Below are 60,948 nucleotides of genomic sequence, written 5' to 3' on the forward strand. Positions count from 1 at the left end.
GAACAGGGCCCTGGGGACTGGGCCTTGGGTCCTGCCGTGTGCTGAGAGCCAAGGGTAGAATCACGAGGTGCCGGGGAGTAAGATGCTGCAGGCTGCCCCACTGGCTTTTATTTTTAAAACTCCTTATCATTTCTCTGGAGATTTTTTTTTTAACTGCCTGGGGCTGAGTGCTGAAGGAGGCCCAGGCCGTGGGTCACTATCGTCTTTCTGTGTCCCCTGGGCCCTCACCCGCACGTCATTGCTCTGTGAGGACAGCGACCATATACCCTGTGCTAGTTTTCAGGAGGTTTTTAGGCCTGGAAAGATGCAGGTGTGACTCCTTGAAGCAAACCTTTTGTTTTACAAGTTAGATAGACTCAAACAGTACATTCAAGGTAATTATTCCATTTTCTTTCCTTTTTAAAAATATTTTTTTACTGATTTCAGAGAGGAAGGGAGAGGAAGAGAGAGACAGAAACATCAATGATGAGAGAGAATTATTGATAGGCTGCCTCCTGCACACCCCCTACTGGGGATTGAGCCTGCAACCCTGACATATGGCCCAACCAAGAATTGAACCAGGACCTCATGGTTCATAGGTGGACGCTCAACCACTGAGCCACACCGGCTGGACTAATTATTCCATTTTCTGAAGGACTTGTTGTTTGACAAAGGGGCCAGATATTCATCCTCTTTCATGATCATATTTGACATTAGAGACTTTACTAAACTAATCTACTTTTGGAGCCTGCCTTGGAGTCTAAAGCAAGGACCTCAGTTGGCAGCAACATGGAGGGACAACACCTGCAAGGAACTTGGAGTCCACATGTGGCCCATCCCCAGGGACAAATTCAGTGAACTCTGGCAATCTGCTCTCTAAACTACCCTCTCAAGGCTTATAGCCTTTCCTTGGACTCACCATCCTATTGACAGGGAAGAATCTATATTATTTGGATTTCCCCAAAGCAAACCCTAAGATAAAATTTCTAGAGCAAGCAGTTTATTAAAATAAAGTGATTCTGGTGAATACAATAGGCAGGTGTGGAAGTGAAATGAAGAAGGGAAGAGAAAGCAGGAAATGTTACTTATTTATATTAAAGTATAAATATTACAGAGGTAATATATAAATATTTAAAACAATGGTCCAGTCCCACCTGTTGAAGGGAGAGATACATTCTAGAGAATGAGGCAGGGAAGGGCGAGTCCAGTGAAGGCAGAATGCACTTTGGTGCAAGAGAAAGAGCACTAGATTAACAAGTGAGAGGCCTGGGTTCCAGTTCCGGCTCTACCAGGGAAATGTGATTCTCTTTCTGGGCTTCACTACCCTCGTGGTGAAATGAACCCATCAGGTGAAAACCAGTTGGTTTTTTAGTATTCAGCAAACATACCTATCAGCTAGAGATCAGTCACAGAGAATGGAAACTACTTGAACTGTATTAAACGAGCAACTAGGTACTGAGAAAATTTGGGGGAAAGTTGAAAGGGTCATGATACCCAAATCAGCGCAGAAAGAGCACAGCAGGGGAGGTGAGTCCTTTGCCACATGCAGAGGGACACGTCACCTCACTGGTGCCAGGGATCACAGGTCTCCTGTGCAACTGCTTGTTCTAGAGTAAGGCCACACTCTTCGGACCTCCACCAACAAAACATGGAGCTCGGAGCTCCGCCTCTCAACACCCATGACATCAGTGAGCAGCCACTGGAATGCACTGCTGGGAAAACCCATCATCTCAGTGGCCAACAGAACCAGTGGAAGGAGCAGAACATTGGCCTCTGTCTCAATCCCATTCAGATCCCAAGTTTTAGGGGTCCGGGAAATGTGGATTTTGCTTTTCCAGACCCTCCTAAAAGGGCACGAGAAGAAAGTTGGCATGGATGATGAATCCAGTACAGTGTCCATCCCAGGCATTTTGTGCCAGGCACTGTGCACTGTGCAGGGCCCAGAGATTCAAAAAGGTCCTGGACACACCCCTGTCCCCAGGGAGCTTACAGTCTATCTGTAGAGCCTAAAAGTGCAATACACTGGTGCTCCTACCAGCTAAGAGTCAATAATGAATGACGGAGGGGAAGATGGACAAGAAAGAGCCCAAAGCAGGGGTATGGCAGTTGTCCTGAGGATGACAAGAAGTTCAGAGAGAAAAAGTAGTTTGGGTCACTCTTGAAAGGTTAATTAGGGAGAGAGGTAATGTTAGGGGAAGGAGCAGCAGGAACAGATGGATGAGGCGTAATTTGAGAAACAACTGTGTGCTATGCAGGGCCAAGGCAGGAGGTGATGGGGTTGGGGAGATCTGCTGCAAAGATGGGGAGTGGTAGGTCAAGCAGGGTCTTTTAAGCCATGCAGAAGATCTAAGAAGGTCTGTGAACACCAGTGAAAGATTTTAAGCAGGAAAAAAACTATAGACACGGTCAGACTGTTGTCAGAAGCCCTGTAAAGGGAATCCAGAAATCCAAAAGACAAGACTAGGACATTCCGGGGAGAGAGAAAGAGAAGAGAAATGGGGAGTGTGCAGAACTGTGAGGGACTGAGGCCATGCAGGATACTTCCGGTGAAAGGGTGGAATTTCTCCAAGCACAGCTGCTCTTAGTGGCTCATGTAGCTGGATTGGGGTGAGAGGCCACAGGTCAAAAGTCAATGCCCAACAGCATCCAGTGCAGGGAAAATGTTCATTTTGTCAAGCTCACTGCATCAGATCCATTTCTCTTCACCATGCCTCTGTCTTCCAGGAGACTCCCTATCAAAGCCAACAGAACCCTGACCTTACCGTGAACAAGTGAAGAGCAGAAGTGGTCCCACAGGCCTCTTTCACATAGCCATGGGTATGCCATGAATCCTAGCAAGTCTTCTGGGACACAGCTTCTCCCAGCGTCCCCCTCTGTCTCAGTCCAGACCCCAGGAACCTGTACTTCTCACCCCCATGGCAGCTTCTCTACAGCCAAGTTCAGCAAACTTGTCTGTGGTCACACTGGCACTCAGCTAGGCTGCCCCAAGGACTGGGAGATCTTCTGGCTAAGCTGCACAGTAACCACCTGAGCTGCTTTCTCCAATTCAAGATATGCTATAGGGTTCCTCCTTTCACATTGCCTTAGTCACTCATTCAAGTCCTATTAGAAGTCCAACATCTCTCTCTCCCCAAACAGGCTCCTCTTTGCAAATATTTTAAGAACCTTGGAGTGTGACTCGGTTTGAAGAGGGCTCACTCTCGTTTCCAAATGCCAGCCAGAGAGAATTAAAGTCCCACGAACTTCTGGGGCTATAATTTCTTGATTTTTGTGAGTGTACAAGGCTGGGCCTGTGCATCCTTGTCCACAGCTGACTTCCCCGGCCCAGATGCAGTGATGGCCCCATTTGGGATCTGAGTCTGCAGCTCTCTTGGTTTACAGCCCAGGCTCAGTCATCATACCACAGAGCTGACCACTGTGATAGGGGACTCCTAGCCTCACATACTTTGGGCCACAAGAAGTTCTCCCTCAAATACCCTGTGGTCTTCATGCTGAGCACCATCCTCGGCCTAGTTAACTCTACTTCGGGAACTTCTTTGCTCTTCCCAGCCTCTGGGTTTGGTCCACACCAACAGATTTCCCTAACTGAATCTCCAGGAATAGAAGTTGAAATCTTCGTCCTTTTTGCTCACAAAAGCTCCTGGGACCCTGGTGCGAATCAGTTGTTTTATCACGCAGAGCTCTGCACGTCAAGAGGAAGATTGCCCTTAGCCTCGCAAAGCAAAACTAGTGTCAGACACTCTGTGGTCATCTTCTACGCTGTTCACAATAAATGCTCTGGTTCTCTCTTTCTGGAACAGAATAGAATTGCACTTCTCTGCCCCCTTGTGGTAGGGGTGGGCCATGTGATCAGCTCTGGCCAATGAGATATAGCGTGGGCTGCCTACATAATTTACAGGGCCCAGTGCAAAATGACAATGTGGGAGCTCCTTGTTTAAAAATTAGTTATTTCAAAATGGCAACGGCAGAGCATTAAACCAAGCACAGAGCCCTTCCGAGCTTAGGGCTTTATACAACTGCACAGGCTGCATGCCCATGAAGCTGGCTTTCCATGTCACTTCCGGGTGGGAGTGTTTAATTACCTATGTGACACACTCCGGAGATCTGTCTTTCCTTCCAACAAAAAGACCAGCAACATTTCATATTGTGACTGCTCCATCACCCTCGATCCCTAAGAGCCACAATGAGCAGAGCCCCTCCCCACCCCACCTGTGTTAGACATGTAGGACAGCAACAAATGAGCCTTTGTTGTTGGGTTTGTTATTGCAACACAAAGTACTTCATTCTGATCGAAGCACACCCTAACCCAAGACAGCAGGTTCCTACTTGCCACATATTGAACAAAAAGATAACTGTCTGTCCCATCCTGTCAATCTAATGAAAGTTAGCTTCTTCTCCAGATTAAAATCTGTGCTTGGTATTGAACCACTTGCATAACTTCAGTGCTCAGCACAGTGTCTGGCCCAGGGTAAGCTCCCAGTAATTAATTCTAGACATTCTAAATATTTTGAAGTTTTCCATTAAAAATTATTAGACTCTGTTGCAGTCTACATTAGAACCCTAACACCGTGAGTCCTAAACAAAAAGGAAATGTATTCGCTCACATAACTGGAAGTACAGAGGTAAGGCAAGCTCTGGCTCCATCTCTTGGAGAGTCCCTCAGTTCTGTTCTCCTCTATGAGGACTTTGTTCTCAGGCCGGCTTCTCAAGATGGCAAAATGGCCGCCAGCAGCAAAGGGGGAAGTGGGCTTCTTTGGTCAAAGCCTGGAGAATCAACCTCTTCAGATTTCCTACTTCCTTCAAGGTTTGGCCATGACACCAGCCTCAAGGTCCAGGCCCCTTGCCCTCCATTTCCAAAAGGGCCACTTGCTGATCTTAATAATGGTTTTGAATGCAAAACTAATACCCACTCATTATAGAAAATTTAAAAAGACACAATAGTTGAATAAAAGTAATCACCCACAATCAAGAAATATTTTTGTCTATATCCTTCTAGTCTTATCTCTATGAATTTTTACATAGTTGAGGTCATGAGGTATATATAATTTTATGTGTTAGCTTTTACTCTTAATGTAATATTTATACAATTTAGCATTTCCCATCTTTTTACAAAATATTTATAACACTTTATAGCTTAATAATAATCTATCCTCCGTCTATAGTTCATTCAATCTTTCCCCTTCCATTGAACATGTGATTTGTTTCCAGTTTGTTGATGAACTGATGCTGATAAACATTTCATGCAAGAGCCTTTTACACTGCCAAACTGTCTCTTTGAAATAGGTTTCCAGATATAGAATCACTAAATCACTAGATATAAAATTTTATAGCTTTTCCTACATATTGTGAAAATTTTGCAAAATAGGTTGCACGTTGAAACTCCTGTTTGCAATCTATGAGAAAGGCTGTCTAACTGCATGCATTCGTTTCCTGTTGCTGCTGTGACAAATTACCATACATCTGGGGGCACAGATTTATTCTCTTATGGTTCTGGAGGCCAGGAGATCAAAATCAGTTTTAATGGGATAAAGTCCGTAGTTCCTTCTGGAAGCTCTAGGGGAAAATTCATCTATTGCCTCTGCTAGCTTTTGAGGGCCACTTATATTCTTTGACTTGTGACCCCTTCCTCGAATCACTCCAGTCTCTTCACATCTCCTACTGCTCTTCTGCAGGCAAATCTCTCTGCCTTCTTCTGATAAGGACACGTGATTACATTTAAGGCTCACCTAGACAATCCAGAATAATCTTAAAATTCTTAATTTAATCACATCTGAAACATCTCTTTTGCCCTATAAGGTAATATTTGAAGGTTCCAGGGATTGGGGCATGGATATTTTTTTTAAAAAAATCTTGATTGTTGAGGGTATTACAGATGTCCCCCATTTGTTTCCCCTTGCCCCTACTCCAGGTTGCACCCCGCCCCAGGCCTTCACCACCCTATTGTCTATGTCCATGGGCAATGCATATATGCATATAAATTCTTTGGTTAATCTCTTCCAGCCCAGGACATGGATATCTTGAGAGGATATTATTCAGACTAGACTACACTACTGGTATACTCTTTCCAACATCAGGTATTCCCGTTTTTCCTTTATTTTGATAGATTGGAACATTAAAATATCAATGACAAGTTAATTTTCATTTTATTTTATCTTGCCACTTAAATGTTCTATTTTATGACTTGTCTGCTCACCCACATGTCTACTGACATATCAATATTATGCTTACAAATTTAAAATGTTTTTTATATAGTGAGAACATCAACCTTTAATTTGTGGTGTGTATTGTAAGATTTTTCTCCCAGTTGATTAGTTGGTATTTTAATGTTTGTGTGTGCTCAGCAGCTATTTTTGTTCTTTCATATCTCTTTTGCAATTTATTTTTTAATGTACATAGAGTAAGATTTGCTCTGTTGCTGGTACAGGTCTATGAGTTTCCACAAATGTAGAGTTAATAAAGTTGGCCTGTCTCTTGATTTTGGTGATGTTTACACTTTTCTGCAATGATTTTGATGTTTGTTTAATTATGATGAGATGGGAACAGGATGGACTACAGACAGAAACTTTAAATGTTATACAATAAAATTCGTAACTTTTATGATTTCTTCCAACTCTTTTAACCTTATTAAGTATTCCCAATCTGGAGATTATTCCATGCTTTTATAGTATTTTTACTATTATATTTGATTCTTTAATCCATTAAAATTTATTTTGGTGTACAGTAAGATGAGACTCTAAATTGATTTTTTTGTTCAAGTTGCTAAACTATTATTCCAGAATCATTTAATGAATAATCCATTTCTTCCCTACTGTTCTGAGTCCACCCAAGGGAGACATTTAAAGGTAGAATTTCAGGAGGCTAAATAAACTCTTACAGTTTGTTTTGTTTTGTTTTTTTAAAAAACCTGTATTTTCTTGCCCTAAAGTAAAAAAGAAATCTTTGCTGAGTTAAAGCATTTTTACTATTAATTTTTAACACATCTTGGATTTTCATGCCAAGAATAAATTAGAAGTCATTTTTTTCCCAGCTCTAGAGTAAAGCTAAGTAAAAAGCGACAAGCTTAGCCAACCAACTGTTGGTTATTCATGGAATCTCAACTTCTGTGCAAAATTTTTAAATTGGTGATGGATGGTGTGTGTGTATATGCATGTGTGTGTGTGCATGTGTGTGTTTTGCTTAAGCCCTTGTTCCTCAAAATGTGATCCTCTAGTTACCAGCATCAGCCTCAAGTGGGAGCTTTTAGAAAGTTGGATCTAGGCCCCACCCAAATTCACTGAATGGGGATGTGCATGCTAACAAGATGCACATTAAAGCCTGAGAAGCACTGGCTTCAGCCTGGCCTTACCGCTGGACTTGGCTAGAGCGCCCATTTTGATAAACTCTGTCTGCACAGCAGTCCTTTAATCACAACAAAGGAACGAACAGAGACCCATCCAAGGAACTCCATCCAAGGGGACTGGGAGGCATTGAGGCAACTCCAGGGATGAGTTGTTTGGTGCTCTGGTCCCTGCCATCAACTTTTGTTCTCCACCATTAATGCGACTATCTGCCCCCCCCCCCCCCCCCAGTTTGGTCTCTACTTTTTGTCTTCTTATTTCCCTTTATATATATTGGCTGGTTCTTTCCATAACTTTCTGATAACATTCCATAAAGAGATTGTCTGATTGCCCTAATTACTTACCTCACTCTATTAAGAAGAACTTCATGCACAGGCTTCCTCATGGTCAGCCCGGGCACTGTCTACTGCTCGGCCTATTGTGGGCCACCACCAGTGGTCACCTCCCATATCAGCAAGGGTGATACAGTCCACCTAGAAGGGCCCATGGGTGTGAAAGGGCTAAGTATTATCACACATGCTCTTCTAATACTTAAAAAGACAGCACTGTGGCCCACCATAGCGTGAGATCTGAGTTCTTTCCCCAGGGATGGAACTGAATTTGTTGAAAATTCTCCTAAAAGCACTTTTGTGTGTGATTGGTAGAGACTTGATTGATGTATGAGTAAGTGGTCATTGAGTACTCAGGAAACAGAGAATGTACTATCCCACCCATAAATCAGAATCACAGTCTTATCCACAACTGTCAATCATTTGCACATTATTCCAACCAGATATAAACTTTTCACCTACTTTCTTTCCCTGAGTATTTTTCTCTTGGCCTTATGTGTTTGATTCTGAGAGACAGTCCCTGGGTTGTCCTGTCTTTTTTTCTTTTTAAGATTTTTATTGATTTCAAAGAGGAAGAGAGAGGGAGAAAGAGATAGAAACATCAATGATGAGAGAGAATCATTGATCAGCTGCCTCCTGCATGCCCCTACTGGGTATCAAGCCTGCAACCTGGGCATGTGCCCTGAACAGGAATCGAACTATGACCTCCTGGTTCATAGGTCAATGCTCAACTACTGAGCCACACCAGCTGGGCTGAGCTGTCCTGTCTTTACCCCAAATGTAGATTAATGTCTCAGACACAACAAGCTAGTTCCAAATCAAGGACACAAGAGTGAGCTTTCCAGATGGCTGGGGAGGGCAGAAGCTGCCCCCACAATCCAACTTCCAAGGGCTCATCTCAAGCCTGACCTCTGTTCTTTCCAAGCCAGCATTCAGGAATCATTTTGACCAAATAGGACACAATGATTAGTGACCATTTACTGAGCATCTGCCAAGCTGAGGAAGGGAGGAAGGAGAACCAGTCCATATCCTTGGAAAAATAATCATCTTCTAAGAAGATAAAACCAACCCACAGTAAAGAGAAACGCAATTATAGGCAATCATGGGCTTTTACTTGAGGGTAGTAGAGAGGATAAACCACACAGTCTAGTCAGTGTTTATCTTAACATTACAATGCTCACAAATAAAGTTCCAAGATCCAGTCCACCAGCTAGTGCATTTGTTTTGCACATTCATCCACTCATTCACTCAGCAAACATAGGTTGAACACTCAGTGTCATTTAATCCTCATGATAATGAGAGTCTGATACTATTATTCCATCTTACAGATGAGGAAACTGAAACCTGAAGAGGCAAAATGACTTGCCCAAGGCCACATGGCTGGCAAGTGATAGGGCTGGGATTCAGACTCAGGGTTGCTGGCTGATTCTCAAACCCGCACCCTCAGCCATTAGGCCATTGACTCCTTACCCAGGGCTGGGACTCAAACTAGCAAGAAAGGAGGGCACTCCTGGAAGAGAGTGGGGTAAGAAAGCTTGCTGTTGGAAAAAGAGAAGATATTTTCTCCAGACAGGAGTAAGAGCTAAATGAGAGACTGTATTGCCTCCTGTATAAGAACCTAGGAGGTGAAGTACGTTGGGACACTTGTGGAGATCTTGAAGGCTAAGCAAAATTGGGGAAGGGGCACATAAGCTCCTTCAGGCCTCCCTGGGGGAGGGGGAGGGGCAGAGGGGGAAAGGAGATCAGCCTGCACAGGTGAGCATTGGCAAGGGTGAGGGAGGGGGGCTTCCCCATATTTATGCGGAGTCCAGCCACTGGGCTTCCCTATAGCATACCTCAGACCAAGTATAAGTAGGGTAAGTGACAATGAGAACAAGACAGAAACAGAAGAGCCAGAGCGCAATGGACAGACGCAGAATACTCATCTTCCCCAACAATACAAAGGCACATCAGCCCCTTGTCCGTACACAGAAGAAGAGGCGGGAGAGCTGAAAGGAGAAGCAATTTTATCCAGAGGATCCCAGGCATTAGTTAAAGGGGACTGGTTAAAATATTGCATTATGATATGGGGCGGGGGATCGGGTCTCTTCCACCGTTACTGAGTGAAGGGAGTTTATATAAGAAAACAGCAAAGTGGTTACAAACAAACCACGTTTTCTCTGATAAGCAAGTATTTTGTAAATCTGCCACACACGCACAGGTGCACACACATCATGGAGTCACGTTTAATTCATAGGTTGGGCTCTAAAGTAAGGTGAAATCACGTTCTGTTTTTGTTTGGTTTTTTAAGGTTCTTAAAAACCCCTTCAGAAGTCACCACACTGGAGACCAGCGTAGTCGAACTCTGGAATAGAAAGCTAATTCTAAAATTGAGCACCAGAATGAAAAACGCACGTCTTTAAACCCTGCACTCACCCTCGAGCCGCTGGACCCCAGAGGCACATGAGGTTCTGAAAGCAGAGCAACTGCTTCATTCTGACAGTGACTGCTGCTGTGGAAGAAGAGGGAACTGATATCTCGGTCCTGGGCTTGATGTCCTCCTACAAGAGCCCAGCGCTCCTGGAACTGACACAGCCGCCCACAGGCTGAGAAGAAAGCACCCATTTAAGGAAACTTCTAAAGTTTCTGCTCAACGTGTCAGAAGAGTAACTTTGGATTAATACTTCAGAGGGCCACATCCCATGGATGCCCTCACACCTGGCAGTCATTAGTTAAGAGCAGTCCCAGGCTACAATTTCCAAGTTACTCCCTGTACATAGAGTGGGTTTGTGCACAAAGGAGTCTGGGAAATGTAGCTCTCTACAACCCAGAGCAGATCAGGGAGAAGGGCATGAAATGGGTCTGTGGGCAAACCAATGAGAGGCATGCCTGGTGACTTAGGACACTCAGTTTTAGAGTCATAAGGCTTAATAAGTTCTGGTTCCCAAATGTCTATGTCATGTTTTAAAAAGATAACTCAGAGTTACCCAACGAGTTCTCAGAACTTTCTAAAATTAGAACCTGATTGCATATGAGTACGAGGTTCCAAGGTGGATGCCACCCTCTGCAACAGGACAGCTGGCTCAGCCAGGTGGTGTGCTCCCGGGAACTTCCAGCCCTGGATTTTCAGGTCTCTGAAGTCCCCAAGGCCTGGCTTCTTGCCACTGAAAAGGAGATAAGGACAAGTTGTTTCATACAAAGATACAGTTAGGGAACATGGCTGATTATGAAGAAAAACCAACACTGCCTCTATGTTGGCAGAAAAGTGGGTCTTGGAAAAGCTTTTCTAAAACTTGTTAAAACCAAAGCAATGTCTGAGTTCCCTCTAAGTTTTTTTGAAACATTAATTCCAAAGCATCCTGATATCTCCTCACAGACAGCATCCTGGAGGAAGAAGAGCCAGGGTGGGAGGTGGGGAACCAGAGGAGCCTGGGCAAACCCAGGACTGGTTGGAGTCCCTACAGCGACCGGGGATGAGAGGCCTTGCTCACCTGCCATGCTGCTGCTCCTGGGAGGCCATGTCTGCCAGGAATCACATCATGGGATTAGGTCCCACCTTTCAAAGGTTAGCTGTAGAGAGTGGCAGCAGGGCACAGGTGAGAGGCAGGGACTCCAGTATGTCCACAGGATCTCTGATCGTTCCTTCTGCAGGGTCCCCCAACTGATGCCTTCAAGCAAACTGGGACCCCTTTTGTCCACTTCTAACCCTTGCTCAACCCAAGGTTTTGGCCCACCGGTGGGGGTTTTTCCCACTTCTCATCACCTTCAGACCACAGCCTCAGTCCTCAGAGGTCCCAAAGCTGCCGATGCTTTTGCTACACATCCTCACCCAAACCTGCTCACTGAGAGCTGGCCCAGACTCTGAGCAGGTCTTCCCTCCTCCCCACCATTAAAACACAGAGGCCCAGGGCATCATGAGCTGTAAACTGTTACACTGAAATGCTTGGGAGTCACAATGTCTTTCTATCTTCCTCTCTCCATCCTTGCCTGGAAATGCAAGACCAAAGCCAAGGAAATGATGTGTTAATTGCGAGAGTTCGAGCATGTGACAGACCAATAGGAGAGATAGTTTGGGGTGAGGAAGCCCCTCTGGAGTTATCAGTCACCAGAGCTGGTGGTTCTAGAACTGGAAGAGTGTAGGAAGTACAGCTCCCTTTTTAATCTTCCACAAGCTCTCCGGACACAGAGCAGATGCTCCCCTGGGACCCAGGCCCATCAAGCTGTGGATATTGAATCAGTGGACTTTGCAGTAGGGGAGGCAGAATGGGGACCAGATGTCGGACATCTGTGCCAACTGATTAACTAGTAATTAGTGTGAAAATTCCCTTTCCTCCATTCTTTGAGACTTTTTATTCAGATTAAAGTCAAGTCAAGACCAATTGCAAGAATATTTCTTTATGATCCCAGAGCAGGCTAGTCCTTCTAAGTGAATAGCCAAAAAAACAAACAAAACAAAACAAAAAACCTCATTACATCCATGTTCTGTTTGCAAGCCAAAGGAATGTCTGGGTTCTGAATGCTTCGTCATTCAAGAAGAAAAAAGGCACAGATAAGCTATACCTGAATCATAAGCTATGAATGTGAGAGGACACCTGAGGTCAGGACGTGAGGCTGCCTCCCTGGACGAATTTGAAATGGCTGATATTACTATCCAATCTATTACCACCAGAAGTACCAAGCTGGAGCACCTTCCTCAGCCCAACCACCTCCAGCCGGATGGACTCTCCCTGTGTATCATTATCACCTTGGTGAGTTTCATCATCTGCTTCCCCTTCCTAATGAGTAACATCATTACCAATGACATCAGTCATCTCCCCCATTCGAACCAACATGGAAGTTCAGTTCAGTATCCCCTCCCCTCCTGTGGGCAACTTCTCTGGCCTATCTTGTTATTTTAATCATATATATATATATATATATATATATATATATATATATATATATATATATATATATATAATTGACTTCAGAGAGGAAGGGAGAAGAAGAGAGAGATAGAAACATGAATGATGAGAGAAAATCATTGATCAGCTGCCTCCTGCATGCCCCACACTGGGGATCAAGTTCGCAACCAGGGCATATGCCCTGACCAGGAATCGAACCATGACCTGGTTCATAGGTCGATGCTCAACCACTGAGCCTTGCCAGCTGGGCCCTGCCTATCTTTTCAGGCACAACTGGTTGCTCCCTCCTCAGTGCCCCAGAATGACATGCCCCTGTGGATTTATCTGTGGCTCTGTCTTCCCAATAGACTGTGAGCTTCTCAAGCACTGAACTGATTTTCAATCTTTGCCTCCCTAGCACCCAGCAAGTGCATAGAAGATAGCAGGTATTTCAACAACATGGACCTTATTTCTGCCTTCAACGTCCACTTGCCCTGCCTACACAGCTCTAAGTGAACACACTCCTTTCTCCCAACACCTCCACCTACCCCACTGCCTCTGCGTTCCTCAGACAAATGACAATGCTTATGTCATCTCCTCTGTACCTTCCCACCCCCAGCAAGTGGTCAATTCAACGTATGGTCTGTCTGGTTATTAGAAAAGAAAGGGTGGCTATAGGAGGTATTCGAGAATAAACACCATCCAGGCTTGATGGCAGACTGGATATAGATAATGGAGATGAGGGGAAAGCTAGGTGACCACAAGGCGGCTGCTGACACTGACAGGACAGTCAAAGGAGACCTGAGGACAAGATGGGGGAGGAGGAGTTCAATTGAGGACGAGTTGACCTTAGGAGGTCAGCGGTGTTCAGGGGCAGATTTCCAACACGTCAGTGGAAATATAAGACATGAACCCAAGGGAAGTCGTTTTCCCAGGGCTGGGCATGTAGAATTTGGAGTCACCCACACTGAGATGAAAATTGAGAGTAATATTATCCATTTGAGTTTCAAAGACAAGGGAGTGGGCCAAGGAGAGCAACAGGTCCAAAACTGGACTTTAGAAGCACCATCGTATATTGGGACAGGGCAGAGGCTGAGAACCCCAGGGATAAACCCGCATAACTGTACCATATGAGAGCCTGAAGCAAAAGGAAAAATCGGTAATACTGATCCTGCCTTTATTTTTAAATTTTATATTTTATTCATCATTTTTTAAATATTTCATTCGAATGTTACTTATCTTGAGAGGCAGGATAGCATATAACAGTCCAGAAACGTCCTTCAAAGGAGACCTGAGGCAGCTGAGCCCTGTGGACAGAGCCCAAGCGCCGTGTCCCACTAGCCTGGATTCTTATCCTGTCTCCGGCGCCTCTTAGGCGCATGATCTCAGGCTAAACTTGGTGTTATCATCTGAAAAATAACTCCTTCCTGGCACAGTCATCCCAGTGCCTGCCCTACACAGGTGATTCCTAAAGATTTATCCCCACCTCAGAGCACTTCCGGTGGTGGGTGGTGAGGAGGCAACCTAAGAGGCTGGGCAAAGAGGGGATGACGGTGGGAGTGAGGAGTCCCAGGAGGGGAGAGAGGAGGTGCGGCCAGGAAACCAGCCTCCATCTTCTCCACATATGACAGACGGACAGAGCCAGACAGAATTGGGACATTCCATCCACTGTCCATATTTTACATATTGCATTACACTCTATTTTTTAATATCTGTGACTTCCTTCCGTTGTGGGGCGGAGGGAGTAGGTGGAGAATCAACACTCCCCCTCCCACAAGGCCAGGTGCTCAGAAGGGCTGGAGCCTGGCCGCTATCTGACCCAGTCCACTCTCCCACCCCTGTCCTCAGGAAGCAGCAGAAGCTGGATCATGGTCCCTTTGATCAGCGACCTTGTGGTGACAACCCACAGCCGGTCTAGCGTGGCTCCCAGAGGACTGCGGTGAGGCCCGTTGGGGGAGGGGAGCTCTGCCATCATTTCCTTCCCAACTGGCTCTTTTCAGAAGCCTGGAGCTCCCCAGCAGTTTTTCCCTGGTGGAAAATGTCCATGTTTGGTGTCTGCCCAAAGGAGAATCTCTATGGAAAGTTTGAGAAAGATTCCCTCTGGCTGGGGATATGAAAAAAGCCTGTGCCTTTCCCATTTGGAAAAAAAGGAAAGAACATACTTGAGACAGGGTTATTTTTGTCTCAAGATTCAGAAGGCACTGACTTGAACAGTGCTCACTCGGCCTGCATTCCCATCGCTGGTGAAACCGGCCACACAGAGATGAGGCCGACCCCAAAATGCTCATGTCTCTTCTCAAGAATTTGTCTTTTTTTCTTTTAGTAGATATAGCCTATATATAATAAAGTGGACAAATCGTAATAATCTTTTGTATGCAGCTTGATGGATTTTTACGAAGGTATATAACCATATAACTACCACCCAGATCAAGATATAAAGCATGTCCAGTACACCAGAAGGCTCCCTCATGCCCTTCCCAGTCAATACTCAGCCCCAGAAGCTAACCAATTCGTTTTGCCTGTTCTTAAATTCCATATAAATGGAATTATACAGTGTGTATGCTTGACATCTTGTTTCATTCGCTCAACATAATATCTGTGAGATTCATTCAGGTAGTCACATGTTGTATTAGTTTGCCAGGGCTGCCATAGCAAAATTCCGCAGGCTGGGTAGCTTAAATGACAGAAAATTGTTTTCTCACAGTTCCAGAGGCTGGAAGTCTAGCGAGATCAAGGGAGCAGCAGGGTTGGTTTCTTCTGAGGCCTCTCTCCTTAGATTGTTGATGGCTATCTTCTCCCTGTATCTTCACATGGTCTTCTCTCTGTGTGTGTCTGTCCCCTAATCTTCTCTTCTTCTAAGAACACCAGTCATATTGGATTAGGGCCACCCACATGACCACATTTTAACTTAATTGCCTCTTTAAAGATCCTATCTCCAAGTACAGTCACATTAAGTACTTGGGGTTAGGACTTCAACAACATATGAATTGGGGAGGGGGAGACGATTCAGCCCATAACACATATAATACGGATTTGTTCTTTGTTTTGTTTTGTTTGGCTTTTTATTATTTGGGGTAACATTAGTTAATAAAATTACATAGGTTTTAAGTGCACAGCTCTATAATACATCATCTGCATATTGTATTGTGTGTTCACCACCCAAAGTCAGATCTCTTTTTGTTAACCCCCTTTACCCTTTACTGCCCCCCTAACCACCTCTTTGTCTCTGGTAATTGCCATACTGTTGTGTCTATGTTTGCTTTTTGTTTGTTTCTTTGTCTTGTTTGTTCATTTGCTGCTTTCAGTTTTATATCCCACATATGAGTGAAATCATATGGTTCTTGACTTTTTCCATCTGAGCTATTTTCACTTAGCATGATATTCTCAAGATCTATCCGCCTGTTGTCGCAATTGGCAGTATTTCCTCTTTTCTTATGGCTGAGTAGTATTGCATTGTATATATGTGCCACATCTTCTTTATTCAATAATCTATCAAAGGACACTTTGGGCCCTAGCCAGTTTGACTCAATGGATAGAGCACTGGCTTGCAGACTGAAGGATCCTGGGTTCGATTCTGGCCAAGGGCACATGCCCAGTTTGCGGGCTCAATCCCCAGTAGGGAGCATGCAGGAGGCAGCCGATCAATGATTCTCTCTCATCACTGATGTTTTTATCTCTCTCTCCCTCTCTCTTCCTCTCTGAAATAATAAATTAAAGAATAAAGACGGCTGTTTAAAAAAAATAAAAGGACACTTTGGTTGTTTCCATTTCTTGGCTACCATGAATAATGCCACAATGAGGTTTGTTCTTTTTTTTTAATTGCTGAATTATATTCCACTGTATTACTCTACCACAATTTATTTATCCATTCTCTTATCAATCAACACTTTAATTATTTCCAGTTTGGTACTAGTATAAACATTACTGCTATCAACATGTCTTTCAGTGAATATATGTGCTCATTTCCAGTGTGTATATACCCAGGAGTGAAGTTGTTTTGTCATAAGATGTAAGTATGTATGGCTTTAGTAGATGCTGCCAAACAGATTCTCCACTCCTCAGTTTCCTTCCCCACCCCACCTACCCTCAGACCTGGACATTCTCACAGAGCATCATTCCCCTGGGTTACAACATTGTCTATCCTGGTGCCTTCAAACCTCCCAAGACTGCCTAGATCTGAAGGGAACAGGAAGATAACCATGACTTACCCAGAACCTCAAATGCAAGTCTGGCTCCTCAGAACCAGCAGCACAAGGGCCTGTTTGGAAAAACATAAAGCAAGTCCTTATCTTAATCCTTAGACTAAAATAAAATCCAGTTGAAGCAAATTTCTAAGTGTAAAAAGAAACCAAAGTATTAGAAGGAAAAACTTGATAAATGTATTTATAATCCTGGAGTGCAAAGTCCTTTCTAAACAAGATAAAAACCCAGAAGCCATAAAAGAAATGATTGATACATACAACAATCTGAAAATTAAAATGGTTTGAGGGATGAAAAATACCTGCACAGCAAAAGAAACCATCAACAAAATGAAAAGGGAACCCACTGTTTGGGAGAACATATTTGGCAATGATACATTTGATAGGGGATTAATTTCCAAAATATATAAAGAAATTATACAACTCAACACCACGAAGACAAACGATCCAATTTAAAAATAGGCAAAGGGCCTGAATATACACTTCTCCAAAGAGGACATACAGATGGCCAATGGACATATGAAAAATTGCTCAAGGTCACTAATTACCAGAGAGATGCAAATTAAAACCACAATGTGATATCACTTCACACCTGCCAGATGGCTACCATAAATAAATCAACAAATAACAAGTACTGGTGAGAATGTGTAGAAAAGGGAATCCCAGTACACTGCTGGTGGGAATGCATTGCTGGTGGTGCAGTCTCTGGGGAAAACAATATGGAGTTTCCTCAAAAAATTAAAAATGGAACTGCCTGTGACCCAGTGATCCCACTTTTAGGAATATATCCTAAGAATCCTGAAACACCCATCAGGAAGAATATATGCACTCCTGTGTTCATAGCAGCGCTATTTATAATCGCCAAGATATGGAAACAGCTACCAGTTGCCCATCCGTAGATGGGTGAATAAAAAAAGCTGTGGTATGTTTACACCATGAAATACTAGGCAGCTGTAAAAAAAAAAAAAGAAGTATCTTTACCCTTTGAGACAGCATGGAGGGACCTGGAGATTATTATGCTAAGCGAAATAAACCAGAAAAAGATAAATACCATATGATGTCACTTATGTGTGGAATCTAGTAAACAAAATGAACTGATAAACAAAATAGAACCAGAGACATGGATACATGGAACAGACTGACAGCTGTCAGAGGGGAGGGTGATTGGGGTGACTGGATGAAAGAAGGTGAAGAGATTAGCCAAAGAACACATATGCATAATGTATAGACACAGATAACAGTGATGGCCAAAGAGAAGGTAGGTGAGGCGGGGACTGGGTGAAGGTGGGCAAAGGAAGGGTAAATGGGGCATCTGTAATAGTGTCAACAATAAAAAATAAAAATGTAAAAAAAGATAAACAGCAAACAGGGGTAAAATTTGAAACACATTTGTCAGAGGGCTGACTTTCCAAATTCATGGAAAGAAAGTTGTACAAATCAGATAGGGCCTAAGTACCCCATAGGAAAAAGGAGGGAAGTATAAAAACAGGAGGTTACAAAAGAAGAAATGCAGATGTCCAATATACATAAGAAAAAATACTTGACGTTAATCATAAGTAAGTAAATGCAAATTAAAATAAAATCTTTTTAAAAATGATTGTACGTCAAGAATGCAAGCATTTCTCAGGAGCCATTTGATGAGAGTTTGGGGGGAAAGGCATGCATGGGCACTGGTAGTGGCTGTGCGTATTGGTGGAGCCCTTCTGGAGGACAACTTGGCAGCACCACCAAATTTTACAACTCATGTAGCACCTGATCCAGCAGTTCCACTGTTAGCAAATTAACCTTCAGATCAGATAAACTGACAAAGTGGCCAATACATATGTTTAAGATATTGGTTACAGCACTGCTTTGTAGAAGCAAAAAACTGGAAGCAAGATAAATTTCAACCAATAAGGAAATGAGCAATAAATCATAGTGTGTCTGTTGTAATGGAATACTCCATGCCTCTAACAAGAAAAGAATTAGGCAGGCCTGTATGTGATGATAAAAATAAGCCTCCAAGACATATTAAGAAGAATGTAACTCCCTGAATAATACGTGAGCCTTTGTATAAATTAAAAACTTGAGAGTATAACAGGAATGTTGTAAGCTACAAATACTCGGAAAACTGTAGCAGTGGCTTAAACAATAAAGATCTTTAATTATCTAATATCTCAGAAACCTGAAAATTGGGAGTCCAGGATTAGTAATAAAGTCACCAAGAACCCGTCTTTCTGCTCCTCCATCCCCAAGCTGTTTGATCTCTTATTATCACTTTCTGCTACCAGGAGGCTACCTCTGCTTCAGGCACCATATCCACATTAAAGGCAAGAAGAAGGTAGAAGATTTAATGCCAAAGTATGCTCTTCTCACATCTATCTCTTATAATCATTGGCCAGAACTATATCACGTGACCCCCTCCACCATCCAGTTGCAAGGGTTTCTGGGAAAGTGAGTATCTAGGGGGCGAAATGGAACATATTACCATGACTGGCTTAGCCAAGCATGATTTGTCTTCAGAGGCTGGGCACATTGCCACTCTAAACAAGCTCCTCAACAGGGATTATCTGGGTGATAATCCATATTTTATTAGAATAACAACCAGTTATTTTAAGCCTAATTATAACTATTTTAAATGAATAGGTGAATAAACCATCAAACAACTGGACGTATGGCCACCTGATTGGTTTTATTGAGAGCCAAGGATAGATGATAATCCATGGATGTTAGTGACTCCAGGTGGGGCAATTTAGAGGCTCTCCCATGAGAGAAGATCAAGCAGCAATTCTCAAAAGAGCACAGGGTCTTCTTTAAGCTCTCAAACCACTTCCACAGGGCTACTGATGGAACCCAAACTTAAGAATAGCCTGATCTTTTCTGAGGACATAAGTTGGACTCGTGTCTCCTCCAGGAGGCTGGGGACTTCTCCCAGGGCCCAGGTAAGTTGCTTGCTTTATTTAAGGTGTTGATTCATTTGAGTTCCACTTAGTCCAAGCTACTAACTAGCACCCCTGCTGGAGAAAGGAGTGATCTCACAAAAGGCCTGAATCAGAGCAGATTGTTCTTGCAAAACTCACACTTTCTAGCAAGTCTCTTACCCCTCAGTGGCACTCAGTTTCCACATTTGTTAAACAGAGCAAGTAGATCCATAATGTCAAAGGCCCCTCCCATGGCGAAGGCAGCAGTTCTAAACACATTTTCTCCCCCTACCAGGGCCTCTGTGAAATTCACTCTCAGAGATTCCACAGGCCTAATACACCAAGATTCAAACCCCAGCTTTCCCCTTACAAGCTCGACGACCTTGAGCAAATTATTTAACCCCGCTGAATTCATTTACTCATCTAATTAGCAGAAAATGTCATACTTCTCGGGTCAGGAGGCTCACCTGGTTTCCAATCCAGCTCACCCTATACTTCTGGAGTCCCAAGTGGCCTCCATGTTACCAAGCCCAGCGGGCATTCCTTTGTCCTTATCTTACCTCTTTGTAGCATCTGACACTGTCCCTTACATCTCCTCCTCCTCCTCCTCCTCCTCCTCCTCCTCCTCCTCCTCTTTCTCCTCCTCCTTCTCCTTCCCTTCTTTGACCCCAACTTCCCTGGTTTTCTCCTCCATCCCAAATCGCTGTTTCTCATTCTTCCTTGTGGCCTTTTCTTTTTCTATCACCCTTTATATGCTAGTGTTTTTAAGCACATAAAAAGATGTTCAACTCCACTCACAATAAAAGGAATGCAAATTAAAACACTGAGATCATTTTTCACCCATCAGATTAACAAAACCTGAAGAGTTTGGCAATAGTCTATGGGCAATGGGGTAGGGAAGTAGGCACTCTTGTGCACTGTAAAAGTGTAACTGGTAAAACCCCTTTGGTGGGCAGTTTGCACAATCAAAATGTTAAATGTATAAGAGGATTTAATTTAGAAATTCCATTTATAAGAATTTGTACTAGAGATAAAACGACTAGACATATATCCAATGCTCATTCCCTCCTTCTTTACAATAGAACCTGAGCAATGAGCCAAACTAAAAGACATTTCTCAGCCTCCCTTGAGATAGGGATGGCTGTTTGACACAGGTTTGGCTAATAGGATGTAAGGGGGAAAAACTGGAAGACTTACAGAAAATCCCCTTAAAAAAATAACAGACTCAGCCTGGCCGCAGTGGCTCAGTGGTTAAGCATCGATCAATGAACCAGGAGATCAAGGTTGGATACCTGGTCAGGGCACATACCCAGGTTAGGCTTGATCCCCTGTAGGGGGAGTGCAGGAGGCAGCCAATCAATGATTCTCATCATTCATGTTTCTATCTCTCTCTCCCTCTCTCTTCCTCTCTGAAATCAATAAAAATATTTTTTTTAAAAGAATAACAGACTCAGCTGATGATACACCCTTCTCCCCAATGTTGTCTTGCCTCCTGCCTCCTGCCTCCAGCCTGGAATGTAGATGTGGTGGCTGGATATAGAGCAGCCTTCTTGTAACCATAAGAAAAAGGAGACTTTGCCATGATATCATTGAGCCACTAAATTAATGCCAGCATTTGCTTACCCCAGATTTCTCAGGACATGAGAAGAAATAAATCTCTATATTGTTTGCATCTCTATTGTTTGAGCTTTCTCTTACATATAGCCAAAATTAATCCCTAAATGGTGTTTCTAGATACAAAGATATTTTTGTAGTATTGTTTATATTGCAAAATCCTGGAAACTTACTGAGTACCCACTTGTAAGGAACCAGTTAATTAAATTATGGGAAATGCATATGATGGAATTCTATGAAACTGTATAAAAGAATGAGAGAGATTTTTTTTCAGTACTAAAAGGAATGGTCACCAAAATATTTAGTTACATTTTAAAAGAAAGATGTAAAAAGATAAATGTGTTAACATTTATATAAAATTACTTCCTTTATAGGCTTAGGCATTTCCAGAATACATAAGAAACTGGTATGCCTCTGAGGATAGGGCCTCAGTAGCTAGGGATGAGGAGTGAGGAGGACTCACCATTCACCATACATCCTCTTGTACTGTTTGAAAGTCCACCGTGTGCATATTTTATCTTCTCAAAAAGTCAATTAGTTTTGTACTGCTTTATCAGAAAGAGAGAGAGAGAGAGAGGGAGAGGGGAAGAGAAGTGGAAAGCCAATGATTTCTATACATTCTTTGCCTTTTGTCCTTTTCAATGAATGACCCAACCCCATGGCCTCAACATATATATGATATATGTTAATGGGCCCAAACGTGAATATCCAGTCATGAGCCCTGAACTAATGAATGCCACACTAATCTATCTGACCATCCTCTGGACATCACCACATCAGGGGTCCCACAGGCACCCAGATTCAGTGTATCCAGACCTACAATCCTGCTCCTCCCCCTGAGGCCTCAGCAATGTGCCCCAGCCTTCAGCCAGAGATGCCCACTCAGTGGCCCTGTCATCTGGAAGGAGGAATTGCTCTGAGTCGTGTTTTCTACTCCCTGTCTCAAACCTCCCCCTCTCCCATCTGGTTTCCTTTATCTCCCTAGAGGTCCTGCACTAGTCAGAACCATCCAAGAGCATAGCCAGATGCTGAAGTCCCTATTAGTGGGGACCTTCCTTGCCCCTCTGTAGCGTGCACCACTCTCATCACTTTTTGTTCACTGTCTTTCCTCCTAGACTAGAATTCCTATGGGAGAGGGACCAGTTCTATGTCTTTCCCTGCTAAATTCCTTGTATTAATAGCAGGGTCTGAAAGCAGCGGTCACACACCAATTGCACAAGCTAGAAGATGTGGCCATCATCTCACCCTCCACATCCAATCATGCCCCATCCATTCAACTCCCCCACTAGTCCAAAAACTATTCACCTCTCTCCACCTCTGAAGCCACTGTCCTAACCCAGGCCTTGTCACCTCTCCCCCAAATCATAGCCACAGTCCTCAACAGGACTTCCTAAGTCCAACTTGGACCCCTGACACTGATGTCAGAATGGAATATGTAAAACGGTAATCTTGTCATGCCATCCACCAAATAAATAAGGAAGTACTATAAAGTCTCGTTGTTATGTTCAAACCTATTACAGCCTTTGGGCCTCCAAAAGGCCCTCCCCCCTCGGAGCCTGTCTCAAAGCCTTGGCCTCAGCCACATGGAACCATTGATATTTCCTCGAAAATGTCAATGCTTCAGATCTCTGTGTCTGCACTCACATTCCTTCTGTGTATGGAACACTGCCACCATTTCCCAGGACCACCTTTAATGTCCCTTTTAGTTACATCATGAAAACTTAACTCAAGGTTACCTCCTCCAGAAAGCCATCCATGACATCCAGCCTGACAGAGGGTCAGTGTTTCTGCCTTGGGCCTGGGAGCTCCTATGGAGAGGGGTCATGTATCATTTGACTTATATCCCTGGTGTCTAGAAAAGTGCTAATACACCGAAGGCTCTCAGTAAGTAAGTGTTTGTTGAATGGTCAAATGAATGAATGAGTTCTTGCTGGGATCAAATGAGGTTCATGTGAATTACCTGATACTATGCCAGGTATATGGTATCTACCCAACAAATTACCCAACAAGTTAACTTTCATTCCTTCCTTCCACTCTCCTGTGACTCAATTTCCCCCAGTCTTCCCAGCCCTTGGGTACAAGTGGGTCTCCTTGACAGGAAAGATGCATTTGCTGCTGGTGCTTGGCCCGCCTGCTTCTGAAGGACACCCCCACCCACCTTGTTTACTCAGTGATCCTGCAAGTCCCCAGAGGGTCTTACCCCTCAGCTACCTTCACCACATCACATCTCCCCTGTGTTTCCTCTTTTGCGCCAGCCCCACCTCCAGGGCCCATGGAGTCAGTGTCACAGGACAGCATAGGTGACCCTGCCTAGAGTGCTGTTTCAATGCTCCTTGGCTTATGCTCACAGTCCCTCGCTCCACCAGGCTCAGCCAGGGAAGGGTGCCCTAGACCACACTGCCCTCTCCATCCTTTCTTCTGTGCTCCCCTGAGCATGCCCCTTCCTCTCACACCCAACGTGGGCTCCCTTACAGCCCCTGCCCCTCCCCAGCAGGTGCAGCCCATGGGCTCCAGGCACCCCCTTTAGCCTCTTCCTCTTCCAAGCTCTGGGGCTCACCCAGACCTCTCTGTGTCCATTTCTGCCCCTCAAACCTGGCCTCAGCTTCTGGGGCCCTGCCTGCACAGCTGGGAACTGAGGCCAGAATGCACAGAGTTGATTTTCATCGCTGCTTCCCTCCAAATCTGAACTTGTGACCAAGGGGGAAAAAAAATAAAAAGAAAAACAGGAGAAAGAGAGAGAGAGAGAAGGAGAGAGACGAAAACCATAGGAACAGGACGTCCTTTTCTGTTGCCTCTCCAATTCTGTCCAAAAGAGGCTTTAATTGGTCAAACTATGTGTTTTTCACTAAAAGAAAATGCCATAAGTGAAATATGATTCACAGTTGGCACAGCAGGCAGGGAAGAGGGACCTTGCCTTTGTAAGGTTCTTCAAAAGAAAATTGGGGTGGTGTGGGGAGAGCCCACAACCCCCATGATCCACAGGGGGACAATGACACATCTCTCGGGATTCCCTAGAGTCTGTGCCCTGCGTCAGGCCACAGTGGCCAGTACCATCTGCCCTCACTTCCTGGCTGGGCACCCCGTGCTGACCTCACACCGGCTGCCTGTACCCGGGGGATCTTGGGGGCCATAAGCAGAGGAGGCCAGGAGGAAATTCCATCCCCCGAGCAGAGGAGGCACCAAGAGGCCAGTGTAGGCTGCAGAGGCAGGAGCAGCAAGCTCTGCTCTGCCCACACTCGCTCCCCTCTCCCATCTCACCACACGACAGCGTGCCATGTAGATCACTGTGCGAAGTCCCTCCAACAGAGGAGAGGCTCCCTGGCTACTGGGAGACAAGGGTTGGAAACAAGAGATGTCACAAGTAGTCAGTTTAGTTAGGACATGTCACCTCCTCAGAAACAGTCCCTCCGGTAGTCAGGAGCTCTCAGATAAACTCACTACCTCACCCAAACCTACCCCTCTGAGGCCTGGAGTGTCACCAGGAGAGCTCCATTTCGCTCCCTGGAGATCTGAAAACCCCGAGGGAAGGGGCATATCCGTTCTCTAGAAGCTTTTGATGCGAAGAGTAGAGAATGAAGGAGGACACAGGAAATCCGCCGTATGTGTGTGATGACAGAGGCAGGAGGAGGGGGAGAAGGAGGGCAAGTGATGAGTGGAGAAAAGGTGAAGAGGGGAAGGCTCCAGAGAAGTAGAAAGGAGAAGCAGGGGGCCACGGCCCAGCCAACCCAGCTTCCCAGGAGGTCACAGAAGCCTGGGATCAGGGTGGACCAGAACAGTCAAGAAAGCCAAGACTTGAAGGGCGCTCCAAGGGAAGACCAATGGAGAGCAAACATCTCAGGTTGACAGCCTGGGCCAAGGCAAAAGGGAGCACCGTCCCAAGAAGACTCAAGTAAAAACTAATGCATTTCACCTGAGGAGAGAGAGGCCAGGGCGGTGTTCTCTGGCAAGCGGTTGGTTACATCCAGGAGCAAAAAGAGCTGGATCCCAGGGGGGAGGGGGAGGGGAGGGGGGGGCAGGGAGTTTCGCTGAGGAGAAGGAGACTAGAAATAGTGGGCCAAGGGGAGGGAGAGGCCAGCAAGTTGAAGCCAAGGCAAGTGAGCTGCGGGGCCAAGGAGGAGCCAAAATGTGCCCAGAGGCCAATGGGAGCTGTTAGAAAGGTTGGCATGGCAGAAGGGGCCCTGAAGACCAAGTGTGCACCTTACAGCTGTGCCTGGCGCCAGCCCTAAGAGATGAGCAGTTGAAGTGCCCGGCAGGCTTCTTAGTGTGCCTGGTGTCTTTGGACCCCTGCAAAGTCCTGGGACTACCTCTGCTCTTACCAGGATCTCGGTCTCAGGCTGCCATCACATGCCTGATAATTGCTTTCCTCTTCAGAACCTGATATCCTGAAGAGGAAATGTTCTATCCAAGCAAATCTTCTAAAGTCTCTAGCCCAGCCTCTTGCCATATAGGCCCCACCAGGCAGCTCTCTCTCTCTCTCTCTCTCTCTCTCTCTCTCTCTCTCTCTCTCTCTCTCTCCTCCCCACCACCTCCCCTCCAATATGGAAACAGCCCCAGACAAAGAATTCAGGTCTGATCAGGGCTGGGGACAAGGCGATACCCACCTCTGAGCCTCTATGTCCTCCATGAGGAAAATGGGAGCCATAACCCAGCCCCGCCTATGTCACTTGGCGCCTTAGGATGGAACAAGGTAAATGCATAAAAAGCTCTTTGGAAACTTTCAAACGCTGTGAAGGTTTATTATGATTATTATTCATGTCTGATTTCGCCGCCTCTATGGAGCCCGGCTCATGTTTGTGCCTACACGATGCCAAAACAACCAGTCAAATCCATCAAAAAGTCACTCAATTGGGTGGGAAAAAATGCAGGCAGTTCCTTTGCGTGCTATCAAAAAATAAAACCGCCAGCATATCACTGGTGTTTTTGAGAATATGAAGTGGGTTGTTCTAGGCACTGTTTTTAGAGTTTTCAGGGGCTTTCACCTCCTATGAACCCCCAAAAAATGACAAGGGAAAAAGTCAAGCCCCTCAATTGTTTCCCAGGAGTGCATACGGCTTCGGGATGCAGGGTCATCCGGGAGGAAGAGGAGACAGAAATTCTTGCAGGGGAGAACCATCTTGTGTCACTCTTGACCCCCTAACTCACAGCAGGTCTTAGGCCAGTGGGGTGTCTTTTGTTTGTAAAGTCACCTTCTCCAGCTGAACAGCAACTTTGATGCACCTCCCTACACAGTTATGGAGAGAGAAGGAGATACCTAGACAGTCAGCCAAGCCAGCAAAGGCTAAAAGAGCACTGGCCCTGACCACAGGGTCTGGCACCCAAGAGACAGAGTTCAGGGGTAGGAAGGTTTGGCATCGGGGGGTGGGGGGGCGGGGTGGGAGGGGCAGAGAGAAGATTCTGAGATAAGAACGTGTGTTTAAAACACAAATGTCCCAAGAGGTTTGTTTTAGAGTGGCAAGTAACTCAAGCCAATTTGTTTTGCTCCATGTGAGCAATTCCACTAAGTGTGTTGGTAGGGGGAAATATGAAATCTAATTTTTAAAGAAGAGGGTTGGCTATCATCCATGAGTTTTATCTATGCAGGCCTCTCCAGTGCCCCATTCTCATCAGGAGGCATCTGCCTCTAAGATGAAGTTTTCTGGATGGAAATGAGAATACGTAAGTGAAAAGCCAAGTTGCATCCTGAATTTAATTCTGTCACTTAGCAAGTCTTTCCTGGGCTTCCATGCATTGCCAGTCCCTTGCAGGGAGGGTGGGAGAGTGGAGGGTGGGGGACAGGGATTGGGAGAGTGAAGGAGGGGCAAGTATGAGAAGGGCTGAACAAGGTCTATGCCATAGGGTGGTAGGTGTTGAGAGCCAAGTGTGGGTGGGAGTTGTCCCCACAGACAAAGTAGGCATTTTTAAATTTTATTTTTAATTGATTTTAGAGAGAGAAAGGGAAAGAGAAAGAAAGAGAAATATCGATTGGCTGCGCACACACACCCCGACTGGGGATCCAAACCATGGCCTGGGTATGTGCCCTGACCAAGAATGGAACTGCCACCTTTTGTTGTAGGGACGACACTCAACCAACTGAGCCACCCTGGCCAGGGCCAAAGTAGGTCTTGAGATAATATTGAAAACATTTGGGGAAACAGTAAAGTATCTCTATCCAAATATCTTGATGAGTATTAACATACTGTTTGAAATGGGACTGGAAAGATGATAAATGTAGTAGATACAGTCAGTGTACCCTTAACCCACCTATTTCATAAATTCCACCCGCCAGCACCTGCAACCTTTTTCTTAGGTGCTCCCTTGGGCTGCATAAGCAAGAAACAGGCTACAGTGACAAGGAATTAACATCTATCCTAACAGCCATACCAATGACTGATGAGAATGGCTGTATAGATACCACAGCCCCTCACCCCACTTGGGATAACCCTGAGGTTCCTGTTCTTCCACGGTCTCCCAGAGCTCCCAGGAGGATCAAGCCCCAGTTGCCCACAGTCGTAACTGGTTTGATAACTCACCTTGCCTTATCTGTCTCACTCCCCCACTCCTTAACTGGTGTTTCCTTGGATCACCTCCCAAATAAACTACTTGTACTGGAATCCTTGTCTCAAGAGTCTACTTCTTAGGGTACCCTAACTGAAATTATACATGCATTCTTATCATCCTTTCAAGTTTAATTCTATATCTTTTTTCCTATTTAATCTTCCAGCAGCATAAGGACATGGGAATTGTTCTCATTTTTCAGAGGACGAAATAGAGACCCTGAAAGTTAAGGTAACCAGCCGCAGATCACATAAGGAGTAACTGACATACCCTGGGTTATGTTTAACATCCTATTTTCTGACTCTCAGTCTGATGCTCTCTCTACCACACCACTGCCTCTGGCCATCCCATCTCTAAGGAAACCCTGCACAGTAACATGGTCCTAACATTCACAATGGCAGTGTCCTTGCAGGCGGGGACAATGTATGGAATGATACATTTCCTAGACTTTGCGTATCTAGCTATCTATATCAGAGGTGGGCAAACTTTTTGACTCGAGGGCCACAATGGGTTCTTAAACTGGACCGGAGGGCCGGAACAAAAACATGGATGGAGTGTTTGTGTGAACTAATATAAATTCAAAGTAAACATCATTACATAAAAGGGTACGGTCTTTTTTTTCAATAGTTTTATTCATTTCAAACGGGCCGGATCCGGCCCGCTGGCCATAGTTTGCCCACGGCTGATCTCTATAATAAAAGCCTAAGCAACAGTTACAGCAGAATGACCAGAAAGACCGGTCGCTATGATGCGCACTGACCACAAGGGGGCAGACACTCAATGCAGGAGCTGCCCCCTTGGTGGTCAGTGCGCTCCCACAGGGGGAGCGCTGCTCAGCTAGAAGCTGGGCTTACAGCTGGCAAGTGCAGTGGTGGTGGCGGGCGCCTCTCCTGCCTCCACAGCAGCGCTAAGGAGCAGCAAGCCAAGTGGTAAGGAGCAGTGAGCTGGTGGGCGGTATGGAGCAAGGGGTCCCGGACATCCCCCAAGGTGTCCTGGACTGCAAGAGGATGCCGGCCGGGCTGAAGGACCACCCCCCACCCCACAGTGCACAAACTTCATGCACTAGGCCTCTAGTAGATAATATAATCCTGTTACTCTTACATATGAACAACTTAGTGAAACCAAGAATTCTTCGGTCACAATCCTAGACTTCTGCTGCTAAATAATTCCCAAAGTAGTGAGAATTATCTGTGGATATTAATAGAGGCATAATATTTATTTTTGGGCTGTGTGAATAAATAAAGATAAACGATTTATTTTTTACTAAAGCAATGGGCTTTGCAAATTTCAAAAGGAAGTATATCGTTTATAGCACTTTGCAAGTATGCATCTGTCAGTGCACATCCCTCACAGTCTCCCAGGACGATGACAGACTTAACATCTGCTTAAGAAATGATGCTGTAGCGTTTGCCCCACTTTCTTTCTCAGGGAGAAATTAGTCCAGACTGATTTACTTTTCTCAGTACACCCGAAATGCAAAATCTTCACCCAGCTACACTGAAATATCAGGGTCTCACTCAGACTGGCACAAGGCAGACATGCTAATTCACCTAAAATGCACATCTTCAGGATGTGGGTGCGGGGAGGAAAGCGGAGTACAGGGAGAAAACCCACAAAGACATGGAGAGAATGTGCACACCCTATGCAGACAGTGGCCCTGGCCAGGAACCGATTTTTTTTCTCAATAGTATTACCATCTATAATCCTTAAGTTTGCTAATCAGCTGACCGTAAAACAAGATGAGTATTCTTTGTTAAGCAACAAAGATGTATTTCTCACAGTTCTGGAGGCAGAAAGGCCAAGACCAAGGCGCCAGCAGAGTCAGTGTCTGGTGCGGGCCCACTTGTGCTTGCAGACAGCTGCCTTCTGGCTGCCTCCTCACGTTGCTGAGAGAGAGGGAGGGAGCAAGCTCTTCCATGTCTCTTCTTCCAGGAGCACTATCGCCCCTTGAGGGCTCTACTTCATGCACTAATTCCCTCCCAAAGGCCCCATCTCCATATACTCTCACATTGGGGATTAGGGTTTTAACATATAAAGTTGAGAGTAACCAGTCAGTCCTGAGCAGAAGGTAAGCCAAAAGCTAATTTTTAAAATGGCTAACAATAAAGGGAAAGAGAGAACTTGGAAGATGGAATTTTGCAATCATGTGTTTTATATCATTTTTTAAAATAAGTTATGCAAAAAGGAATCAAAGCATCTCTAAAAGTAAAAGAAGTAAGCTAAGCCCTGGCCAGTGGGGCTCGTTTGGTTGGAGCATCATCCTGTATACCAGAAGATGGCGGGTTCCATTTCCTGTCAGGACACATACCTAGGTTGTGGAATCAATCCACTGTCCAGGTGTGATCGGGAGGCAACCGATCAATGTATCTCTTACATCAATATTTTTTCTCTCTCTCTCTCTCTATCTCAATCTCTATCTCCCATCTCTCTTCCTCTCCACCTTCCTCCTTCTCTAAAATCAATTTTTTAAAAGAAATTGTTTTTTAAACGTCATAATAATAGGCTGAAACAAATGAGCCAATTGTATATAAAGTTGGTGGAGTAATCATACTGAGAATAATTATTCCAAATGACTTAGAAACAATATTTTGACTAAACATCGCTAGTGAGTTACATTCTGAGGACCAAATGAACCACAAAGAAATCTTAAACTGTACCTAGTAGTCTTATTGTTGGCAATACAGTTAGTGTATTTCTTGTATTGTGGCTGTAACAAATAATCATAAATTTAGTGGTTTAAAACAACACAAATTTATAATTTTATCCTTCTACAGGTCAGAAGTCTGAGATGGTCTCACTGGGCTGAAATCGAAGCGTCAGCAGAGTGTGTTCACTGCTAAAGACTCTAGGAGAGATGTCTTCTTGCCTTTTCCAGCTTCTGGAGGCTGCCCATAGTCCCTGGCTTGTGGGCCCCTTCCACCTTCAAAACCAGCCAAGGCCACTCGAATCTTTCCACCATCATCCTGGTTCTAACGCTTCCGCATTCCTTGTCCACATTTAAGAACCCTGTGATGACACTGGACCTGCTTGGGTAATGGAGGACACTCTCCTTGCCCAGGACTAGGCAACTGAGAAGGTCCAGATGCCCAGTGGGAGTCTCCAACGGGACAGGAATAGAGCAATTCTGTTTCTTGATCTACATGATGGTTGCACGGGTGAGCTTAGTTTATGAAAATTCAGGAAGCTATTAACCTATGACCTGTGCATTTTTCTCTGTATACATTATACTTTAATAAAAAGTTTACTTGAAAACATTCCATTGTGTGGAATATTTGCAATTAAACACAGACACCTTTCTGTGGCCCCCAGCTCCCTCTCTAGCTGCAATTCGTGCCCTCGATCCTCATTCTCTATGCTCTAAGCTCACTAGCCTCCATTTCGTGCCAGGAATGGCAAGATTTTCCTGGCCTGAGACTTTTCTACACGCTTTTCTTCTGCCTGAGGTGAGTTTGGATCCTCATGGATCTGGTACTTCTAAAAATGTAGTCTTGGTTGAAATGGCACCCTCTCAGAGAGGCCTGGCCTCACCATTCTACCTAAGTTGCCCCATCCCCTCCGTGATCCTGTGCGTTCTTCATTTCACTAGACTCATTGCACTTTTGTTTTTTGGTGCTTTTTTAAAATAAAATTTTTAAAAATATATTTTATTGATTTTTTTACAGAGAGGAAGGGAGAGGGATAGTTAGAAACATCAATGAAGAGAAACGTTGATCAGCTGCCTCCTGCACACCTCCTACTGGGGATGTGCCCGTAACCAAGGTACATGCCCTTGACTGGAATCGAACCCGGGACCCTTCAGTCCGCAGGCCAACGCTCTATCCACTGAGCCAAACCAGTTATGCCTGCACTTTTGTTTTTGTCAGCTATCTCCCATGATAGACTATAAGATCTATTAAAGTCAAGGCCATATCTTACTCAACATTTTATCCACAGTGACCAATACAGTGATTGATAAATAATGTACATGTATAATACATATTTGTGGTGTGAAAAAATGAAGAAATGAAAGGCAATGCTCAACCCAAGAGTGAAGCATTGTGGCCAAACAGTAAGTGAGGTTTTGTTGGCAGAATCTTGTGGTTCCCCAAGCAATCATCCTAGATAAGCAATAACTGGAGACTGGATTATAGTTACTCCAGCCAAACTTTTAAGCAGAAGAAAATGCATTCAACAGAACAATGAAAGGAACAATGGTCCTATCATACTTGCCATCTCCTCACCCCTACCAGCCTGGGAGATTGGTGGCATCCAGCATCTTGATTCCTAATACAATGGCACAGGAGTAGTTCTGGGCTGTCAGAGGATGCAACTGTCAAAGCATCTTTGTGTGCAGGTGTGACGGCGCTTTTCTCACACAGCAGGGAGAGACTGCAGGCTGTAATTTCCCCCTAGCCACTATTATCAAAGCCACATCACTTTCTCCCAACCTTAGAATATATCTAAAAGTCCACCCCCCACCCCCCGCCAAAAGGTGCCAGGTACAGCTGAGGAAGCTCTCTTAATGCCAAAAAAGATGTTAAGAAAGTAGGAAGTGCCCTAGCCGGTTTGGCTTAGTGGATAGAGCGTCGGCCTGTGGGCTGAAGGGTCCCAGGTTTGATTCCAGTCAAGGGCACATGCCCAGGTTGTAGGCTCGATCTCCAGTAGGGAGCGTGCAGGAGGCAGCCCATCAATGATTCTCTCTCATCATTGATGTTTCTGTCTCTCTCTCCCTCTCCCTTCCTCTCTGAAATCAATAAAAATGTATACATTTTTTTAAGTAGGAAGAGATGGGGCCAACTTCACTAAATCAGCCCTTCTTGGTACCCTACTTTCAGAAAGAGGCTGCTGGCCAACCTCCCTCCTCCCCTGCCCACAGCCCAACCCCTGAGTACTCTCTACCACAGTCTGGTCTTCACTCTGCCTATCACTTGACCCTCACTCTTCCCACAGCCTGATCCCTCAGCCTGGCCTCAGATGGATGCCCTAATCCCAGGCACAAACAGTCTTGTCCTTTAACGTACATATTCTTTCCTTACCCAGACTGTGAACTTCCTGGGGCAAGAAACCAATCAATCCTCAGAGACTGAATATACAAATATATAATGGCCAGACCATATATGACAATAGAACTATGTCCCACAGTCTGTAGCTACCAGCCCAGGAAACCAAAATGCCTACAGCAATCAGCCCAGAACAGCCAGGAATTAGTAAACGACTTCCATTTTCTTTAGTTTTTGTACCTGCTTCCAACTCAGGGCCAGTCAGAGAAAGGCAAATATGCACCCCAAACCCCAGCCCCGCCTCATCCCCCTTATCCTTCCAACTGCTCCCCCTCCATATCCCTCTTAACTCTGCCCTCCTCTTTTCCTGTCCAGCCCCTACTCTTTCCCAACAACTCCTAAGATCCTGAAATGCCAGTTGCCTCTAAAGATACATCCCTTCCATGAACCAGTTAGGTAGGATATTGTATACTTTAAACCTTGGGATGGAGCTGAATTAGAAACTATAGTTAAGGATTTCCCTAAACCCAGACAAGACCAGCAACTATTCATAGAAGAATTTAGAATTCTTTTGACTACATATGAACGAGGGTCACCTGATCTATATCAATTTTACATGAACTGACATAAATTCCTGTTTCCACAATAAACCTGAAGGTCAAAAACAGGCCCAGAAGTAGGGCAAATCCTCCTAAAAGCCATATCCAAGTGGATGACAAGAAAGGGATGACTCACAAACTCAGGAGTAGGTTTAGACTGAAAAACATAAAAATGACTGAAGAGGCTGCATCTGCCCAGAAAGAAGTTGCTGCCACATTTGCAGCAGAGTTGAAGAAGTTGCTTGAAGTTCGGTACTATCCACAATTTCAGGCATCCACTGGGGGGCTTGGGACATATCCTCTGTGGATAAGGGGCAGGGGGACTACTGTAATTCAACTATATGCCAGAAGAATTATCTCTTGAGGTTCCAAAGGACTTTTCTATCACAATGAGGTTGTGTCTGCTGTGATATCCCCGTACCTTCTCCATTATATTTGATGCATACACCAGGAAAAGGCCTTGACACGGTTTGTGACACTCAAAAGGAAATGCTTTGGCAGATCATTGTAGCAAACAAGGTGTATTCGTTTCCTGTTGGTGCTGTAACAAAATAACACAAGCTAGTGGCTTAAAACAAAAGAAATTTATTCTCTCACAGTTCTGGGACCAGAAGTCCAAAATTCAAGGTGTCAGCAAGGCTGCGTTCCTGCCAAAGGCTCTAGGGGAGAATGTATTCCTTGCCTCTTCCAGCTTCTGGTGGCTGCCGGCAATCCTTGGCCTTCTTTGGTTTGTAGTCACATTACTTCCATCCCTGCCTCCGCCTTCACATCACTTTCTCCTCTGGGTCTGGATCTCATCTGCTCCTGGCTCACTCAGGTAAGGATACTTGTCAATGAACTCAGGGTCCACCTGGATAATCCAGGATGCTCTTCTCATCTCTAGATCCTCAATTTAATTGCATCTGCAGAGACGCTTTTCCTAAATAATGTAACATTCACAGGTTCCAGGGATTAGCACATGGACATATGTCTGGGTGGTGGTGAGGCCACCATTCAACCCACTATACAAGGTTATGATCCTAACTAAACCACCAAAGAACAGATCTCTGGAGGGATTAAAAGAAGCCAATATAAAATACCAACATTTAGCCTCTGGTTTTCAAAATAGAAAATGGAAAAAAAAATATGGTTGTGACCTTTACTCACATAATCTATCACTCTCAAGGTGGCCAGTTGGTAGAACCAGATGTTTTCAAAGGATATTAAGTGGGTGAGTCATTAATCCTCCTCCACTATGGATGTATAGGCCAGAGCAGCCTTATTCCCAGATCAGAGCATGCACAGGGTCCATGCACGACTACCTTCCTTCAAAGGCCTGAGGCCCTAGCCAGGGGTCCTCAAACTTTTTAAACAGGGGGCCAGTTCACTGTCCCTCAGACCGTTGGAGGGCCGGACTATAGTTTTAAAAAAAACTATGAACAAATTCCTATGCACACTGCACATATCTTATTTTGAAGTAAAAAAACAAAACGGGAACAAATACAATATTTGTATTTGCATGTGGCCCGCGGGCCGTAGTTTGAGGACCCCTGCCCTAGACAATAACCCAAGCCAAGCACTACAAGCACAGGTTAGGCACGTTCTATTCCCTCTTTGGGAGCAGGGGCATGTAGCACTCTAATCCTGATCCCGATTGGTGCCCCTCAGAAGCACTCCTCCTAGGAGAAAGGTGCCCATTCATGCCCTAGAGCAGCCGTGGGCAAACTACAGCCCCCGGGGCTGAATCCGGCCCGTTTGAAATGAATAAAACTAAAAAAAAAAAAGACCGTACCCTTTTATGTAATGATGTTTACTTTGAATTTATATTAGTTCACACAAACACTCCATCCATGCTTTTGTTCCAGCCCTCCGGTCCAGTTTAAGAGCCCATTGTGGCCCTCGAGTCAAAAAGTGTGCCCACCCTTGCCCTAGAGTCATGCCCTAGACAGACCAAGTTCCCTAGAATGTACGAAAGCTATCCCAGTCATTTCTTGCAAAAAGGCTGACACTCTGGGACAGAGACATATAGTCTAACCCTCAGTGACACTCAGATACACAGTCCTTCATACTTTCATTCATTTGCTGATTCATACTTTCATTCACTGACTCAACAAACATTCATTGAGCAACTTCAAGAGGCCAGCACTGCACTAGCGACTGAGCACAAAAAGGCAAAATGCCACCATCACTGGAAAGCCCAAGAAGGTCACTATCTCCAGGTATCACAGGAAACACTGGAATTACTAAATACCGCTCTACCGAGGAATAAATCAAAGATAAGGGGACCCAGACTAGGAGGTAAATGGGATTTCTGCAGACACTTAATGGTCATGTGGGACCAAGTTATCACCATTTTACAAATGGAGGTTTAGAAAGATTAAGTGATGAACTCACGAGAAGAGAGAGAGAGGGAGAACTGGCAGGATCTCAAGAATAAGGCATAGCGAACACTGAAGTGGGGAGGCCAGCCTCACCTAATTTTTTTTTCCTGGGACACTTGGGATTTTTTGCTTCCTCCATCTTTCCATTCCTCCAGGGAATTATTCAAAAGAAATCCTCTTTTCTTCACTTTCTTCTCCAGAGATTGAATCTTGGCCCAGGAGAAAGGAAATGGAAAATGGCTCCGGGCCATCTCATTTGTGAGCTGGAGGGCGGAGATCCCAGCAGGAGCTGTCTCAGCCTCCCTAATTGGGTTTGGAGTCATGCAACCCTGCCTGGCCTAGCAACTTGATTATAGGCCACTTCCTCTGCGTTGACTGACTTATTTTAATTCTGTGTTAGGAAATCTCCCTCATTTGCATTTGCTGCTCCATTTGGGGGTCAGAGAATTTGTCAGGTTAGCAAAGTTTATCCCTGGAACTCTCTCATCTTTCTTTTCATTACCACAAAATATCCCTATGGAACATCTTCCCCACTCGTCCCAGCTCCCCATCTTACAATAATCAGATCTCATGGGGCGGGAAGAGATATCAACCTTGTATGTCACCTCTACTAGGAGGTCAAAGAATTTGTGATGCAATGAAAAACGCTGGTTCTTGGAGTTAAATAACCCAAATTATAAAGGTGGAATTTCAAGCACTAATAAAGAGATTCCCATTGTCACTAGATGGATTCTACCAGAGAGGGACTGCTTACTCTCCATGAAGGTTAGAGCAATGCTAGCTGAAACTCCACTGCCCACCTCAACTCTCCTTTTGCATTCCCAGAGCTGAGTGCATTGAATTGTCATTGTCACCAGCTCATTCCCAAATGCCATTCCCGTTCTGACCCTTTTTTAATAAGCCATGTTAGAAATATGCATGTTGGGCCGGGTCTGCTGGATAGAGTATAAACTGGGACGTCAGAGCAGCCAATCTATGTGCTCTTTTCATAATCTATCCATCAGGCATCACCTAACTAATGTTCAGGTTGAGTCTTCCTGCAACTCTTCCTGTCCTGCAGCCTGGACAGGCTGGATCGCCATCAAATAAATCTATTCCCCTTTTCTCTGGGCACTTGGCTGAACCACGTTTCCCCCTTGCATCTAAGTGGAGGCATGGCCTTGGACACAGGTGGTGTGCTTGCCTCCTAAACGTCTATGTAACCATCCACATTCCCCATTGGTTCTTGGGGCCTTTGAATACAGACCATCTAGAGGAGGACTCCAGGCCCTTGGAGAATTCCCAGGCTCTAGGCAACAGTGAAGCCACACATTAGAAGGAGCGTGGATCCCTGAGTTGCCCTTGCCCCCTGGAACTCTGTCCACCAGAGCTGCCGGAGTAAATGAGAAATAAAGTTTTTAACTCACCGTAACTAATCTCTGCCCCACTCTGAGTTTTCCACCCTAGTGGCTCTTCCAAATGTATCCAATATCCTGCTTCCCAGCTTATTTCCTCTCCTTGAAGAAAAAAAAAGAAAAAGAAAAAAGAATATCTCTTAGGAGCAAACACAGTTGCAAGCAGTCACCCCAAAGTTCTCCCGAGCAGTGGGCTGCTTGCCAGACTCTGAGTAGGAATATCATTCCATTGGACCCATCCCGTCTCTACCATGATGGGAAATATAGTCACTAACTTCCGACTCCATTAATTTTAGGCAAAAATTAGCATAAATAATCAAATCATAAACTGGCCTCAAGTCCCCTGCAGCCTCGCTGATGGTGCTGGGAGGATGGATTGCAAAGTTTCTCCTTCCTGCAGAAACAACGTGCTTTCCCCACATACGCCCTAACCCTGAGTTCCTCACTCTGGAACTTCACAGGTGGCCTGTTCTGAGCACCACTCTGCTGTCCTGGGAGAGGGTAGCACTGAGCCCTCACCCCTTCACCCAGCCCTGACCACAGTGTGTATCTGGTGTAAATGGCACAATTAGGGGGATCAGGAAGGCTTAGGTTGTGGGTTAGGTTGTAGCCAGGGGTAAGTCAGACCACAGGAAGCTTAAAAGTCAGACGAGGGCGACAGAACCCTTTGCACCTGAAGATTGGGATGGAAGTCCATGTTCTTCATAGGCACTGACCCCAGGAAGTGGCAGCTTTAGCCATGCTTGCCAGTGACATGCATAATTTTGTACCCTTTCAGGCTCGGCTGCTATTCAGAGGTGAGGAGGTACTGGAAGAGTTTGGATTTGTGTTTTCTTTGAAGATTTAATTGAAGATCATCTCCAGGACCCGGATATGCAACCCAGAGGAAACTGTTGTCCCTGCTGTTTCAATGTGAGCCTCAGGATGGTAGGAACTTTGCTTTATTCAACATTATATCCCCAGTGCCAGGAACAGTTCCTGGCATAAGCTGGGGCTTCGTTAACTTGTGTTGAATGAATAATAAAGGTTGCCCAGGCTTGGTGGGGTGGAAGGGAGCTGGGGGTTGACTGGCTCATCCCCACAAGCAGGATTCCTGTCAGGAACGCCTTCTCCATCAGCATTCTTTTTCATGCAGCATCTGACTCTGACAGTGCAAACTGCCTGCACCATCTTCACCGGAGAGGAATAGTCCCTTCGTGACCTCGTCCTTCAAGCCTCCTCTTCAGGGGCTGGAGTTGAGGTTTATCAGCCTAGGAGTGAACGTACTCGTACGCGTAGGATGAACCTTTCCTGTATCTTTACTCTCGCTCTAAAGGGGGAGACGAGCAGGGGGAGGAGATGAGCACAGGTGTTTAGTTTTCCATTTTAAATGGAAGCTGTGCCCCTGGATCATAAAGAGCCCAAGGGCCAGTGGGGTCTCCAAGCTCACCTTGCTTTCATTTCATCTCTGGTCAATTACCCACGACCCAAGTGAAGATGGAAGACGTAATGGGGAAACTTGGGAAGGGCGTTGGAAGAGTTATTTCTAAACTATGACTAGAACAGCTTTGGCTTCCTGGGCTGGGGAAACGGGCAGGGAGTCCAAGGGGTTACCCCTCTCTCAACATTTCTGTTTCTTCTTCAAAGCACCTTCTCATCTAGGTCTTGCAGACATCCTGCCCGTGCCATCCACAGCCAGTGGGTACCAAGGCTGTGAGTTCTCCACCTCCTCCCAGACACCTCTCCAACAGGCTCTCATCTCCCCGGCATGGCACAAGCTTTCCTCATCCTGCTGGTACACAATGATGCTATCCTCCCTGCAACTCCCCCTTCCCCTGCCACCTAGAGTGCCCAGCACAGGGCCCACCCCATGACAGCAGCGTGGCCAAGTTATTTATTTTGGTCTAATGAGTAATCTCTTTTTATCTCTCCCTACCCAGTCCTACCTAGTCAGCAGAGGCTACTCAAACCCTCCCCTCCACCTCTGTCCACGGTTTGTACCAGTTCTGTGACCCTTGCTGCCTTCTATGCTCCCTGTTCAAACCTTGCCCTACCAAGCCCCATTCAGCTAGCAAACGCAGGCCAGCTCTGAGGCCTTAACACATTAGCTCATTGTAACGCCATTAAGTAGACACTACTCTTAGCCTCATTTTACAGATGAGGAACTGAGGCACAAGGAAGTCAAACAGCTAATCTGAGGTGGAGCCTAGATCTGGAGCCAGACTGTCTGCAGCCTCCGCCCCCACCTTAACCATCTACCAAATGCTCTTTCCCACCCTCCAGCACTTCAACCCTCCCGCCCCAGAAGCGAGCCGCTTATTTAGTGTAGCAAGGACTTTTTTTCTGATGTCTGATGTGGAGCAAAGTAACAGTGCAGAAGTTAGTATATGCAAACCCATGTGTCCTGGTCCGGCTCCCAGGTCTGTCACCATATCGTCTCTTGTTTCTTCGCCCATCCCAGGCCGGGACAGGCATTTGGCCCCCTCCCGGGCTCTCTCCTCGCCACCTCACTGGACAGAGGTGTTTAAGACCCTCCCCTGTCCAGTGGCCTGAGAGAAGGAAGAGGTGCGACAGATCCATCCAGGGAGTCCCAGGAGGCGACTCACCACGCCATTGCGCGGTTCATTCCGCCGTCCCCCAATCCCAGGCGCTTGCTGCTCCCTGGCGGCCAAAGCCGGGAGCCCGGGGACCCGAGAATCGCTCCTTCTACACTCCGCGGACCCAAGGGCACCAGCAAGTGATCGAGAGGTTGGGGGAAAGGGCGGGAGGAAGGGGGACACAGCTGAGGGGAAAGGGAGTGGAGCCGGGGAGGGGCGAGGGAGGGATCGCGGAGCTGACCTCGAGGAGAGAGGGCGCCGTGGACACCCGCCGAGAGGCTGGGTGGCTGCCGCGGGGCTGGAGTGCGGGGCAGCGCCCCACAGCCTCCGCACCCCCGCTTGGCGGGAGCGCACAGCCCCTACCCGCGGCGAATGTGGCGTCCCCACCCCCCCGCGCCGGCCGCCCCCTCGCCGTCCCCGCGCCGCCCCTCCTCCGTCCCGCCCCCCGCGCCCAGTCGCGAGCGCCGCAGTGGCCGCCGCCTGCACCGCCCGGGCGGGAGCCGGCGCTGTACCCGCTCGCCTAGGCGCTCAGAGCGGCTCGCCGGCGGCCCGGCTCTCCCGCCCGACTCCACGCCGGCCTCGGGGAGCCCCGGCCGCCGCGCCTCCGCCCCACTCTGCTGGCGGCCAGCCGAGCTCCGCGTCGCGGGAACTTGGGCAGGATTCCGACGGTACCGGGGCGCGGGGCGCGGGGCTGGACCGGACCCCTGCGGCTATGTCCGGCGGCCCCCTCCCTGACAGTCACTTTTGCTGTGCCCGGGTCCTGCCCCCGACGGCCGCGCGTTGAGATGACTTTCCGCGATCTACTGAGCGCCAGTTTCGAGGGGCCCCGCCCGAACAGCAGCGCCTCGGGCTCCAGCGCGGGCGGCGGAGGGGGCGGTGCGGGTGGCGCAGCCGCCTCGGAGGGCCCGGCGGTGGGCGCAGTGCCCGGGACCGCGGGTGGCAGCGGCGGCGGCGGCAGCGTGGTGGGCGCGGGCAGTGGCGAGGACAACCGGAGCTCCTCCGGGGAGCCGGGGGCCGTGGGCGCCGGCGGCGAGGTGAACGGCACGGCGGCCGTCGGGGGTCTGGTGGTGAGCGCGCAGAGCGTGGGCGTGGGCGTCTTTCTGGCCGCCTTCATCCTCCTGGCGGTGGCGGGCAACCTGCTGGTCATCCTCTCGGTGGCCTGCAACCGCCACCTGCAGACGGTCACCAACTATTTCATCGTGAACCTGGCCGTGGCCGACCTGCTGCTGAGCACCACGGTGCTGCCCTTCTCGGCCACCATGGAGGTTCTGGGCTTCTGGGCCTTCGGCCGGGCCTTCTGCGACGTGTGGGCTGCCGTGGACGTGCTGTGCTGCACTGCCTCCATCCTCAGCCTCTGCACCATTTCGGTGGACCGGTACGTGGGCGTGCGCCACTCACTCAAGTACCCCACCATCATGACGGAGCGCAAGGCGGCCGCCATCCTGGCGCTGCTCTGGGCTGTGGCCCTCGTGGTGTCCGTGGGGCCCCTGCTGGGCTGGAAGGAGCCAGTGCCCCCGGATGAGCGCTTTTGCAGCATCACCGAGGAGGTGGGCTACGCCGTCTTCTCCTCCGTGTGCTCCTTCTACCTGCCCATGGCCGTCATCATAGTCATGTACTGCCGCGTGTACGTGGTAGCCCGCAGCACCACGCGCAGCCTCGAGGCCGGCGTCAAGCGGGAGCGGGGCAAGGCCTCCGAGGTGGTGCTGCGCATCCACTGTCGCGGCGCCGCCTCGGGTACAGAGGGCGCGCACAGAGGGCTGCGCAGCGCCAAGGGCCACACCTTCCGCAGCTCGCTGTCGGTGCGCCTGCTCAAGTTCTCCCGGGAGAAGAAAGCTGCCAAGACGCTGGCCATCGTCGTGGGAGTCTTCGTGCTCTGCTGGTTCCCCTTCTTCTTCGTCCTGCCACTTGGTAAGTGACCCCTCTCCCACCAGCCCTTCCTTCCTGAGCCTGTAGCTATGCCTTCCTGGCACCCAGGCTTGGCTGGCCTTCCCACCTGACCATGGAACCTGGTCCCTTAGACAGAAGTGTGGCTCGGCTTTGTGGGGGACAAACAAGAGGCTCTCCGTGCTTACAGAATTTGTTTCACAGGCTTCTAACTTTTCTGTCCTTCCACTCCCCCTTCATTGTCATTGCAATCCTGGGCTTGTTTTACACTCCGGCCGCCGCTAAATATAAAAGGTCAATGGAAATCTGTGCAAGCTCATAGTATGTAACAGCAGTGTATGTGTTCACCTACATGTTAACAGACACACACACACACACACAGATATACATGTCAACCCCCAGAGGTGGGCACACAGACAGGGTGGGCCTACATTCGTGCATGGGCAGCAAGCCCTGGCCAGTCAACATGTGCATCAGCAGGCACCAGAAGCCACCTGCTTTCTCCCAGCACTCATTCAGTTTGGGAGCTGGCCCCCTCCCCAGCTGGGATCTGTGAGTGCCCTGGGCTATAACTTCTGCAACCTCCTCTTGGAATTGGGGGAGGGGCTGTGTGGGGGTGGGAAGGGAAGGGAAGGGAAGGGGGCAAACTAGCAAATGGAAAGTTAATGTTGTTCGTTGTCTTTCTTAAATTTACTGAGTTTTTCAGCGCTTCTGAGAAACTTTCCTGTTTCTCCCACAAGGGTCCCTGCGGACCTGGGAAGTGGGCAGCTGTTCTGAGGGGCTTCCTCCCACACCCGAGGGTCCTCTTGGAAGCCTTGGGGCTGGGTCAGCACTGGGAGGAGAAGGAGAACAGCATTTCCGGGGACAAATTTACCCTGAGTCATTTCGTCCATGGCTGCAACCTCAGCAGGCCACGCAGGGACCTGCCCTGCCTTTCCCTGGCCTGCTCCTTCCACTCTCTGCAGCTGAGTCTGAAAAGGGACAATGGCCTCCTTCCTGCTCCCCTGCTGGCTCTCTCCACACAGCGGCCAGAGTGATCTTTATACATTATAAATTAGAGTGTCACTCTCAATGAAATCCCCTCAGTGCTTTCTCACTGCCCTGGGAACAAAATCTAAACTCTCCAATATGGCCTATGAGAAGGTGACCTTCAAATGTATTATTGTCCAAACCAAAATGGGACACTAGGAATATTTATGCTTAGACCACAGGCATGAGCCAGGACAGTAGGGACAAACCCGGACTTGTGGTCCCCTTCCTGTAAGGAGAGCCCCACGTGATGGGCTTCCTGCCCTCTGGCCTCATGGCTTGGCTGCCCTGCCTTTTGCTCACGGCCCCTCTGGCCCCTCTGACCCTCTTCTGGTTCCTTGCCCACATCCCTCATGCCCTTGCATTTGCTCTTCCCTCTGTCTGGCCTGCCTTGCCCAACCCCTCCTGGCTAACTCCCCATCCTTTAGGTCTCTGCATAATGTCCCCTCTTCAGAGAGACCTTCCCAGATGCCTCAGTCTCAGGGTGTCTTTCTCTGCATTTTCTCCCTCGTGGCACAGGCTCTCTTCCTTTACTAGCTCCTTAGCTATAATCACATCTGGGTATTGCTTGGTTTGGTGTCTGACTTCCCCAACTGGCCCACAAGCTCTGCAAGGGCAGGACTGTGCTGGTGGGGAAAGTCAGAAACAGCACCCAGCACAGTGCCTGGCATATGAAGAGCAATAGAGCACAGCAGCAAGGACCACAGGATCTGGTACCAGATAGCCTGGTTTTGAACCCCAGCTCTGCTTCTTACTAGCTGGGTAACTTCCGGCAAATCCCAGAACCTCTCTATGCCTCTCTTTCCTCGTCTATAAAATAAGGATGATGGTGATGGTTACAATGACGACCTACAGGGGTGTTAATAAGACTTCAGTGAGATATTATGTGTGACTGTAACATGGTGAGTGCCGTGTGAGCTGTTGCTTTGGTAGTGGATGCTCAATATAAGATAAGAAATGAATAAATCACCAACTTGAAAGTCACTCAGCCAGAGGCTGTGGTGGGGATAGGAGAGGGAGGGAGGGGGAAGGGAGAGGCAAATAGGCAGGAAGAGAAAGTCTGTGTGCCCCCCCTTTAGAAACCCACCCACCCAGTATTTAGAACCACCCCAAGCCATCACCCAGGCTTCTTGCCCTCCCAACCAACCCCTGCTCCAGCCTTGCTCAGCTGCGCCCTGTCATCCCAGGTGCCCTCATCCTCCCCTGCCCCTTGGTTCACACCAGTCCCCTGTAGAAAATAATCAACCTGTGTGTACACTGCCATCTCCCCTAATGGTTTTTTAACTTCTTTTCAAATTTCTAGTTACAGAATAATGCACATGAGACGAAAATAATATAGCAAGTGCCCATGTACCCATAATCACCCATATTGAATAGATGTTCACATTTTGCCATATTTGCCTCTGGTCCCTGTTTCTTTCTTTTTTCAAACAGAACACAGCCACAGCTAAGCTCCCTTCTCCCGTCCTTCTTTGTTCCCTCCCTCCCCAATGGTAAATCTGGTATTTATCACTCCCACACATGTGTACTCGTCCCACAAATATCTGTATCCATAATAACAGAGAATATTATTGTGTGTGCCTTTAGGATTTATGTAATCGCAGCGTGCCTGGCGCATCAATCTTCAGTTTGCCTTTTTCACCCAACATGGTGTCGTTGAGATTTATCCATGTCCACGCTGGCTCATTTCAGCAGCAGCGTGGTGCTCTGCTTGAGAGTGTGCCATGGTGTGTTGATGCAGTCTCCTGCTGAGTGCTCCGTGCTTCCAATTTCTCACTGATACAATCAACACGGAAAACGGCTACTGTTTTCTGAGGTCTAGATCACGTGTCCCCCGCTTCCAGGAATTCATCCCCAAATTTCCATGGTCTTTGCCCCTGGCTGGTACACACTGCTCTTTCTTAATCCTTCCATCTCTGCTGCTCCTCACATCTGGCGTGGTAACCCTGGGAGGGGGTTCTCCTGGTCTCCACCTTCCTACTGGTCTGTGGTGTGCCCAGCCTCCCAGGGCACCTCACTGAGCCCCAGAGCAGAGCCCACAGCCGCTGGTGGAGCTGAATTGAGTGGAATCTGGCAATAGCAAACAAACAGGACAGAGGCCAAGCAGGGACACAGAATATTCCAATCGCCACGAAGTGGCTCTGAAGGTAGATCAACAGAGAGAACAGGAGGATGGAGCCAGAGGTGGAGAAAGGGCAGCCTGAGGGTTATACAGGAGGGCCAGGGGGCCAGGAGGTCCTGACACTCCCCAGCACTGGTCCCGGCCTGGAGGAGGAAGGCACCATTGAAGGAACAGGGAATATTCTGAGCAGCAACTTGTGTGTGTGGTGGGAGGGGTAGAATGTGGCATCACATCTTGATAGGAGATGCCAGTATGTGGTGGGGGGTGGGAACTTAGATAAGAGGGTCAAGAATGGGAGTGGTTGCAGAAGCAGAAAGAGGATGGAGAGGCAAAGAAAAAAAGAGGGTCTGAGGACAGAGCCTGGGGAGCCCTCACTTTGAAGAAATCAGGAGGAGGCAGAGAAGGGGGAAGCCAGGAGGACTGACACTTTTCAGCTCCCCCAAGCCCTGGTCCCACACCAGATGTGAGGAGCAGCAGGGATGGAGAGGTTGAAAAAGCAGTCGGTGCCAGAAAGGGCCATAAGCCATGGCAACAAAGGCACCCAGTAGAGCCATAGCTAGGGGTTGTCAAGCAGACCCAGGATGCCCTACCCCAGGGGTGGGCAAACTTTTTGACTCGAGGGCCACAATGGGTTCTTAAACTGGACCGGAGGGCCGGAACAAAAGCATGGATGGAGTGTTTGTGTGAACTAATATAAATTCAAAGTAAACATCATTACATAAAAGGGTACGGTCTTTTTTTTTTTTTTTAGTTTTATTCATTTCAAACGGGCCGGATCCAGCCCGCCGGCCGTAGTTTACCCACGGCTGCGTCTATACCCACACCTCTGGACACAAAGCCAAGTGGAAGCTGCAGCTACAGCACAGCTGTGACATAGCCAGGGAGTGGCCCTGACAGCCCCGAGGGCACTGAGAGCCTTAAGAAGGGAACCCAGGGTCCCAGAGGACCCTTGGCACAGGGAGCGAGTGACTGCCATTTATAAACTGAAATGCTGTGGGTCAGGCCGGAGCAGGAGGAGAGAGAGATACAGATGGGTGTCCTGAACCATAGGGACTCTGCGGGCCCGGGTCAATGGCCAGGAGAGATTGGGACACAGACGCCAGGCACCTAAAATCCTGAGTGGCCTGAAGAGGGGCTAGGGGTCACCCCCCACACCTCCAGCTGCCCCCTTTCCCAGTGAGGAGCAACTGCAGGACATGTGCCAGCACGTAGAGAGTCAGCTCTATGAACTTGAGACATCACCTGTCGGACCCTGTGATTTAGGGCAGCAAGTTCAGGGAAGGCAGCACCTGCCTTTCCAGGACACATGGGGAGCTGTGTAAGGAATGAGAAATACCACTCACCCCCGTGAGAGGGCACTCACCTGCCTGGTGGTTCATACTGATGCCCAGCTGTGCTGTCTGCCCCGTGAAAAATGACCACACATCCAGGTTTGGCCAAGGCAGCCCTGGTTGTACCTGTTGACCTGCACGATTACTAATAGTGCCGCTTTCACTCTCAGAGATGTTCCAGTCTGGACGATAGAGTATGTGGTCTCCAGTCCTTGGAGGAGGGGCTCTTGGCAGCCCTGCCAATGAGAGATATGTGCCTCCTGCCCTCACCAGCAAGCTGGTGCAGCACTAGGTGCCTGAGAAAATCGTAAGACATTATGTAAAGGCTCCTTCTTACAAGATTATTTAGCCAGATGTCTAGAGCAGCCCAAACTTGTAGCATGCATATGGGGAGGGGCATCAGTTAGGACCTGCTACCTGCAGACTTCCATGGAGGACCCCCCAAAAAGGGGAGCATGACAAGGGTGGGCCAGCTGGAAATACACCTGAAAGCCTCTGCCCTGGACCCTTCACCCACAGCCTTGGAAATGCCAGTCACCTTCCCTGCAGGCAACAGGGGGACAGAGGGACTGGAGGAGCAGTCCCGGGCAGGCAAGCACCCATCTGCGAGAGCGCCCTTCCTCTCCCAGGCATCTCCAGAGGCCCCATCTCTCCTGATGTTCTCATGGCAGTAGCATCCCACTGAGTCTGGCTTCAGCCTGCCAGCCATACCCAGAGGTGGACCTGTCCATTGACACCTAGATGCGCGCGCACACACACACACACACACACACACACACACACTCCCGCCCCCTGTCATTCCTAATGGCCACAGGCAGATGCCCAGCTTGCACTCTTAGCTCTCTTTTGTTGGGCAGTCACCATGCCTCACTGGCCTCCTAGTCAGCCTCTGAATGTGTAGAATATATCGGTCACACAAAGCAGCCCCAGAGCCCACAGGCCCCTCCGAGATATACCTCCAGGTGAATAAGCTACCAGGAGGCTCTGATAGTGGCAGTCCCAGGACACACTGGGACCCCAGCCATGTGGGAGCCAGACCTGGGGCTCCCTCCTGTACTGTCAGCCTAGGTCCCCTGACCACCTCTGGATTTAATTAGGTGCTCCCTCATGCTCCAAGCATTCCGCACACCTTTATCACAGTGCACTGTCAGTATTCTTACACATACCGTCAGTGAGAGGGCAGAGGAAACTGTACATACGTAGGCAGAGAGGAGCGGAGGTCTTTGTGGGTCATCCTGTGGTTTGGGAAAACCTGGAATATACAAGCTATGAGAAAACAGGTCACGAGATGAGGCCAGATGTCGTCAACTGAATGGATAAATAAATTATGATGTATTCATTGGCTGGACTACTATACAGCTAGGAAAATAACAAACCTGATGACGATAGCAACATAGATGAGCTTCATGGACCCTATGCTGAGCAAAATAAGCTGTATCCAAAATGAAAAGCTAACATATTATATGATTCTGTGTATATGACATTCCAGAACAGGTGAAACTAATCAGGATGGTGGTTACGTGTGTGTGTGTGTGTGTGTGTGTGAGAGAGAGAGAGAGAGAGAGAGAGATATGGAGGAGGAGTAATTAGCTGGAAGAGAGTACAAAGAAACTTTCCCAAAGAGCCAGGAATATTCTATCTTGATCTGGGTGGTGACTACATTGGTGTATGCATAATTAAACTTAACAAGCCAAACTCTTAGGATGTATGTACTTTATAAAACAGGCTGTCAATATCTTATGCCTGAAAGAAGAGACAGAGAGAGGGAGGAGGCAGGAGGAGGCTATGAGCCATGTTGAGGAATTGGTGTCCAGACTGAGGCACACTTTGGCAGCCAGCTGTGGAGGGTAGATTCAGTGTGTGAGTCTGAAGGGTGTTGGCCAAGCAGCAAAGGACTCATCTCCAGAGGCTCCCTGCAGTCACAGACACAGGGGGAGAGGCGTGGTGTGCTTCAGATCCTCGATAATGGCTATTCTATTCTGTCCCCTGGCCCAGAAGTTCGAAGAAGGGGCTGGCATTATGTCTCCTACCTATGCTTTTGTGGCACCTGGCGCAACAGTAGATGCTCAGTCAGTGTGCATAGAAGGAGGAAGTGGCATGGCCTCTTCACATCGTGCCATGCAAAGGTCTAGGTGGCAAAGCACAGCCCTCTTTTTTTTTTTTTTTTAATTGTGGTAAGAATATAACATGAGATCTACCCTCTTAAATTTTTAAGTATACCATGCAGCATTGTTAACTAGGCACCTGTACGGCAGATCTCTAAAACTTGCCTATTTTGTTTAAGTGAAACTTTATGCATGTTGATTAGCAACCCCCCACTTCCCCTCCCTCCAACCCCTCTTAGATTCTATGAATTTGTCTTCAGGCAGACCTTGTTTCATTGCACACTTCACTTTATTTGTGCTTCACCGATGTTGCTTTGTTTTTTGTTTTTTACAAATTGAAGGCAAGACCCTCCACCAGCAAACATGCCACAACTCACTTTATTGTGGTGTTCTGGAACCACCCCTGCAATATCTCTGAGGCGTGCCTGTATTTTAGATACCTCATACAAGTGGAATCAAGCAGTCCTTCTGTGAATGGCTGATCTCCCTTAGGGTAACAGCCCTCTATGTAAAGCCAACCATCCTTACTAGTGATGCATTGGGGATGACCTCCCATTTGTGTGACCTGAAAAAAATTTTAAGCATAGCAGCTAACATTTACTGAATGATTACTGTGAATAAGAAACTATCTAGGGCTAGGACTTTCCCCTTTTTTTTCTTTTTTTTAATATGATGGATAGTTTCAAACACATACTAAGTAGAAAGAGCAGTATGATGATGGCCAGGAACCTGTGTCCCAGCTACGACAGCTATCAGTAATACGGCCAGTCTTGGTTCATCTCAACCCCTACCCATTTTCCCACCACTGTGGATTATTTTGAAGAAAATTCAGACATCATATCAATTCATCTGTAAATTCTTCAATATGTATTTCAGAAAATAACTTTAAAAAATAACCATAATCATTTATAACACAAAATAATTGTTTAACAGCATCAAATACCTACCGAGTGTTCAAATGTTGCCTGTTGCCTCCAATTTTCAGTTTGTTTAATTAGGATCCAAAAAAGGTACATACATTGCATATGGTTGGTTTGCATCCTGTCTCTTTAATTGGTAAGATTCTACTTCACCCACCTTTATCCTTTCAACTTATTTGGTGAAGAAACCAGATTGTTTGCCTCCAGGAGTAGCCCAAAGACTGGGATTTGCATCCCCATAGTGCCATTAATGTGTTCCTCTGTTGCCTATACCTCCTGTAAACTGTTTTTGGGCAATAATTCTTCTTTTTTGTAATATTAAGATTAATCAAGGCTTTAGGTTCCATCAGCCTAATCCATCCATTATAAAGTGTCCCATCAGCCTGTTACAAAACTGCTGTCTTAGCAGTCACTAGCCTGGGAACTTAAAGTGGTGATACCTGAATTCTGTCTTCCCTGTACATTTGTTTGTTGAAATTCTAAAAAGAATTTGCTACTACCTGTTTGGTTACTTGGAAGAGTCTGTATAGGAAAAGCTGATTGACCCCGACCTTGACCAAACCTTCAACTCCCTATTCTTACCTTAGTTAGGCCTCCCTCCCCAGCTACTGCCATGATCCACCACTTCACCTTCTCTTGCCATCTTAAACTCCCTCACCTCCACCCATTTCTAAGAGCCCTAGCCCTTGAATCTGGCCATTCTTTCATGTGGAACATAGTAGTAGTGTGCCAGTAAATATTTAACAATTGGCTCTGGAGTGGGGGCTAATTTGTAGCATCTGCCCATTTCCATGGTGTAACTATTCCCACTGTGATCAATTTCAAGCTACCAAAGAGACATCAGCTAGTTTGCAAAGTTCTTTGGAAATTTAACAATCAGTTCTTGTGAGCCAGCGCAAGCCAGTGTCTAGCTGAGCACTTGCTAAAGAGAAATCACACTTGTCATAGGCAGGCTTCCTCCTCAGGGCAGCCTCAGAGTGGCCCCAGAAGTCCTGCATGTCCCCTGTTGGCTCTGAATCTCTCTCAACCCCTTTCTGCCCTAAGGGGTCTCACTCTGTCTGTTGCTGCTCAGCCCTCTCTGTCTTCACCTCTCCTCTGCATACACACAGCATGTAGATGTGTCTTGAACTTCCCCCAAAAAATGATTTGCCCTCAATCCTGTGGCTCCTTCACCCTCACCCCCCTCCCCATCTTCTCACTATAATCTTTCCTGCTTTTTACCTACTAGCAAGAATATCCTGTGCTACTTACTTCTTTTAAAAATATTTTTATATTAATCTTAATCGTAAATGTCAGAGCTGGGCCCTGGCCAGTCTGGCGCAGCTGGTTGGGCGTCATCCTGTGCACTGAAGAGTTGCTGGTTCAATTCTGGTCAGGTTACATGCTGGGGTTGTGAGCTCAGTCCCTGGCAGGGGGCATGCAGGAGACAGCCAATCAATATTTCACTTTCACATTGATGTTTCTATCTCTCTCTCCCTCTCCTTTCCTTTCTCTCTAAAAATCAATAAAATCTTAAAAAACAAAGTAAGTGTCAGAGCTGGGACTGGAACCCAAGCACTCTGGCCCCAGAGTCCTTGTTACTTCCTGCCGGGGTCAGAGGTCAGGCTAGGGCCAGGGTTCAGGTCAGTTGGCAGTCATGATTTAAGCTTTAAATCTCACTGAACCCCTCGGCCCCTGCACTCATCCCCCAGGCTCAGTTTCATGCTCCCTTATGCCCCAGATCCTGGCCACAATGGTGTCCTGAGCACTGCCACGGGACAAGGCCACTTCCTGTGTGACTTGATCCTCTCACAGATCTCAGAAGACCCCGAGAGTCCTTGAACCCACCCCTCAAGAGAAAGTTTCTGAGGCCCTGCTGAGCCCTGTCTTACCCTGCTTCATGAGCTTTATGCCCACCAAAAGGTCTCCTGCGAATGCTGGAGGGTTTGTCTGCCCTTGGTGACCCACCCAACAGGGTCCTGGGCCCCTGAGAGCTGGTGTTAGGGCCTCATGGGCAATGCCTAGCAGCTCAGTGCTGGGACTCCTGGACAGAGTGCCCACTACCTGGGGACCTTCTCTCCTCTGGCATAAGCACTGATCTGCTCAGGCCCATGAGCCATCGGTCAGCCCAGCTCCTGAGCTGAGAGGCTCATGCTCTGATCAGGGTCCAGTTCAGCTGAGCACAAGAGCCATTTGGCAGGGACTTCAGCCTTGGGCACCCAGAGCTTGGGATATGGCTACTCCAAGGCCACAGATCAGGAAATAATGAGTTAAGAAAAGACAACAAAGAGTAGAAAGAAGGAGGAGAAATAGGGAAGGTGGAAAGGGAGCAAAGGGGAGGGAAGAGTTGAAGGGAAATGGGTGGAGCCCAGTGTAGGACTCAGGACAGGTCTGTGACTCATCTTCTTCCCTTGGACCCCACCAGGCGGCCTCCGTGGCTCTAGGACAGTGATAGCGAACCTTTTGAGCTCGGCGTGTCAGCATCTTGAAAAACCCTAACTTAACTCTGGTGCCGTGTCACGTATAGAAATTTTTTGATCTTTGCAACCATAGTAAAACAAAGACTTATATTTTTGATATTTATTTTATATATTTAAATGCCATTTAACAAAGAAAAGTCAACCAAAAAATTGAGTCCGCGTGTCACCTCTGACAGTGATGGCAGTGTTCGCCATCACTGCCCTAGGAGCTGCCCCCACCCCCACTAAGGTGTAGGGGAAGGGAAGACTGGTGCAGCCTGATATTTCATAGTTGGCTGCAAGTTATGAGCAAGGCTGGCTGTGAATTCTGACATTACGCCAAGAAAGAACGAGTTCCCCCTGGTGAGGCCAAAACAATGCTGTTAATCACACAGTCTGCCCCTTGGCTTCGGAGCTGTCACTCCTCAATGAGGCTTGGCCACATTGGTCACCACCAGCCTTAACTGGCCTCTCAGCCTCAACTCCTGGGCCTGGCCATTCCTGTTCCTCGGGAGAGGGGACTAGACTGTGATGATCCAGACTGTAAATACACACACACCTAACCTCACAAGCTGCTACCTCAGTTTCCCCAAAAAGTGTAGGCCAGAATGGCCCAGCCAACATGCCAGAGAGTGAGCTCACCTGCTGACACAGAAGAGGCCCTGCCACTTCTGACCAGCGATGTCTGCCCGCCTTGCACCATCCTGTCTGTTGAGTAGGGAGAAGTGGACACAGATATGCGTACTCATGCCCTGCCTTTCCCAGCAGTCGGCAGAAGAATTGGTCCAGTGACAACGACGTAATCCCACCATTGTAGGTTGGGAAGCAAGCAAAATGGCTTGAAGATAAGCCCTTGGGTGTCTTAGGTCCGGTCCCTAGATGCAGAGCCTCAGAAGAGGTTCTTATGCAAGTGATGGACTGAGGAAGGGTCTCAGGAAGTAGGCTAGGGCAGGAAAGAGCTAACCCAGGATATGGCCTCAAAGTCTGGCCTCAGCCTGGTCCTACCAGAGCCCTGGAGCAAGATTGGCAGCACAGAATTGTACCACCTGGAGGCCAGGGAGCTGGCTTTTCCTATCCCATATCAGTTTGTCCCTGGCTGTGAGCTGCCCCTTGGTGGGGAGGTGTCATCTCCCAGTTGAAGCAGCTCTCATTGGCCGAGGACAATTCTCCAGAGAAGGGAGTACTATGAGCTTTAGCATCCACCACTCAGTGTCTGAGGGCTGATGCACCTGGGCGAGGCACCAACAGCATCTACTTCAAACCTGAGAGGTGACTTTTGAGCAAAGACTTGAAGGAGGGGAAGGGGATGGCCAAGCAGCTCTGTGGCTCCTCCTAGATGGTGGGGGTCTGTTTGGTACTCTTCTTGAGAAGTAGCTCCCCCGAACAGCCCAGCTCTTGTGAGTGTCCTATGTGGCAGGCCCCACAGGGCACGCTAGATGCCACACAGAAGGCTAACAAATGCCACCTAGCCTGCTGGAGGCAGAATTAAGAGGTGCTCAAGGAACACACAGTCCAGAAACTACTATCCCAGGGCAGGGGAGTTAATCACAGAAACACTCCTAGAGAAGGTGATTCTAGGCCCAAGTTGAAGAAGGGGAGTACTCACTATGGAGAGAGAAGGAGGGCCATCCTGGCCAGGCCAGCATGCCAAAGCCCAGAGGTGGGGATGAGGCAGCTAGTGTTTGTGGCTCTTCCAGAATCCCTGGAAAAACAAGAGAAGTTCTATTTCTATCTTTACAAGATGCTACAGGAAGACCAAGTGCTTTAGGGCTAGATTGATTCAAGTTCAGAACTTGACCCTATCCCTTGTCCTCTGGAGATAACTAGAATCTTTCTGCAAGGTGGATGCCAGTGCCATGAGAGTTAAATGAGAAGTACAGCCTGGCCAGTGTGGCTCAGCAGTTGAACATCAACCTGTAAACCAAGAGGTCACGGTTCAGTTCCCGGTCACAGCACATGGCTGGGTTGGGCATTGATCCCTATTGTGGGGTGTGCAGAGGCAGCCGATTAATGACTCTCTTTCATCATTGATGTTTCTCTCTCCCCCTCTCCCTTCCTCTCTGAACTGTGAACTGTGGGGACAAAGCTGATGGACACAGTGAAGAGTAACTCAAATAGTACAGGAGAAGGTGGTGTGTGCTGTGAAAAACAATAGAGCTGGTTGAGGAGGTGGAGAGCACAGGGCTATAGGGAGGACTTTGTAATTTTAAATGGAAAGTCGGGGAGATCTCACTGCCTTTACAAGACTCTTCTAAGGGAACTCTTGCATTTAGCAGTGGGGACATAACGAGGAAGCAGCAAAGGAAATTGACACAGAGTCAAAAATCCAAGAGAGCGGCACCTGGAAGCCATGTGAGATGACAAGTGTCCAGGATGTACAAGATAAGTGTCTCCAGGGTGGAGACCTGTGTGAGTTGGGACTGTGGGGCAAGGTGGTAGAGTGAAAAGTAGGTAGGGAAGAGGAGACAGGTGTGGATGGAAAAAGTGGAGAGAACGAGGGTACAGCTGTGACAGAGACAAGCTCACGGGTGACTGGTGGCTCAAGAGCACCACAGCACAAGTAGGTGATGAGCCTTGAGTGAGAGGAGTGACTCCTTTCTTACCAAGGGGGAAGAGAGAGGAGGAAAGTTTGAGCACGTCCCCAACTTCTTTAGCTTCTGTTTTCTCTGTGAAACAGGAAGTGAGGTCAAGTGCTCTGGAGAAGGTGAAGGGGCAACCACAAGGCTTGTAGAAAAGAGTCAAGGCTCAAAGGAGCTAGTGCAGGAATAGGGGAGAGCTGGCTGAGGACAGTGGCGAGACTGCTGGAAACAAAGGATGTTAAACTGAGGTTGAGACCTTAAGTGTGTTTAGGGTGAATCGCTCCAGAGTTAGGATCTGGCTGGAGAAGACATGGATGTGGGAGCATTGCAAGAGAGTTGGAGTCTCAGCCAAGCCAAGAAGGAAGCAAACAGAAAGAGCTGATGGGAGAAACCAAGGGGCTGGCAGCTCAAAGTACAGATGAGAGAGGGGGGAGGGAAGCTGCAGTCAGCAGTGGAAATGGGTTCTAAGTGAAGAAATATAATGCTCAGACATGTTTGAAAAGAATCCCCCAGCTGCTGTGGAGAACAGGGTTCTGGGGCAGGAGTCCACTTGAAAGGGCACTGCATGTGGTAGCTGGGACTGATGGTGCTGGGACCAGGTGATTACGAGATGGTGCACAGTGGGGGGATTCTGGGACTGATAAGAGTTGGCAATGATGGGATGTAGGGTGCAATAGAGAGGCGTCAGAATGTATTGAGCCTCTACAATATGCCAAGCATGGTGAGGGGAGCTTACCATTTAAGGTTAAGATAGACAGGAAACTGATAGTTACCTGCGGTGTTCTTGGCATTTAGAAGTGAGTAGATATGCTGGGGTGGGGGGAGTGGTGAGGAGGAGGGAGTCCAACTAAACCCTGCTGGCTTGGGAGGGAGTGCAGGGGAAGGCTTCCAGGAGGAGGTGCCATTGGAGCTGGCACTACCAGGTGGCGGAAAGAGGAAGGGCATCCAGAATGACCACATGCAAAAGCCCAAAGGCAAGACTGAGGAGCCCGCTATGGCCAGAGGGCAGTGAGAAGTCAGTGTGGCCACTTACCTAATGCACATAAAGACAGAAGTAAGACTGCAGAGAGAAGCAGGAACCACAAGAGAAAAGGGAGCTAGGGGGCGATGCTGGGCTCCTGGATGGAGAGGTGGGAAGGTGAGGGAGGGCATGCCATGTGAGCCTCTGGCTCCAATGACGGCTGCCAAGATGAGTTAGCACAGCTGGGCTTCATGCTTGCAAGAAAGGCTGTGGGCAAAGTGGGGAGTGGGAGAGAGAGCCAGAAAAGGGGGCTGCCAGGCACTGAGAGAGTGGCCTTGTCTCAGAGTCCCCAGCTGTCCATTGAGGCTTTCCTGTATCTGAGCTACAGGTGCTGGCAAAGGTGTGTGCTGGGCAGCTGGAGAGGAGTGAGGAGGCAAGACAGGGGAGTCAGCTGGTCAACCTGAGTAGCCATAACTCAAGAGTAGCTGGGGGAGGAGAAAGCTGGGAGTGGCTGAGAAGCACTTGTCCACTGATGTCCCCACAGCAGGGCAGCAGGGCAGGGACAATGCTGACAATGCCTCTGGGCAGAGGTGGGTGTGAGACTCTGCCTTCTATGAAGGAAACAGGAAATGTCTCTTGGGAGCTACTGCTTGTGGAAGCTGGCGCCCAAGGCACAGATGTCTTTTTTCCAGGCAAGATGTCTGCACACAGTGGGCGGAGAGCAAACAAAGTTGTGGCAGATGCTGTCGGTGCCTCACCCATCTCCCTAGACCTAGACCTTCAGTGCACTAGTAGGCTAACTTCCACCCCAGCACCTGCCTTCGTCTCTCTGCCTGGGGGCTTTCTCTGCCCACCAGAATCCCCCTTGCCCACCCACACAGTAGGCAGGGAGTATGGAATAACTATGGGAGTGGGTGTATAGATACCTCAACCCAGGGGAGGGGGTAACTCTGAGGTTCCTGTTCTCCACTGGCTCCCAAAGCCCCCAGGCTTTTATTGGCTTTCTTGTCTTTTCTCTCGTATTTCCCACTCCACTACCCAGGATTCACTTACGTCCCAAATAACAACTTGTCTCGGGGGGGGGGGCCTGCTTCTGGGGGAGCCTAAAGTAGGATGTCAGCAGGACACAGTAGGAAAAACGGAGGCTGCAAGGCTGTTTGAATCCCAGCTCCTTTTGTGTAAGGAATCCCCAGCTGGCGGCAGGCTCCTGTACAGGTTGGTTGAGAATAAATTAGCATGTGAATGTTTACAACAAGGCCCATGGCCACACAGTATGCCATGTCGCCTACTAATCCGAATCAAAACCACACTGATAACAATGCCCTTTGGCCAGCTTCAGACTCCTTGCTGAAAGCATAGTCCACCGATTTGTCATCCTGGGCTAAATATAAAAAATTGTGGCCTGAGTCAGAACGTTATTTTCAGCACTCTGTCTTACTCTCAGCCATTGAGGGACGCTGTTCCGAGGGCTGCTTTCCTGGAGGCTGAGGGCAACCCTGATGGACCCCATATTCCAAAGACAACTATCCAACTCCTCTCCCAGGGGATAGTGTCTCCTTAACACAGCCTGACCGATGGCCCAGCCTCCCCCAAACATACCAGGTCGAGGCTTCTGTTTCTGGCCACTCTCCAGAGCTGGGAAGTGGGTGCCTTCCAGGTCTGAGGTCTCCTCTCTCAAAAGCCACAGAAATAGGAAAAGGGGGCGTGAGTAACAGAAGTATTTATTAAGAACTTGTTAAGTGCTAGACCCTGAAATTTATGAATCTTCACAAAACCCCTGCCAGACAAGTATTATTTTTAAAAATATATATTTTTATTGATTTCAGAGAGGAGGGAAGAGGGAGAGATAGAAACATCAATGATGAGAGAGAATCATTGATTGGCTGTCTCCTGCACACCCCACACTGGGGATCCTGCCTGCAACCCGGACATGTGCCCTGACCAGGAATCGAACCATGACCTCCTGGTTCATAGGTCGATGCTCAACCACTGAGCCATGCCGGCCGAGCCAGAGAAATATTATTGACTGTATTTCACAGAAAGGGAAAGTGAGACTTAGCCAAATACTGACTCAGGGCTACTTAACCAAGGTTTGAATGGCCTATGCCGCACAATGCTGCGTACTCTTCCTCTTCCTCCATGGTGTCTCTTAGCACCCGCAATTCTCTAAATGGGGGTGGGTGACATGCAAGTGCCCCACATTCAAGAGGAAAACATAGTGCCCTGCCCCAGTAGGGGACCCTGCTCTTATTTCTTTGGGGGGAAGGGGAAGATCGAGCAGGTCTCACGATTTGTCAAGGCCCCCTACCCTGGCTGTTCAGCCTCTTAGGCACCTGCAGCTTCTGCCACCTACCCTCTGCCCCTGCTGCTGCTGAGGATGAGTGAGGCTGAGAGAGTGGCCTTCGCTCCCTGGATCATGCCTTTACGCTTTGTTGGGTGCTTTTCAGAGACATGATAGAGATGCCAGGTGACAGGTTTACGAGAGGGTCTTCCTGGCACAGCTCAGACCCCAGAGCCCCACCCCCTTTTGCCTGGCACTGCTCCCTGAAAGCCATCCCAGAAGCCTTCCCTGACCATGCCCACTGGGACAGCCCACTGTCCTGCATTCCGACAGCCATGGACATTGTTTATTGAGATTTGATTCTAGGCCCTGTCTCTCACCTGCTTAAAAATATCCATGGCTCCTCACTGCCCACAAAATAAAAGCCAAACTTCCCAGAATTTAAGGCCCTTCTGTCCCAAGTTTTCTGAGTGCATCCTACACAACACTCCCAGGCCCCAGACTTGTTACCCTCTTGTCCTTTCTACTCCCACACCCTCTGCCCTTCCTATCCTGGCTGGCTCCTGCCCATTTTCTGAGATCCCACCTGCGTTTCCAAGATATTGGATCCACATTGCTAACAAGGGTGCAGTGCCATGTTTGAAGGGAGCTCAGCGCAGTGCCTGGCATGGGGCAAGCCTTGCTCAACGTTGATCAGGAGTTCGTACCCTTTTTGTGCTAGGGACTATGTAAGAGCCCTTCTCAGAGTCACGCTTTCAACTGCACTAAATAAAATACAAATGTCTACCAGTGAGGCAGATTTCATTGAACACTTTGTCAAAATATTTTTAAGTGAAATTCATGATATAGTAATAAACGTGCTTCTACGTTAAGGCACGAAATGAGATCTAGAGGTGTGTTCCAGTGATCATCATCTCCAATAGTGAGGCGCATAGACAATATTTCAAAACATCTGCAACAACTGAACGTGACAGAAAAATATCTTCAGGACCTGGTAATATTAGGTTGAGCCTTAGGAAACCGCCAATGTTGCACCAGTTTCGAGCTACAAAAACTGTAATTTCATATGGTTTTGCCCAATTCTACTCCGGTTTGTTGCCTATCCTCATCATTAAGGGGAATGCTCACTTTCCGGTATTGTGAGTAAAACTAAGGATGACTCTTTTTCCCCATTTAGGTTCATGGACCCCCTGGAGTTATATCAGGGACCCCTTGGGGAGAAGTAGTTTGAGAGCCCCTAGTTCAGTGGTTCTCAACCTTCCTAATGCCGCGACCCTTTAATACAGTTCCTCATGTGGTGGTGACCCCCAACCATAAAATTATTTTCGTTGCTACTTCATAACTGTAATGTTGCTACTGTTATGAATCGTAATGTAAATATCTGATATGCAGGATGTATTTAGTCGACCCCTGTGAAAGGGTCCTTCGACTCCCCCAAAGTGTCGCGACCCACAGGTTGAGAACCGCTCAGCCAGGGCCCCTGGAGGTCGGGAAGGGCCGCCCCTTACCGTCCAGGGGCCGCCTGGGCCTCCCTCCTCCTGGAACATCTAACCCAGGTGGGTCTCTGCTCCCTGCAGGTTCCCTGTTTCCGGAGCTGAAGCCCTCAGAGAGCGTCTTCAAGGTCATCTTCTGGCTCGGCTACTTCAACAGCTGCGTGAACCCGCTCATCTACCCCTGCTCCAGCCGCGAGTTCAAGCGCGCCTTCCTCCGCCTCCTGCGCTGCCAGTGCCGGCGTCGCCGGCGCCGCCGCCCCCTCTGGCGGGTCTACGGCCACCACTGGCGGGTCTCAACCGGCGGGCCGCGCCCCGACTGCGCCCCCAGCCCGGGTGCTGCGCTCCCCGGGGCCCCCCTGGCCCTCGCCGAGCTCGCGGCCCCAGGCTCCCCGGGCACACCCGAGGCGCAGGCTGCCGTCGCCGGCCGCGCAAAGCCGTGCGCTTTCCGCGAGTGGAGGCTGCCCGGGCCGTTCCGGAGACCCACCACCCAGCTGCGGGCCAAGGTCTCCAGCCTGTCGCACAAGATCCGCGCCGGGAGCGCCCTGCGCGCGGAGGTGGAGGCTGTGTCCCTTGGCGTCCCCCACAACGTCGTGGAGGGCGCCACCTGTCAGCCCTACGAACTGGCGGACAGCGACGACCTCCGGGAGACTGATATTTAAGGACCCCCAGAGCTAGGCCTGGGTGGGGGCGGGGGGTGCTAGGGGAAGTGGATAAGGTGGGGTGAGGGAGAGGATGTGAGGAGCGGCTAGCTTTGTTCAAGAGGCCCGTGTGGATCAGGGATGGGAAACTGATCAGGGCAGCTGCTCTCCAGCCCTGAGGAAGGGAGGCGGAGCGGTGCCCTGGAGGGGGTGGAAGGTGATGGGCCCCCACTAGACACAGATGCCCGAGCTCCCCTTTCGGAGGGAGGGGCTGCGGACCCTGGGTGGGGGGCCATTTGCTCCCAACCCGTATTTGAGAAACACTGCCCCATCCATGCCTTGAACCCTGGGTAGACAGCCCCAAGTCTGGCCAGGCAGGCCTGTCCCTCCTCTCGGGGAGAAAGGGGCAGGGAGGCCCTGCCTGGCCGCCCCACTGCCTTCCTAGGAAAACGTCAATGGGACACAGTTTCTCCTTACTGCCGCCTGGAGGAACCTGGAGACCTGTCACCGCCACCCGCAAGCTTTGGTGGCAGAGGGATGACTGTTTTTACAAGCCTGTTGTATTTACCCGTGGACCCTGCCGGTACTCCTCTCGCACACCGCATCACCTGCCCCTGCCCCCCTAACCCCCCCCCCAAGGGCCTTACTGTTTACACTCTGTACATAGCTCCTTGTGCCTGTGCCCGTCACCTCCCGCTGGGGTCCGGAGCTGTCACATGGGGAGAGCTTTATTTGTCATTTTGAGACATATTTATTGGCAAGAGTACTTCTATTTTGTCCAAACCGTGCAAACTGTCCCTCCTTAGCTTATAACCTATAAAGAACTACCTTTTTTTTTCTTTTCTAGAATTCTTCAAGTACTAAAGGCCCACAACAGGATAGATTGGGTATTCGTGCACCTTTCTAGTTTCAACTTAACTGGCTCTTTAACAGTCCCTTTGGGACTTGTAGCATGACCAAAGGACTCTGGAGGAGGAGGAGGTTTTAAATTCACACGCCTAGTCTTGGGAAACAAAACAGTAATCATAAACACAAATCTCCGCTTTGCCAGTCTCCCCAGATGTACCTGTGATGCAGTCATCAGTTAAATGGGTGGAACGTTACAAGAAAAAATATACAAGCCCAAGTTGACAGGTGTGCATGGTGAGTGAGAGAACACCTACCCAGGAACCATGCTTGACACCCCAAGAGGGCCCCACTTTGCAGCACTTTGGCCACCCTACAGCTGGGGTCACTGGGGGACAGCCCTTATGGTCTCACAGGGGTGGGGGCTGTCGGTCAAACACTGGGCTCCCGGGCAGGGGTCCCTAGCAGGGGAGGGTCCCTGCACAGGGTGAACACTGGTTCCCACATGTCAGGGCAGGTAAGCCACTGGAGGTCAAGAGTGGGGACAAGGGAGCAAGGTGGGGAGGGAGTCTTCATCAGGAGGGTTTTTAGTGGGGGAGGGAGCCTCCTTGCCCCCATGACAGTGGACATGGAGGCAGGCAGTGTGGGCAGCTTGGCCA

The 60,948-nt window shown here is 48.0% G+C and overlaps 1 protein-coding gene across 1 annotated transcript; it reads left to right on the forward strand.

The window, feature by feature from the left end:
• Positions 1-39,853: 39,853 nt before the first annotated feature.
• Positions 39,854-60,721, forward strand: ADRA1D (adrenoceptor alpha 1D). The gene is made up of 2 exons (XM_059705627.1): positions 39,854-41,570; positions 58,890-60,721. Exons 1-2 carry the CDS (start codon positions 40,448-40,450, stop codon positions 59,462-59,464), a joined length of 1,698 nt encoding a protein of 565 aa, XP_059561610.1. The 5' UTR covers positions 39,854-40,447; the 3' UTR covers positions 59,465-60,721.
• Positions 60,722-60,948: the final 227 nt, after the last annotated feature.

This window comes from Myotis daubentonii, chromosome 8, assembly GCF_963259705.1.
Source record: "Myotis daubentonii chromosome 8, mMyoDau2.1, whole genome shotgun sequence".
NCBI lineage: Eukaryota > Metazoa > Chordata > Mammalia > Chiroptera > Vespertilionidae > Myotis > Myotis daubentonii.

What these genes read in the sequence shown, in the direction of transcription:
- ADRA1D (XM_059705627.1), top strand. Translation starts at nt 40,448, where the DNA reads ATGACTTTCCGCGATCTACTGAGCGCCAGTTTCGAGGGGCCCCGCCCG. An exon ending in CTTCTTCGTCCTGCCACTTG is followed by an intron (nt 41,571 to 58,889) that starts GTAAGTGACCCC and finishes TGCTCCCTGCAG; the next exon opens with GTTCCCTGTTTCCGGAGCTG.